Source organism: Mesocricetus auratus, unplaced genomic scaffold, assembly GCF_017639785.1.
Source record: "Mesocricetus auratus isolate SY011 unplaced genomic scaffold, BCM_Maur_2.0 Super-Scaffold_100003, whole genome shotgun sequence".
NCBI classification, from domain to species: domain Eukaryota; kingdom Metazoa; phylum Chordata; class Mammalia; order Rodentia; family Cricetidae; genus Mesocricetus; species Mesocricetus auratus.
In genome coordinates, this window is record NW_024429188.1 from 21,873,309 (window position 1) to 21,945,397 (window position 72,089).

The 72,089-nt window shown below is 39.9% G+C and overlaps 1 non-coding gene across 1 annotated transcript; it reads right to left on the bottom strand.

The window, feature by feature from the left end:
- Positions 1-25,188: 25,188 nt before the first annotated feature.
- LOC121140137 lies at positions 25,189-25,295 on the bottom strand. The gene has a single exon (XR_005876956.1). It is a non-coding gene; the product is annotated as a U6 spliceosomal RNA (small nuclear RNA).
- Between the last annotated feature and the right edge of the window lie 46,794 nt (positions 25,296-72,089).

Consider the following 72,089-nt stretch of genomic DNA (forward strand, 5'->3'; position numbering starts at 1 on the left):
GCATATAAGGTAGTCATCAATCTCATTATCAGGAAAGGGCATTTAAGGTAGCCTCTCCACTATTGGTTAGACTGACAGTTGGTGTCATCCTTGTAGATCTCTGGAAATCTCACTAGTGCCAGATCTCTCCTCAAACCTATAATGGCTCCTTCTATTATGGTATCTCTCATCCTGCTCTCCTCTATTCCTCCCACACTCAACCTTCCTGCTCCCCCATGTCCTCCTCTCCCCTCCTCTTCTCTCTTTCTCCCAGGTCCCTCTCCCCTCCCCATGCACCAATCCACTCAGGAGATCCTGTCCCATTTCCCTTCTCAGGGGTACCGTGCATGTCTCTCTTAGGGTCCTCCCTGTTTCCCAGACTCTCTGGCGGTGGGATTGTAGGCTGGCAATCCCCTGCTTCATGTCTAAATCCACACCATGTTTATCTTTTTGTGACTGGCTTATCTCACTCAGGATGGCTTCTTCTAGTGCCATTCATTTGAAATTTCAAGATTCTATTGTTTTTTTTTCTGCTGAGTAGTACTCCATTGTGTAGATGTACCACATTTTTTCTATCCACTCTTCAGTTGAGGGGCATCTAGGTTGCTTCCGGGTTCTGGCTATTACAAATAATGCTGCTATGAACATAGTGGGACAGAAGTCCTTGTTGTATGAATGAGCATCTTTTGGGTATATGCCTAAGAGTGGAATTGCTGGGTCTTGTGGTAGACTGAGTCCCATTTTCCTGAGGAATCTCCATACTGATTTCCAAAGTGACTGTATGAGTTGGCACTCCCACCAGCAGTGGAGGAGTGTTCCCCTCTCTCTACATCCTCTCCAGCATAAACTGTCATTGGTGCTTTTGAAGTAACATGTGTTTGGGGACCTAATTTTGTATTTCTTCTAAAAGCATTGTATTTACTATTCCAGCAACTTTCTAGAATGCAGCAGCTGTGGATAAGAAGAACTAACTCTATACATATACAATAAAATAAGCTATATAAATCAAAAGTTAGTGAATTCCTCCAAATCACTAGCTTTATTTTGCCATGTGTTATTATCTCTGCATTCTGTTATATATGTCTATTGTGTTCATATGGTAGGTATATTATATAATAAAGATGTTATGCACATATCTTCCTTTCCACATTTAACAATACCAAGTTAGCTGCTTGACATTGACCAAGGTAGAAATATTTACTCCATGGAAATGAGTAAATGCTAAAAATCAAGACTCTTTATTTCCAGTCTCCACTTAGTCTTTAAACATTTACCAGTTTACGGATGTCTTTAGCTTTTTTCCCAGAGGTCTACTGATGGGGCTAGTGAAGCTAACTGTCAGGTACTCAGTAAGAGCCCTCCTCCTCCCACATCTGGTCCATTGACCAATACTGACTCAGTGTACTCACATGCCTCAAGGTGGAATTTTTCCTCTCAAATTTCTCATGGCACCAAATGAACTGGGAGGCCCAGATGCCTGAGAATGTGCTCATTTGCTTTCCTCCTCTTCCTTGTCTTCCTTCCTTCTTTCCCTTGCCAGATTCCCCTGGAAGCACTTTCTTCATAAATCTCTTTCCCACAAATCCAAGTCTCAGTGTTTGCTCTTGAAGCAGCCCATGTGAAAGGATGCTCCAGCAAATCTGGGAAGAGAACAATAGGGTCAGCAGCTGCCATATTTGCATTACATGTTGACCATGAAGAATGAAAGAAATTCCCGTTGCAGAGCCATGTGCTGCCAAAGACAGTATATATATTTTCCTGTTTTCAGTTCCTCCTTTAAAAAACTATGTCAATTGAGTGGTTGTAGCACACACCTTTAATCCCAGAATTTGGGAAGCAGAGGTGAGCCTGATCTACAGAGCAAGTTCCAGAACAGTCAGAACTACACAAAGAAACCCTGTTTCAAAAACCAAACCAAACCAAAGCAATCCAAAGCAAAACAAAAACAAACCAAACAAACAAGAAAGCTATTGCTGGGCTGGCCAGATGGTTCAGTGGGTAAAGCAATTGCAGACCAAACTAGATGGTTTGAATTAATTGTCAGAAACCACATAAAGGTAGAAGGAGAGAATCAAATCCACAAAGTTGTCATCTGACCTCCACATATGCAGGTGGCACATTCGTTCCCCCACCACTCAGATATACACATGTACACAGATAATAAAATGAAAGTTGTAAAAGCCATTGCTTTCAAATTTTGCATTTGATTTAAATGTTTCAACACCTGTAAAGCGGCATAAATTACAATCTCTTTTGGTTTTGTAGTTGCAACTTTGTCGTTGCTTAATGCATTCATATTTTGATAAAATCTAAAAGATTACTGGAACATCTTTTACTCAGCCTGGCTTCTTCGTGTGTTTGCCTTTGCTGAGCTCAGCTAGTGGCCTTGAACTCTGACATACAATAATAAATCAAGCTTTCATCAAGTTTTTCTTGGACTATTGAGAAACAAAAGCCCATAAGCAATGCTGCAATAACTTCCTTTGAAATTCTAATTTGTTTTACTGTGATAAAAAGTGTAGTAAGTAGTCAAGAACCCCATTGCTATTGTATCTGAGTGGAATGTGATTCTCTGAATACTTTACTCTAGCTTAGCAAGTGCCAGTTCAGAAGCATGGTCTGAGTAATTGTGCCATAATTAAATGCTTGCTTGGGAAAACAATTTTAGATTGATAAATTACTTTATTGCATTTTGAAAGGCTGAAAGGGGCAGTCAATCAGGTGGACTATGTGTTTGTTTTCTACACAAAATGTCATAAATTATTCACGTGGGCAAAGACTGAATTTGAGAAGGAAAGAAACTTGGCGCTTAGGGTAATTATTGCTTCAACAGCCATTGTAGAGGTTGAGGCCTTTCTGAAAGATTCCTGGCAAGTTTAAGGGTAAAGGAGGAGTTGTTGCATAGTGAATCTGATATTTAAAACTGAGTCCACTGATTGCTGGTGTGTGTAGGGGGGGAGAGGGTGTTATTTCTTGATACTGCCCTAGGCCAAGCCGCTCTGTAGAAGAAAGAATTTCTGGTAACTTCTGTTAACGTATGTAAAACTCAGAGGGAAGCACGAGATATGATTCACAAAGTATGACAGATGTGAGAGAAATACTGCTAAGAACATTAGGCATCATAAGACAGATGCTTCATTGGGGCTTCTAACTGTATTCACAATTTTATGTTTGCTCAGGATTTTAAGAAATGAGCAATAATTTATCCAGGCTGAAATCTATAAAATTTAATTTTAAGCTACGCATTCATGCAATTGCTGTACAAATAAAAATATAAAATGATTTCATTTCCTTTATAAGGTTACTTTATGCTTTTCCCTGAGCACAATATTCTTCCTGAGATAATCAATATTCTAATTTTTAAAAATCCTTAGTTAAAAATGTTTAAGTAGTCTGTGTATGTACATGACATATATGTGTGGATGCGTGTGCCAGAGGACAACTTCATAGAACCAGTTCTCTTCTCCCATCTTTATGTGGGTTCTAGGGATCAAACCCAGTCTGCTAGACTTGTATGGATCAAGTGCCTTTACCCACTGAGCCATCTGTGGCCTCTACTATTCAAAATTTTATGATGTACCAACTTTTTTTTACATTTGCCTTATTGTAAATGAATGTATTCCTCTCTTTTGAGTTATCTTATTGATAATTCTTTGGGGACCATACATTTATATGACTACACCATATAATACAGTTTGTTTATCTGGTTTCTGGTTGATGAATCCCCCCAAGCTTCTGCTTACTGTTAGTATTGTTGACTTGGAATACCTCAAGTTGTTCCCTACCCATGGAGAATTACGATAGTAGAATTCAGGTTCCTTCTTGGTGAGATGAATGTAGACATTGTGTGCCTGAGTGCATGGAAGCATTTAAGAATCTTCACAAAGAAATGCTTGCAAGCTGGAAAATGGGTTAATTTGAGAGCTCGCCTAGAGACAGGGCTGTCTAGATTCACCTTGGACTCACTTATGGCCAAGAATAATGGAGCTATGTTGGAGAAAGGGGACTGATGATCCAGTGTAGCTAAAGTATCCTGGGCTCCCAGAGCTAACATGGTTGGTTCCCGGGAGACCAGACTGGAGATTTGCTCTCTGCCATCAACCCTCTGATAATAGAACTGGACAGCAGACTGGCCTAACCACACACAGAAGGAAGAGCTGGTAGAGTTGTGTAGGGATTATGGCGCCCCCTGGGGTCACTTATATGTTCCCCCAGAGGTCCAGTTTAAGCTGTACAGAGTAACTTCTCAGGCAACATTATTTCAGTAACTCTCCTGAAAGATTTCAAAATAAATGCAAAAATATTTATGATTTTATTAGGGAAAATTAAAATTAAAGAAATATTAAGAGGGATATATATGATGTTTAAGTTCTCACAAGAGGGGAGGCTGACTCATTTTGGGGTTATGGTTTCTGATAGAAAGGCTTCATGTATTTTGATAATTTATAATATCTGCTTTGTTAATGAAGGTGGTAGGATAAAATGATGATTTCATCTGCAAAGTTCTTTGGGCAAAATGCCTGTACAAGATAGCAGTGAGCCTTTTGTGTCTTGCTTGCTAGGGTGTAAAATGAGCGATTCTCAACCCACATCAGCACCACTCTTCCAGTGAGCATTTGGGAGTGTGTGGGAGCATTCTTGATTGTCACAATGACTGGGGGGGTGTGCTGATTCCATTTGCTGAGGTGGAGGAGGGAGGGAAACCGTCCAGCATGAGGGAGAATTTTCTCATCTAAAATGCCAGTAGGACCCCTGATGAGAAATGTCCCCCCCTACCCACCAGAGGATCTAGAGGTATTTATAGGCAATTAATATTCAGGAGGTTTAGTTATATACACAAAGAAAGTCAAGCAAGTGGAAATCAGCAGACTTAAGAAGCTTATTGTGACAGGAATGGAATTAAGCCCAGTTTGGTACACTAGACTTTATGGAGACTTTACCCAAAACAGAAATGGAGTGCTAGCCTTCAGTGGGGTATGGATGTGGGGAGATAAGTTTTCCAGGATTCTCATCAAGGCTTTCTTCTTTCTCTTCCAAATGTCTGCCAGTTCACTAATTCTGCTCTTTTCTCATCCTCCTAGGGATAAGGATACATCTGATAAATTCAATAAGTAATGGGAATTTTCTATTACTCCTCCCTACTGGATTATTAGGAAGGGAAGAATCTCAGATGTGTGGGGGGAGAGGGAGATTTTTCTTTTGGCTGTGAGATCATTGTAGAAGTTTTTATTATTCCCAGGTTAGTAATTAAACTATTTTCTTGGAAGTGTGGCTTTAGATGTAGAAACCAAGGTGATGACATTTGCTGTAACTATGACAAACAGAGCGAAGATGGATTGGATACATTTGTAAATTTATGGACATATGAACAAAATGAACAAGACTATTGAAGAAATGAGTTTAAAATGCACCATGCGTGGCAACTTACTTTCATTAAAACAAATCTTCCTTCTATTTCTCATAGTGTATAATTGGGAGTCTTACATAAAATAGCCATTCAGTGCACCCCAAATGATGTGAATGATTAAGCATGAGGAATTTCAGTGGAGGATATGGACAAAGGTTTCATGTCAATACATTTATCCATGGACCAGGATATTTTTAACTATCCCCTGAGATGTTCTACTATGGTATTCTGTTTGTTTCTATCAAGCATTTCCGGGGTGGATAGTCTTACTTCTCTTTTGTGGACTAATGATAGATTTCCCTCAGTAACCAAAAGACATAGACTCATTTTTGTGTATTTAGTATGCAAAAGAAGGACGGGAGTGCACCACTGGTGTGAGAATAACCACTTGCTGAATCAACTAGTGGCCTTAAGGTCTAATTCCAGAAGCTCCTGGGACTGTTAGACTCAGACCTCCAGGATCAGAATGGTAGATGGATCACTATTACTTTCTTCTTTGTGTGAGAAATAATTTTTTAAAAAGGATAAGAACTTAAATATATTCCTACACTTATTTAATAGCAGTTGCTACTGTACTCTGCATCAGGTGTGAGAGTGAGTGTGACACTCTCATGGAGCATGTTGGGCAAGGGGGAATCATAATCTTAGTGACATATTATACTCATCTTAAAAATCTTCCTTCTTAGTCATTCCCACTGGGGTAAGATCAATTATCAATACTGTTTAGATTTGCATTTACCTGGTAGTTATAAATGTGAGGCATTTTTGTCATACATTTTTTTCCTTTTTTAATTTTTAAAGCAGTCTTATTTCACACATAAATCCCAGTTCCCTCTCCCTCCGGTCCTCCCGCTCCCCCACATTCTCCCCACCCCCCCATCCACTCCTCAAGGAGGGTGTGGCGTCCCATGGGTAGTCAACAAGTCTGTCACATCATTTGTGGCAGGACCAAGGCCCTCCCCCTTGTATCTAGGCTGAGCAAGGTATGACTAATATACAGATAAATGGTAACAAATACTGGGGAGGAGGCAAAGTGACAAGAACTCTTATATACTGAGGGTGCAGATGAGTTCAGTCACTGTGCATCTCGGTGTTGAGTTTCCTTAAAAAACTGAAAATAAAGGCACAATACGACCCTCCCCCATCTTCCTGCCCAAGTGAGGCAGAATCATGAGTTTGAAATCAGCTCAGGCTATGTAGTGAGTTCTAGTCCAGTATGGGCAGTGCAATGAAACCCTGTCTCAGAAAATTAATAAAAAAGAAGTCCTCATCTCAAGCTACACCCTCAGAGCATGTAAGTAAGCAACCAAAGTAACAAAAACCCAGAATCTCTGTAGATGGAAAAGAAACTTCAAGCTCCTCAACTGATTTTAAAGTATAGCTAAGAATGAGAAACCCACCGGGCGGGGGTGGCGCACGCCTTTAATCCCAGCACTTGTGAGGCAGAGGCAGGCGGATCTTTGTGAGTTCCGGGACAGTCCGGACTGTTTCACAGGAGAAACCCTGTCTCGAAAAACAAACAAATGAATGAAAAAGAGAAAAACCCCAGGCAAGGGGAAATACACAAATCCAGAAAAGGAACTTTTTAGATTAAAAAGTGGCAAGTGCCCTGTGAGAGTAAGGCTAATATGCAGCAGGAGAACAGGTGAAAAGAACTGAACCGTAATACCTAAGAGAAGCTCTCTGTGTCGTGAAGCGAATGAGAAAGGCATTGGGAAATGATCAGTTCTTCAAGTAAGACTGAGAGACACCTAAATTACTTTTCATATTTCATGTTGATTCTTTGAAAAAATAAAAAATTATGTGTACAAGTGTTTGTCTATGTTTGTGTACTGTGTGCATATCTGACGACCTCAGATGTCAGGAGGAGAGGTCTGAGCCTCTGGAACTGGGGTTGCAGATAATTGTGAGCCTCCATGCAGGTCCTGGGAATCAAACTCAGGTCCTCTATAATAGCAGCAACTGTTCTTGACCCCTGAGCAATGTTTTCAGGCTCCAATCCTGATATTGATTCTTACTGATGATTTGAGTCGAAATAGGAATTGGTAATTGAGGTACTGTGATTCACTTTCTTTATTCCAGCCGTTAGCATACAGATGGTAACAGTAACACTAGGCAGAGGTTGTGTTTGCTGATATGCTAAAATAAAAAGGGGAAATAAAGCATATTGTTTGCTCTGTGACAAAAGCACATGGGTGTACTATTTGATATGGTCATATGGCTAATCATAGACCTGAAAATAATCTTTGAAAATCCCCATTAACCATAATCCTCACAATACCCCTCTATAAAAATCATTATCTCTGACTAGTGGAAGAGGAAACAGGCTTAGAGAAGTTAAATATCTTATGAAAGCCTCATGTTTGTTTGTTGGCACCAGAGGGATTCAAAGACTCAATTTGTTATGTTTACCTATTTCTGAGATGTCAATACTCTGACCATTTCTAGTATCAAGTTACTAATATGATGTAATTGGTTGGGAAGTTGGAGAGAGCCTTTATGGACTGCCTCCAGCATGTATTCTAAGTCCAGTGAGGCACATATAAAATTTGGGCATCTGAGGGCAGAGTTTTGTATTTATTTATAGGAACAAACTAAGAAATGGATGGAAGAGCCTCAGGTTTCATCATAATATATCATGTAGACTGGAGTTTGGAGTCATGTTCTAGGTAGGAAGGGTGAGAGACCACCTCTCAAATTTCTCACTCATTCCTAGTAGCATCAGGAAAAATCAAGATTTCTTGTACCTCCAGAAGTATTTGGCAATGTCTGAGCATATGATGGGATGATTCAAAGATCTCTTTGGTTAGAAGAAAGACACAGAGAATGTCACATGAAAACCAACCATAGATGCAAATATTGGAGTGGGATAGTGAGCACAAAAACTAGGAACAGTGAAAAATCAGATGCCTTCTCTTGATGCCAGGGTGTAACGAACTTCTATGGGCTTCAGAGAAAGAACACAGAGGTGTGAGGAGACGGAAAGGGTGGCAGATGTCAGTTATTGCCATAATTAGAGGGCCTTACAGGGAATGTAGCCAGAGTCTCCCCCACTCTTATTTCTTGATAGAAGCCCAAAAGGAAAACAAAACCTAATTTTTAGGCTCATATTGTTAGAGCTATGGAAATGATGCAGAATATTTTCCCTTTTTGCTTCTGGGAGAAGTATCTGGCAATATTTAGCAATTCTGATGAAGAACATTATGGCCCAAAGTTCATTGAGACAAGGTTTTCAAAGGCTAATGTAAATAGGACAAGGTGGCACAATTTATAAAATGCATGTGCAAGTCTGGGGAAATAGTTCAGCTGATAAAATGCTGGACTTGCAAACTTGCTGCCCTGAGTTGGATCCATATAACTACATAAACTAATTGGACATGATGGCACATGCTTATAGTACTGGAGAGGTAGAGACAGGTGGAACCCTGTCTAGCCAGCCTAGTCTACTTAGAGTGTGATTTGGCCATTAAGAGATCCTGTTTGAAACAAAAGATGGATAGTACCTAAGAAATGGCATATGAAATTGTCTCCTAACACAAACACACACACACACACACACACGCACCCCTCACATGAACATGGGCTCACATACACACAGTGCACTTGCAAACATGCTGCTTAAGATAGGAGTGTTAAAGGAGCTTTGTCCCTCTCTCTCTTGGGGATGCACATTGCTGAATCTCTCCTTTATGAGTTTCGGATGCCTGATGGTGTTGAAACTAGTGCTAGTCTTGTGCTTTCTGATGATCACACTGTCCACAACATGAACAGTTTTACAAAGAGAGACTGAGGATGTGAGGGTGATCTGGCTGTGACATCTGTCGCCTTATTGATTACCAGGGTTGATTTGGTTGATCTGGCTGGCTAGGTGGGTGTCTTCTTCCTTTCTCATTGCTCCATGTGTGTCCCTCCTGAAACTTTGATCGAGGAGGATGGCCTTCCCTGAATAGGGAGGATGGGTCTTCAGTCAAGGGTGTACAAGTAGCTGTGCTCCTCTGCTAGAACCTCCAAACAGAGAGACCAAATTGCTTGAAGAACATCAGACTAGGTTTGAGGAGATCTAAATTCTTATCCTCACTATGTACCAGATGTGTGATGATGGAAAGTGAACCTCTCTGAACCATTCACTACACTGTCATTGATGACTCTGTTCTTTGTGCTTAGAGAAATGGCACAGCACCACCCATCCTATTTTTGTTTTAAGGCTCTTTTTTGACTTTTCATTCCATTCTAACTACTTCCCCATTTCTCTTGTCCCCTTGGCAGTAATACCTTCAAAGAATGTTGCATGTGTTTGTCTTCACTTCCTCACTTGACAGTTGTTTCCTAACCTGCCCTTGCAGAGCTCATCCATGGCTTTGACACTGCCAAATCTACTGTTTAGTACGCATCACCTACTGAGCACTATACGCTGAATTATTGACTTTTTTTGCCTGCTTTGCCACTCCCTACTGGTGGTCCTTTCTCAGTCTTTATTGCTGGCGCGACTTCCTCTTGAAAACCATTAAATCTTGGCATGCCACAGTGCTTAGTCATCAGGACTCACCTCTTTTCTAGCTGATCTCCCCTTTGGATGATCTCAGTCTCATGATCTCTTTGTTGTCAAATGAATATCAGCCTTAGCCTCTGTCTTGAACTCTGGACTTGTACAGCCAACCCCTTACCACTCGTTCCCATATGTATGTCAAACACACATCTCAAATCCAATATATAGAATGCATTTCTAATTCTCTCTCAGCCATAGATGGTTGCATTCACATTTCTCACTGTTGTGTCAAATACAGTGTATAGAGAAGTTAAAAAGAAGAAAGATTTATTTTGGCTCATGAATTTGGAGGTTTTATTCTATAGTAGGTTGGCTTCAATATCCTGAGTCTGATGCAATGCAGACCATCATGGCAATGAGAGCATGTGGAGGAGGCAGATGTTCACCTCATGGTGGCCAGACTATAAATGGAGCAAGAGGAAAGGACTATGGGCAAGATATCCTTCAAAGGCATCCTTCCCCAAGGAACCTACTTCCATCCACCAGGCCTCGTGTCCTAAAGTTTCAAACATCTCCCCAAATAGCACCACATCTGGATACCGAAACTTCAACATGTGGGTCTGTGGGACACATTTCTTACACAAACCATAACAATAGTATTGTTGCAAACTATCCATGGTTATAAAATTTGCTTGCAAGGCTTTGGGTATGGAAATGGGAGTGGTGGTGACATATGTACATTGGAGCAGATACTTTAAAACGTTTTCCACAATTCTGCTATTGCCCTTTCCCTTCTGATACTATACTGAGGACAGGAGCTGTGCCTTAAACTGGGTCCAAGAATATAGAAGTAATGCAATAGAGCTGGTATTTTGTAGCCAACATATAATCAGCAAGAAATACAGGTTTGTTGTTGCAAGCTACCCAGACTTTGAGTCACTTTTCACTGTAGTATAATTCAGTGAAAGCAGACTGATGTAATTTTTGCCCTCCAATCCATTGCTTGAGAAAAAAATCCACACCAAGTCATAGTGGCTTAGTACAGCAATTTTTATTTATTTATTTATTCATCATCTTTAAAATTGGGTGGCACCACTTCCAAAATGGCACGTTGTTATGCGCCATTTGATGCTGGCCATTGACTGGAATCTTAACTATTTCAATTATTCATCTTATAGTCTATGGCAGCTTGGGTTTCCTTATATCCCAGCAGCTGGGTTTTCAACTGTAAACATTCCAGAGATAAAAGCAGAAGCTTCAAGGCTTCTTCTGGCCTACTCTTGGGAGGCACACAATGCTGCTTCTGCTTTGTGTCACTTATCAAGCAAGTCAAGCAAAATGAACATCTCATTGGTCAAATAATGGTCAGCCTAGATTCAAGAAAGGGTAAATAAACTCAGTCTCTTGAGGAAGAAGTAGCAAGTCTCATCACAAAAGAGCAAGAAGTATGCTGGTGTGGCTATCTACGGAAACAAAATCTGCTACAGGCCATCTACATTTCATCCTGAATTATCTTTGTAGTCTTTTTCATCCTTGTAACCTTTATTATTTAAGCCAGGAAAACTATCTCTTTTTCTAAATAAAGTTTTATTGGGACAGACCCAGGCACATTCATTCACTTATAGTCTGGATGCTGGTTACAACAGATATTATAAAGCTGAAGTTATGTATTATTTGACCCTTTACAGAAAAGTATGCTCTGCATAGTTTATATTAATGGGGATGTAATCTACATGGCTATTCAGGTCCAAACTAGAGTTCTGGTAATATTCATATTCAATTCTTCTAGAATTCAGTTCTCTCAGAAAAATAATTTTATCCTTATTTCTCCCCATCATCATCACCACCACTACTAGCAGCAGCAGCAGCAGCAATAGAGGCCCACTTTGCATTCAACTCTGTTCTGGATACCACCACTGTTTTTACTTTAATCCTATTTGCAATCTTTTCTCAACACAATACCCCTCAGAAAAAAGATGTGGAGGCACATGCCTGTAATTTTAGTACTTGGGAGTTAGAGACAAGAGAACCAGGAGTTCATCCTTGGTTACATAGTGAGTTCAAGACCAACCAAGGCTATATGAGAATCTTTCTTAATCGATAGGGGAGGTAGGAAGTGATGTAATTATACTTTAATTTAAAAAATGAATAAACAAACAAAAAAGAAACAAACATGCCTGTTAGATTGTGTCTTGTCCCAAATCTATGACGGTTCCCCTGTTGCATAGTGAATGGAATGCAGAACTCATATTGTGGCCTCTGAAGTTCTGCATATTTCTCCCAACCCATGTCCACTTCAGGTCTGACCTCACAGACTACCCTGTTTATCTCAGCCACATTGGCATCCCTACTTTTTAACCCTCACAGTTCTTTCTGTAAGTGAGCCTTTGTATTCTCTGTTCTCTCTACGGAATGTACTTGCCCTGGGTAGTCACAGACTGACCACCTCACAGGCTTCAGACACCTAATTGTTTGGTATCTCAGAGAAGACTTCATTGATTCCAAAACCCCACCATCCTGTTTACTCTGCCTTTAAAATATGCATTTTAACTAAAATAAAATTACGTCGCTTTCTTTCTCCCCTTTCTTCCCTCCAGACTCTTCCAAGTCCCCTCCCTCTAACTCCTTTCATGTCATCCTCTCTCTAAAATTGATAGCCTTTTCTTCCCTGATTTCCATTGTCACACTCATACATATATGTATATGTATGCATTAATATATAAATGAATACACCTGGTGAGTCCTTTTTTATTGTTTGCATGTATACGGCTTTAGAGCTGACCATTTTATATTGGAAAATCAGTGAGGAGCTCATCCCTGGGAAGGGCTACCTCTTCTTCTCTCAGAAGTCACCAATTGTCAGTAGTTCCTTGTCCAGTGGTGGGATCATGTGAAATTTGTCCCCTTCCTGGTTAGCATGTCTGTAGCCATTTCTTTTCTTTTCTTTTTTTTTTTTTTTGGTTTTACGAGACAGGGTTTCTCTGTATTGTTTTGGAGGCTGTCGGTCCAGCCTGGCCTCGAACTCACAGAGATCTGCCTGCCTCTGCCTCCTGAGTGCTGGGATTAAAGGCGTGCGCCACCACTGCCCGGCTATGTAGCCATTTCTATGAGAGACTATTCCACACTAGTCTTCCCAGAATTCTAGCTCTTTCAATCTTTCAACTCCCTTTTCTGTGATGTTTCCTGAACCATAGATGCAGGAACTGTGATATAGATGTTTCCACTGCAGCTGAACTCCACACAACTGGTTAATCCTTACATTATGTCTAGTTGTGGTTTGCTGTGATGATCTCCATTTGCTGGAAAGAGACGCTTATTTGATGAGGGGAGAGAGGTACACTTATCTGTGGGTATAAGGGTAAGATTTAGATATAGTTAGGAATTACATTGTGCTAGCAAAATGGCTATGGTGGAGTCTCTTCGAAGATCCATGACATTACTAGTCCCAGGAGATTGGCTAGGTATCCAGTACCAGGCATGGTTTTCTTTCTGTTGAGGGGGCTGTAAGTCTAACTAGACAGTTGTTGACTACCACAGACATGTGAGTGTTACTTATTGTGTGTTTAAGGATATTTTACCACTTTGGTCATTGTTATGGTTCATAGGTGTCATAGCTTGCTAAGGCTACTAATTGCAGATTCCATAGTAGTTTTTGGTACCATGGAAGCTAAAACATAAGAAGGAAGCTTTCAGGTTAGATCAAGCTTGAATAATCTGAGTCCTATGTTCTAAGTGTGTGGTATCCTTAGGAATAGGGCTGACCTTTAACCTCTGAAAGGCAACAAAGGGCAACAGCCTATCTTGTTTGTGAAGTTACATGGAAATACCCTAACCTACCATTTTAAAGGATAGCTCTCATGCACTGTGCTGGGATTTTTGTTAAGTCTATGGTTCTTGTGAGAATTGTCTCTACCAGTGGCATAATTTCCTTTACTATATAATATATGCATATTCTTCTGTGTATTGCGTTGTTTGATAAAGCTCTGTTTTTTCTTTAGAGGAATTATCTATTTGACTGTTTCCACTTTTATTGTTAAACTGAGAATCTAGATCTGTACCCCAAGCAAAATATTCAATAAATATTTGTCTACTGAGTCTTCTCAGTGAATGGGCCTCAGTTTCCTCTTGTGTAAAATGAATGAAAGGGCCATCTGGCCAGAGCATCTGTCACTGAACTGACTGCCAGGATTATCTTCACTGATCTAGCTGGCTAAGTGGGTGTCCTTTTCTTCCTTATGGCAGTCCCTCCAAAATACTATGTGATGAGGAGTATCCTTCTTTTCTTTTGTGGAGGATATTAGAATCCCAGTCCTTTGCAGAGGCACGGATAAATATTCATGTGTATAGGTTCAAATGTTAAATATAATTTATTTCGGGGAGAAGTCACTTACACAAAGAGCAGATGGCTGCTGCAGATTCTTGCTCTAAGGATTCACACAGACTTCTCCCTGTGACCCAACAGGATGCCAGAGAGAGCCACCTGCCTGGACCCCAGAACTAAACTCACTCCTGTCATGTAGTCACCTGTGACCATGCCCAAACAGGCGTGGTCACCACTACATGTGAGGGTGGTGTGGATGTCTCACTACAATTCCCCTTTTAGTTTGAAGAAAAAGATTTAGAATTGATACAAAACTATATACAAAGATAGCAAATATCAAGTATGCTCTAGGAGAAGGAGCAGTAAGAACAAACAAACTTAAGACCTATTGCTAGTGAAGCAACTAGAGCAAAAGGCAAGAACTACAATCCCACAGCCAGAGAATCTGGGAAACAGAACCTTCATCCAATGGTTGATGGAAGCAGAGGCAGATTCCCACACCTAAACACTGAGTTGAACTCAAGGAACCCAGTGACAGAGAGAGAGGACTGATGAGCAAAGGGGGTTAAGACTGGGCTGGTTCAACCCCCAGAAACAGCTGACCAGAATGGGACTGATCAAGATTCCCTGAATGTGGGTGTCAGTGAGGAGGCCTAGGTAATCTATTGGGCCTTGGGTAGTAGATCAGTATTTATCCCTTGCATACAAAGGGACTTTGGTTGCCCATCCCACAATGAGAGATGCACTTTCACCCTGGACTTTTGGGGGAGGGTCTAGGCTCTGCCCTGGATGAAATGAGAGACTATGCATACCCCCCATGGAGGGCCTCACCCTCCCTGGGGAAAGGAGGGAGTTTTGGGGGGAGTTGGTGGGAGGGCATGGGAGGAGGGAAGAGAAAGGGAGAGGGACCTGGAATGACATGTGAAGCAACCTTGTTTCTAATTTAAATTTAAATTTAAAAATAAAAATGAAAAAAATCCTAAGTTGTATCAATATACAAAATGTATATACATCAAGATAGTTTTATATTTGTGTACAAAACATTTTAAACAGAAAGAAGACCTAAACAGTCAACATATAATAATCTAGCAATTTAAATTATCTATAGCTCACAGTTGCTAAAGTTAGTTCACTAGAAAATATGTTAATCTACCTATATCTTATCCTAACCATACCTTTCCCATCCATACCCTAAACTTATTTAAAAGAGATACCCAGGTCTGAGCATCACCTTCCATACCCAACCCTAAACAACTAAAACCAACCCTATGCAGGTGAATACTATCCCTTAATGCCAACAGTAGGGAAAGGGGGTGTTGTTTTCTTAGGATTACTTCCTGCTGAAATGGGATGATGATAACTCCATGGGATCCTGTAGGAAAAAAATTAGAGCAACAAAAAGTCTCCAGAGGATTAGCATAACATTTGTAGCTAGTCTCTGAGTGGCAGGAGATGCTTGACTGAAGTTCTTATCTGAAGCTCTGGCCAGAGTGTAATAAGAAGGTGCACCATTTCAGCTAACTAGTCTGGAGTTGTCTTAAGACTTGTAGTCCCAAACTGGTTTTAGAGTGGTGTTTGTTAGTTCAGAGAGACCAAGTTGAATCAAGTGGAATTGGTGAAGTGGGACACCATCTTCTTTCCGGAGAGTTCAAAGACTGCTGTTAGGAATTTTTTTGTTCACCGTGGAGAACTTAAACATTAATATCAGCACAGAAAGCTTAACTTCCATAGGTAAATGTATAGGGAAAGGTAACAATATGTATGAAAATAAGAATGAGGAAAATTAGATTTTAGAGATTACAGAGTTAAGACAATAGTAGTAGCCCAGCTGGTAGAGCATGGGACTCTTAATCCCAGGGGCATGGGTTTGAAACCCACGTTGGGCTCCAGATGCGGAGGCACAGAGACACAGGACTAGGTTCAAATATTAAATATAACTTATTTCATGGAGAAGTCACTTACACAAGAAGCAGATGGCCGCCGCAGGTTTCTGCTCTAAAGATCCACACAGGCTGCTTGCTCCCTGTGACCTAACCAGATGCAAGAGAGAGTCACCTGCCTGGATCCCAGATCTAAACTCACTCCCCGTCACATCCTCACCTGTGACCATGCCTACTACCGTCCTTCCTTACTGGAACCTGAAAAGCCACAGTGATGCCTTTTTTGCCTATTTTCTGTACCAAATGTAGCATTAGACTTGAAGCTTTAAACCTCTCTATAAGAGAGAAATAACACTGTAAAATAGATGGGACTTACTCTAATATTGTTCAAACATTTCTCTTCTCTCTAGTGCTCCACAGACAACGCCAACTGGGGACTAATTTACCAGGCTATGTGAACACAAAACAGAAATTGAAAATGGAATAGAACTGCTTTGGGAACTGGTAGATAAGGAAGATATTTATAATTCAGGAAAGAAAAAATTAAGAAACCCCAAATGTTTCTAGCTTTTAGGCTATATCTCATCTCCCCCAATTTCCTGGACTCTAATACTGAAAGCAAAACAAAACCTCTCCAAATTAAACCAAATCTTAGCAAAATCATTTTCATAAGTTAAGATTCTTGTAAAAATAACTTTACTGGTAATAGTAGTAAAATTTGAACTTTGAAAATTAGCAATTTAAAAACCCTGAATTCTCATAGTCAGATCATCAATATACCACATACATATTTGAGTTGTGAATTACTTATATATAATGTTTTTTAGTAGTCTAATTTTCTACAAGCAAAAACTTATCTGTGTATTTTCACTTAGGCAACAGTCATAAATGCTTTGAATTTTTTGTTGTTGCTATTGTTTGTTTTATCTCTGTCTTAATAAGAATTAAATGACAACAACAAGTATTTTGAGTTTAAATGGGATAGACCTGACTAGAAGCTATTTTAGGTTTTCTTCTGATATGAGCCTGTATCCAGAAACAATGGAGAAATGCCAGTAAGTGGTGTAATAGTGACAGTGACACTTCTTTGATTGATAGAGTTATTGCGATAAGATCAACAGTTGTGGCAGCCTTCTGGATATCTCCAGGTCACTAGCTTTTCAAGGCCTTGACATTTTCTCCCCTTTGACTTGGAAATAATACAAATTCATATGAGGGATGACCCTGGAACAAACACCATTAAAAATCTTGGTCAAAATATGATTTTATTTTCATCTTGACCTTTATAGCATGGTGATTAAATACATGAGCTGTGGAATCAGACAGATACATTAAATCCAGACTGCCACTTACTAACTTTATGCATTTATGCAAGGTAACAGGTTTCTCTAATCTTCAGTTTTCTAACCCATGGAACAGAGAATACAGTTATGTAATTTATAGCATCATTTTGAGACTAAGTTAGACAATTGCTTTAAAATACTTAGCCCAGTACATTGCACAAAGTAAGCACTTGATCATATGAGCCAATCCCCCTCATGATATTATCACTCTACATTTAGCATAGAAGGAGACCTGGTGCATTAGTCTCCTACGACCATTGTAACAAACTGACGGACTTGTTGACTTGAAACAAGTCAGCAAGCAATTTATTCTCACAGATCTGGAAATCAGGGACTGTATAGAAGGAGACTTCCTTGTTTTTGCTTAGCTGATGGTGGTTGCTGGCAATCCTTAGTGTTCCTTCTACCTCCATAACACATGCCATTCTTTGTGTGAATGTGTCTTCTGTTCAAATTTCTCTTTTTCTAATGACTCTAGTTGTTGGATTGGGTCCCACTCATGCAGTAGAACCTTGTCTTTAAACTTTAATTATGTCTGTAAAGATCCTGTTTCCAAACAAGGTCACATTCTGAGGTTCTGTGTTGATGGGAATTTTTGGAACACCATGTAAAGCAGCATACCTAGTAGGGTGAGTGGATTTTCATAGCTCACTCTGGGTTGAGCATAACCTGGACAGGAAGAGAAATAACACAACAGAAATCAGTCACCTTCCCCCCACACACCCCCGGGAGAATTGTGTACATTTAGTGGATTAGTGCTATGCCCTGCTGAATTATAATACCATCTCTACTCACCAAAATCCCCTGCTCAACAATAAAGTTGAAATTTGCAAACAGCTAGGAACAGTTACAAGACAGGAAGGATTGGATAGAGGGAAGAGGGTAAATTGAAGGTTTAGACTTGTATGTTCAGAGAGGCTCGTTCTCAATTCATGTGCAGGTGTAATGGGAGCATGTCCTCGTACCAGAGTCTGGGGCTAGAATCAAGGATATTTCTGCCATGCTTTCTGTAGTGTTTTTTTTTTTTTTTTGGTTTTACGAGACAGGGTTTCTCTGTACTCTGTATTGTTTGGAGGCTGTCTGTCTAGCCCGGCCTCGAACTCACAGAAATCCGCCTGCCTCTGCCTCCCGAGTGCTGGGATTAAAGGCGTGCGCCACTACCGCCCGGCTTCTGTAGTGTTTTTTTTTGATTTAGAGAGATACATGTACTACAATAGCATTCGACTGTGTAACAAAGTCATTAGGGGAAGAGGTTGAAATGCACATCGTGATTCAGGGATCATGGGGTGGAAACCACATTTCTAATAAGCTGATGCTGATATTTCTGATTCATGGACCACACTCACTTCTAGGCTTGGCTTGCATTACACATCACCCTAAGTTACCAAGTGTCTATGTTTTAAGAATATCTTGGGAACTGGGCAAGGTGGCACACTCATGTAATCCTAGCCCTGGGTTGTGTCTATGGACGAGGATTGGGAGTTCAAGGTCAACTTGGGTTGAAAAATGAATTCCAGGCTAGGCTGCTACATAGCAAAGATATATCTATTTCTATCTATCTATATAGACAGTTTTAGTTAAATTTATATTGACTTATATGATCTAATATATACCTATTATACAAATTTAATCTATTTTCAAGCTGTCCTTTAATTAAAAAGAATTTATTCCAAGACCTCTCATTGCAGGTGACTGTATCCTTTCCATTTCTTTTATTCTTTGTCTCTTTTTTCATGACCCAGTGGTGGACAAGTTGCCCATAAAAATACTTCACCTTCTGGCTTTCTGTGGTTATTTCCTTGTGGTGTCCTTTGGTGTATTTAGCTGCATTTCTTGTAAACAGAGATTTGGCTATAAAAGCTTAAATATTTGTCACTAGAATGATGGGTACATTATAATGCATCAACTCAAATGACACATGATAGTTGCTTATTCTACCATTACTGATACAAAGACTGAGCCCTGGATTAGGGCAATGACAGCTTGATCTCTCTGCCTTGTACTTATACTTTGCTCTTTGGGATCAGAGGGTGATCTACTTGGTTATTCTTTGGCTCTGTAAGAAAGCTTTGTTCCCTACAAACTGTTCCTTTAACCTTTTTTATTCTATTAAAATTACAATTGATAATCTGTGCCTAAGTCAATTACTTTTGGGGGGTTTATAAAAAGGTGATTGTATAAATTTAGCATTCCTTATACATAATTCTGGATCACAATGTGTCTCAGACTCTGATTGTATGAATCAGTCTTTCTTTTTTTTCAAAGAGCACTGGTTCTTTTGAGAATCAGACATTAGAGGTAAAATAGATTTCAAGGCTACATGTGATTGAGACAGTATTGCTTTTAGGGCATTTTAATACAGAGCCAGAAAACATGTCCACAAATGTGCACAGATATTTACAGATGACTTCATACTGACGTATCAAATTCACACCAAGATTGCTGTTTCTAATTTTTTGGGGGGATTATAATTATCTTTTTTTCTTAGTCTGAAATTTTTTTTCTACCATATAAAATTTTATTGAATCCCAAATTCTGGCATGTAGAAGTATCATTATTCTTTTTTTTAAATTTTATTTTCCAGTTTAAATTTAGATAAGAAAAAAGGTTGCTTCACAAGTCAGTTCCAGGTCCCTCTCCCATTCCCGCCCTTCCTCCCGTGCCCTCCCCCTCCCGTTATCCCCTCATTTGTCCAGGGAGGGTGAGGCCCTCCATGGGGGTGTGCATAGTCTGTCATTTCATATAGGGCAGGGCCTAGACCCTTCCCCAAGAGTTCAGGGTGAGAGTGCACCTCACATTGTTCTATGGGAGTCCAAAGTCCGTGTGTATACTTGGGATGGGTACTGATCTGCTGCCCAAGGCTCAATAGATTACCTAGGCCTCCTCACTGACACCCAGATTCAGGGGGTCTTGATCAGTCCCATGCTGGATTCCCAGGCTGATGCCTGGGATTCAAGAGTTAACCTTTGTCTGGTCAGCTGTTTCTGGGGGTTAAACCAGCCCAGTCTTAATCCCTTTGATCATCAGTCCTCCCTCTCTGTTACTGGCTTTCTTGAGTTCAGCTCAGTACTTAACCAAGGGAGTCTGCCTCTTCTTCGATCAGCCACTAAATAAAGTTTCTGTTTCCCAGACTCTCTGGCCATAGGATTGTAGGCTGGCACTCCCCAGATCTATGTCTAAAATCCATATATGAGAGAGTACATGCCATGTTTCTCTTTTTGTGACTGGGTTACCTCACTCAGGATGGTTTCTTCTAGTGTCATCCATTTGCCTGCGAATCTCATGATTCCATTATATTTTTCTGCCGAATAGTACTCCATTGTGTAGATGTACCACATTTTCTCTATCCACTCTTCAGGTGAGGGACATCTAGGTTGCTTCCAAGTTCTGGCAATTACAAATAAAGCTGCTATGAACATAGTGGAACAGACATCTTTGTTGTATGAATGGGCATCTTTTGGATATATGCCTAAGAGTGGAGTTGCTGGGTCTTGTGGTAGGTTTATTCCCATTTTTCTGAGGAATCTCCACACTGATTTCCAAAGTGGCTGAACCAGTTGGCACTCCCACCAGCAATGGAGGAGTGTCCCCCTTTCACCACATCCTCTCCAGCATAAATTGTCATTGGTGTTTTTGATTTTAGCCATTCTGACAGGGGTGAGATGGTATCTGAGAGTTGTTTTGATTTGCATTTCCCGGATGGCTAAGGATGTTGAGCACTTTCTCAAGTGCCTCTCAGCCATTTTAGACTCCTCTATTGAAAACTCTCTATTTAGTTCTGCAGCCCACTTTTTAATAGGGTCCTTTGGTGTTTTGGAGACTTGCTTCTTGAGTTCTTTGTAAATTTTGGAGATCAACCCTCTGTCAGATGTGGAATTAGTGAATATTTTTCCCATTCTGTGGGCTGCCTTTTTGTCTTGCTGACTGTGTCCTTTGCCTTACAGAAGCTTCTCAGTTTCAGTAGGTCCCATTTATTAATTGTTGATCTCACTGCCTGTGCTACTGGTGTTATGTTCAGGAAGCTGTCTCCTGTACCAATTCGTTCAAGGGTACCACCCACTTTCTCTTCTAAGAGGTTCAGTGTGGCTGGATTTATGTTGAGGTCTTTGATCCATTTGGACTTAAGTTTTGTGCATGGCGATAGACATGGGTCGATCTGCATTCTTCTACATGCCAGTCTCCAATTATGCCAGCACCATTTGTTAAAGATGCTTTCTTTATTCCATTGTATATTTTTAGCTTCTTTGTCAAAGATCAGATGTTCGTACGTGTGTGGGTTAATACCCGGATTTTCAATTCGATTCCATTGGTCTACCTGTCTATTTTTGTGCCAATACCAAGCTGTTTTCAGGACTATAGCTCTATAATAGAGCTTGAGGTCAGGGATGGTGATGCCTCCGGACGTTGCCTTGTTGAACAGGGTTGTTTTGGCTATCCTGGGTCTTTTGTTTTTCCATACAAAATTGATTATTGTTCTTTCAAGGTCTGTGAAGAACTGTGCTGGGATTTTAATGGGGATTGCATTGAATCTGTAGATTGCTTTTGGCAGGATTCCCATTTTTACTACATTGATCCTACCTATCCAAGATCATGGGAGGTCTTTCCATTTTCTGAGGGCTTCTTTAATTTCTTTCTTTAAAGATTCAAAGTTCTTACAATACAGGTCTTTCACTTGTTTGGTTAGCGTTACCCCAAGGTATTTTATGTTGTTTGTGGCAATTGTAAAGGGTGATGTTTCTCTGATTTCTCTTTCAGCCCTTTTATCATCTGTATATAGTAGGGCTACTGATTTTCTTGAGTTGATCTTGTAGCCTGCCACTTTGCTGAAGGTGTTAATCAGCTGTAAGATTTCCCTGGTAGAGTTCTTTGGGTCATTGATGTAAACTATCATATCGTCTGCAAACAGTGAAAGTTTGACCTCTTCCTTCCCAATTTGTATCCCCTTGATCCCCCTTTGTTGTCGTATGGCAATAGCTAGAACTTCAAGTACCATGTTGAAAAGGTATGGAGAGAGTGGACAGCCTTGTTTTGTTCCTGATTTTTAGAGGAATTGCGTTGAGTTTCTGTCCATTTAGTTTGATGTTGGCTGTTGGTTTACTGTATATAGCTTTTATTATGTTTAAGTATGTCCCTGTTATCCCAGATCTCTCCAAGACCTTTATCATGAAGGGGTGTTGGATTTTGTCAAAGGCTTTTTCAGCATCTAGTGAGATGATCATGTGATTTTTGTTTTTCAGCTTGTTTATTTGGTGGATTACGTTGATGGATTTTCGTATGTTGAGCCATCCCTGCATCCCTGGGATGAAACCTACTTGATCGTGGTGAATGATTGTTTTGATGTGTTCTTGGATCCGATTTGCCAGTACTTTATTGAGTATTTTTGCATCAATGTTCATGAGGGATATTGGTCTGAAGTTTTCTTTCTTAGTTGTATCTTTGTGTGGCTTGGGGATCAAGGTTATTGAAGCCTCATAGAAAGAGTTTGGCAAAGACCCTTCTGCTTCTATTGTGTGGAACACTTTGAGAAGAATTGGTATAAGCTGTTCTTTGAATTTCTGGTAGAATTCTGCAGTGAGGCCATCTGGACCGGGGTTTTTTTGGTTGGGAGACTTTTGATGACAGCTTCTATTTCCATAGGGGTTATAGGTCTATTTAAATTGCTTATCTGTTCTTGATTTAGTTTTGGCAATTGATAGCTGTCCAGGAAGTCATCCATTTCCTTTAAATTTTCGAATTTTGTGGAGTACAGGTTTTCAAAGTATGACCTAATGATTCTCTGGATTTCCTCAGAGTCTGTTGTTATGTCCCCCTTTTCATTTCTGATTTTGTGAATTTGCGTGTTCACTCTCTGCTGTTTGGTAAGTTTGGACAAAGGTTTGTCTATCTTGTTGATTTTCTCAAAGAACCAACTCTTCGTTGCGTTGATTCTTTGTATTGTTTTCCTGGTTTCTACTTTATTGATTTCAGCCCTCAATTTGATTATTTCCTGGCGTCTACTCCTCCTGGGGGAGTGTGCTTCTTTGTGTTCTAGAGCTTTCAGCTGTGATGTTAATTCTCTGGTATAACTGTTCTCCTGTTTCTTCATGTGAGCACTTAGCGCTATGAACTTCCCCGTAGCACTGCTTTCAAAGTGTCCCATAGGTTTGGGTATGTTGTGTCTTCATTCTCATTGAATTCGAGGAAGTCTTTAATTTCTTTTTTTATTTCCTCTTTGACCCAGGGATGGTGCAGTTGAGCATTATTCAATTTCCATGAGTTTGTAGGTTTTCTGCAATTTGTGTTGTTGTTGAATTCTAATTTTAAAGCATGGTGGTCTGATAAGATGCATGGAGTTATTCCAATGTTTTTGTAGCTGCTGAGGTTTGATATGTTGCCAAGTATGTGGTCGATTTTTGAGAAGGTTCCATGTGGTGGTGAGAAGAAGGTATATTCTTTTTTATGTGGATGAAATGTTCTATAGATATCTGTTAATCCCAGTTGGGTCATTACTTCTATTAGACCTTTTGCTTCTTTGTTGAGTTTCTGTTTGGTATTCCTGTCTAGTGGTGAGAGTAGTGTGTTGAAATCTCCCACTATAACTGTGTGGGGCTTTAGATGAGATTTAAGTTCTAATAATGTTTCTTTAACGAATGTGGATGCCTTTGTATTTGGGGCATAGATGTTCAGGATAGACACTTCATCTTGGTGGGTTTCACCTGTGATGAGTATGTAATGACCTCCTTCATCTCTTTTGATTGATTTTATTTTAAAGTCTAGTTTGTTAGATATTAGGATTGCTACCCCTGCTTGTTTCTTGGGTCCATTTGATTGAAAAATTTTTTCCCAACCTTTAATTCTCAGGTAATGTCTGTCTTTAAGGGTGCGGTGTGTTTCTTGTATGCAGCAGAAGGAAGGGTTCTGTCTTCGAATCCAATCTGCTAGTCTGTGTCTTTTTATGGGTGAGTTAAGGCCATTAACATTGAGGGATATTAATGACCAATGATTGCTCATCCTTCTTCCATTTGCGATGGTTGTTGTTGGTGGAATTATGTGTGGAATTTCACCCCTTTGTTCTTTTGGCTGTTGGTAGAGAGGGATTCTCTAATGCTTATGTTTTTCTGGTTGTAGTTAGCTTCCTTGGGTTGGAGTTTTCCTTCCAAAATTTTCTGTAGGGCTGGGTTAGTGGACACATATTGCTTGAATCTAGTTTTGTCATGGAATATCTTGTTTTCTCCGTCTATAGTGATTGAGAGCTTTGCCGGGTATAGTAGTCTGGGCTGGCATCCATGGTCTCTTAGTGTAGGTAGAATATCTATCCAGGACCTTCTGGCTTTCAGCGTTTCCATGGAGAAATCAGGTGTAATTCTGATAGGTCTGCCTTTATATGTTACTTGACCTTTTTCCTTAGCTGCTCTTAATATTCTTTCTTTATTCTGTATGTTTGGGGTCTTGATTATTATGTGGCGAGGGGATTTTTTTGTGGTCCACTCTATTTGGTGTTCTGTAGGCTTCTTGTACCTTCATTGGCATGTCTTTCTTAAGGTTGGGGAAGTTTTCTTCTATGATTTTGTTGAATATGCCTTCTGCCCCTTTGAGGTGGATTTCTTCTCCTTCTTCTATACCTATTATTCTTAGGTTTGGTCTTTTCATGGTGTCCCATATTTCCTGGATGTTTTGTGTTAAGGATTTATTGGATTTAAGGTTTTCTTTGGTTGATAAATCCATTTCTCCTAGCGTATCTTCAACACTTGAGATTCTCTCTTCCATCTCTTCTATTCTGTTGGTAATGCTTGAAAAATATGGAACGCTTCACGAATTTGTGTGTCATCCTTGCGCAGGGGCCATGCTAATCTTCTCTGTATCGTTCCAATTTTAGTATATGTGCTGCCGAAGCAAGCACTAGTCTGAAATTTTTATATCTAAAAAGTACTTATTTTCTTTTACACTAAAAGAATGCCATTATTGTGTATAACAGTAATGTTACCAAATGTTTATTTTTTGTGATTCTTTGGCCTGAAATAGAAATTCACTTTTTACACTGCATCCTGTACTATGAGAAATCAGTGCAGATTAGACACCAGAAATTCTGCAAATGTTTCTTGAATGAGTAAGTTTTTTAAGGAAAAAAAGGGTTCCAAATATTCAACACACCAGAGAAAATATGTGTTGGGAATAGAGGGTATGTTATCAAGGATCTATCAAGTGGAGTGTTTAAAGTCAAGTTCATCTGGGGACTATTCAGTAGCTTGCTGAAATTCCTGAGTCTGTTTCCATTAAAACTTCATTTCCCATTTTAAATGCATTGATATAATTTAAGCAGGTGGTTTGCAAAATGCCCTAAATTTCCATCAGTAGGACTATGAATTGAAACTTATTTGCCTTCTTTTTCTGTTTTCATTAAAAGACATGAAAATAAGAGTGAGGAATCATGAGAGGCTGTGACAGGCTGGGGTAGGGTTCCTCTCATCCTCTTCTTGAGTATCTCAAATGATACCCAGCTTGCATCTTGCATGTGCTTTGGTCATCAATTTCTAACTTCATTCCTGAGTTGATTCCTCTTGTATTCGTCTTCTTGAGTGACATTTAATCATTTCATCTTTGATCTTACATTGAAATGTTAGCTGTCATGTGATTGAAGAGACAGGAAGTGACATGACCCCCCAAGAGAACAGGAACTCTAGGAGTTCAAGGATTGCTGAGTGTTGGGAATTTTTCTTCTTACCTTATAAGTCACCAGTGCTCTAGACAGTTTTAAAACCTTACTCTGCTCTAGTCTGGAAGGACTTTCACAGTCATATCATTCATGTTCATTTAGCAATAGGTTAAAGAAAGGAATACCAGTTACAACATGTAATTTAAATCTCCGTTCCTGACACTAACCAATGAATGCAATTTGTTCATCGCACATTGATACTCCTGACTCACACCAGGGAAGCTTTGGAAGGCAGTCATTTGAGAATTAAAGGAATCTATACATGCAGACAGAACAAGGGACTTAAATTGGTCTCTGTTAAATTGTCATTGACCCAATGACAACTTTGAAATTTGTCCACATGACAAGAGAATATGAGACATGTGAACTACAAATCATTTGGGGGAGGCAACATAGACACTTTTTCAAATCAGAGGGTTTTGGGTGCATTTACTGGGCAGAAGTATCCCAGTCCTCTTTATAAATTCCTATCCTCTTTGCTTCCTGCATTAATATAGCCATGAGTATATGGAGCCAAGGACTGGGCTATTAATTAAAGAGGAAAATAAATTCATTTTATACATTCCAGCATAAATGTCAAGAGTCTGACCAGGGTAAAAATAAGCCATACTTTTTTTTCTTTAAAAACTATTGTGTTGGTTCTGTTTCAGGTCTGTTGCTATTTGATTAAGGGTATCACTTGCAGGAACTCTGCCTGCATCTCACACTTTCAGAGACCTAAGAATAATGAGAGGTATAATAGTTTATGGGAAGTACATATCCCCCATGTAAGCAGACACAGAAAAGTTTCCTTTCTCCCTGAAGACAAACTCACTGAAGGTACCAGTCGTTATTTCAAGAAATCGTTCCCTAGGAATGGATTCCAACTGTGCAACTCAGAGACAGCTTCCTGATGAGAACCCAGCCCTTACTAAACACACTGTGGCCATATTTTCTAAACTAAAATTCAGCACTGGATCTGGAAAGATGATAAAATATTTGAAAGTGGGACAATTCTAGAAATTGTCCACATATGGCTGCCAAATGTGGATGTATTGAAAAAACCCACACTTAATTTGTGTTTGATGTCATCTGGGTATCAGATGATATCATATTCTTTGAATTTACCAAAGGAAATTTGTCTTTTATTTTAAATTTGAGGGTTAACCGCCATCATATAGAATTTGTAATAAGTGGAGTATGTACATCTGTGATGTCCTTAAGTTATTTAGTTTTAGGCTTTTGGGGGTATTTGTCTTTATGTTTTCAATTATATTTTCAGCATTTGGACCTGCTATCCAACATACAATTGGAGATTTTCTGTTTGCTGATTTAACACATGTAGTTTTCAGTACTTACCCTACTCCCTCAAATTCTTGAAAAAGATAATTTCCAGCTAGAACTGTGTTTTACACCATCATCCCTTTCTGATTGAACTTCACTTTGGCACAAATGCCAGCAGTTTGCAAAGCTCATCACATCAGGTGGCTCTTAGGCGCAAGATGAAGTGTTATTCCTTTTACAGGAAAAAAATATGTGTGGAAGATTAGGCCATTGGGATACGTGTTCTTTGAATAAATGTCCTTGCCATCCCCAACCAATGTATTGCATTTATAATAACACATAGATGGAAAAAATGGACTATTAGTCATCCATCTAGTGCTTTAGGCATTTAGCAATGGCAACTGTTAGTGTAACATTTTATATTAGGTGTTTTGAAATGTCAGACTCAGATCGAGGGCAAGATGTGGCACATTTGCTTCCGTTTAGACTTGACACCATTCATTGCTTTCTTTCAAGAAACAGAATGAGGAACAAAGACAGTGGCATACTGTGCCTTCATGCAGAGGCTTTAAACCTGGATGGGAAACAAGATAAAAGAGAGAGCGAGTAAAGTGTTTGAAAAACTCAAACACCAGTGATGCAGAATGTATAAGAAGGCTACCTGAACATGAGTGAAAATGTAATGTTTCAGTTGATCATCCACCGAAAGACATGTAACTTGGGGAATCCTCCACCAGAAGACCTGTGACTTGGGGTTACTTTTGTCTTCTATTCACTGGGTCTTGGATTATACAGAAATGTTACCAATCTCCATTTAGGTGAATAGGAATTTGCCACTGCCCAATTGACAACAGCACCAGCTTTGAGAGAGGGATCTTCTGAAGACACGAGCAGGGGCACAGAAGATTCTGGGCAATGCTATTGGAGCTGTTTGAATTCTGTTGTATAGCAGAAAAGGGAAATGAAAATTAATAGTTACTTTCTGGATATTACATTGAAAAAAAATCCGTGCTCTTTAAACTTTCAAGAGCAATGAAAACAACTCCAAGTTTACCTGTCATTGGCCTTTGAACAGAAATAGTCCCTTCAGAGAAACAGACTCTGACCTTGATGGGCAAGCACATTTCCTTTGTGATGTTTCCATGGAGAACAGTGATTGATCTTTGTGTGATCTCAAGAAAGCAGTGTGGGTTTTATTTGCCCCATAAAAACTACCAAATGTGGAAAATGTACTTAGCATATGTGGATAAGCATGCAACAGTCTTGCAGGGACTTGGTGTACGAGTCAGAGCCACTGCATTTAGCTCACAGCTTCCTGTGGTTGATCAGTAGCTTCATCTGTGAAGTCAGGAAACCCAAGTCCAGCCCTAGACGAGTCACATGTGTGGTAGGAAAACTTCCAGTGATTAAACATTATTTCAGGAGAAGGTGGTATGTTAATGAGGCAATGTAAAATGTCATATGTTATTAGGACAACAAGGGTTGTCAACCTTAACACTACTGATATTTAGGACAGGATCATTTTTGTCATAGGGCTATCCTGTGCATGGGAAGATGTGTAGCAGGGCTCTTGGTTTCTACCCAATAGATTCCAATAGCATATCCACTTCTCCAGTTGTGAAACAAAAGATTTTCCTAGAATTTAAAAAAAATGTCTCTTGGGGAGCATACCTGCCTCTGGTTAAGAATCCTTAATTTAAGACTGACCATGGAAGAAATATATCCTCCAAAAGGCAAAGAACACATTTTTGGGCCTTCAAACATAGAAGACTTGTTTAATTAATGATTACCATTTGTCTTTCTTGAGGTAAGTATTTTTACAAATACCATTATATAGATGCCTGCCTGCCTGCCTGCCTGCATGCCTGCCTGCCTGCCTGCCTGTCTGTCTGTATCTATTATCTATCTATCTATCTATCTATCTATCTATCTATCTATCTATCTATCTACCTACCTACCTGTCATCTTATTTGAAGAACTAATAATCAAAATAAGGCTGTTGGGTTCATTCTGCAAGGCAAAAGTATCATTTGTTTAGGCAGGTGATTTTCCCCTTGGTTTTAACATTTAAATTTATTTATTTAATTAATTATGTGGCTGTATATATGTGGGTGTGTGTAGGTCAAAAAACAACTTGTGGGAATCTGTACTCTCCTTTATTTGTGGATCCCAGGGGTTGAACTCAGATCATCGGGCTTGGAAGCAAGTGATTTTGGCCATCTTGCTGGCTGTCCTTTTTGGGGGGGGGAGGATAGGGTCTCATGTAAACCAGGTTGGCTGTGAATTCCTGATTCCCTTGACTCTAACTCCTAAGTGCTGGGATCACAGGTATATTCAACCCTGTCTGGCAGGCAGATGACCTTGATACTTACTGCACTGGAAAGTACAGAAACTTGCCTGGGCTATGTGCTCCAAGAGTCCCCACAGAAATGCTTAGGGAAACAAGTCCTCTTCTCAGAGTTTGCTTACCCACCTCCCTTTTTGAGTCAGCTTTTCCCTACCCAGATTTTAACCCTTGAACAAAAACTGAGAGCTACACCATTTGCTTTAAAGAGCTTCAGCCCACTTTCCCATCTTTTGGAAACAGTGTGGTTATGGTTCTGAGTCTGAATTGGTCCTTGAGCAAACTGTGATGTCAGAAAATTACATGGTTCCTCAGACCCCATTTTTTCTTTTTCTTTGCACTTTACGCCCCCCAATCTATGTGTTTCCTTCACTACAAATCCACCTTCAGGTGCTTTAAATATCTTTTTAATATTTCTTCCCTCTCACTTTTTAAAAAACAAATTAGATATTTTTCTCTCTGTGCAGGATCTGATTACCCCTCCACATTGTAGCTTAATACGCAGTTATTTTATGAGACTAGAATGTATTGTATTTTAATATTTAAAAAATTTACCTCTTTTGGTACCTAGCTATATGAGTTTCCACACAGGTTAGTGTAACCCATCACAATCAAGACCTGAAACAGTTGTGTCACTTCAAAGACACCCCATTAGGGTGCCTCTTCGTAAAATTCCCCACTCTTGAATGCTATCATCCAGTCTGTTCTCTATCCCTACAGTTTTGACTTTTCCCATGCATGGAATTATCCAGGATTCAGCCTTTGAGAGCCACTTCTTTCACTTAGCATGGTGGAATTTCGTTTTCTCCTTTGAACATTCATACATACTGTTGAAACTCTTCAATGTCGTTTATATTGATGTTTAATACCTTTCCTTCCTGGGTAGAATTCCACACCATCAATAACCATGGAGTATTTAAATGACATTTAGGTCATTTTCAGATTTAATCAGTTGTGAGTATAGCTTCTGTGCAGGTCTTTGTGGAAAAGTATTTCATTCTCTAGGGGTAGGACTGTTGATTGTGGTAGTAACTTGGCCTTTTTGTTTTTTCAGAACAATTTTTAATTTTAATTGGTCCCAGGAATGAATTCACCATTTAAACTGTAATGATTTTGTAAATCTAAGATTTCATACTTTGAGGAGAGGAGGCTGGGAGTCCAGGGAAGCAGCTGTTCCTCTGGCAGCATCAGGTAAACAGGCAGGCTTCCCGGCCTGTGCTCCAGTGCCTGCAGATTGCCTGGGAACTGCACAGAGCTCCCAATCCCGGCGGGAGCCAAGCACCCAGACCCCAAGTCTTCTCTCTCCCACCAACGAGACCAGGAAACCAGAGGACCCAGGGAGACCAGGACCAGCATTCGGACAAGGAATAGAAGAACCACCAGATTATTGGACTTGCTAGCACCCACCAAAAAGGGAACTCTGGTCCCCAGACCAGTAAGGGGCTCTTTCTGCACCCACTAGAAGAAGAGATGGGAAAGAGACAATACAAAAACACAGTCAGCAACCGAAAAACAAATATGACACCGCCAGATTCTAGAGACTCCACACCAGCAAGACCCCAACATTCCAATGCGGACAAAGCAGAACCTTAAAAGCACTTTCATGAAAATGATAGAGGCCCTAAAAGAGGATATTGGAAAATCCCTCAAAGAAATGGAAGAAAAAACAAACCAAAAATGCAAGAAATGGAAGAAAAAACAAACCAAAAAATGCAAGAATTGGAAGAAAAAACAAACCAAAAAAGGCAGGAAATGGAAGAAGAAATGAAGCAAAAAATGCAAGAAATGGAAGAAAAAACAAAGCAAAAAATGCAAGAATTGGAAGAAGAATCATACCAAAAAAGGCAGGAAATGGAAGAAGAAACAAAGCAAAAAAATGCAAGAAATGGTAGAAAAAACAAAGCAAAAAATGAAAAAAATGGAAGAAGAAACAAACCAAAAAAGGCAGGAAATGGAAGAAGAAACAAAGCACAAAATGCGAGAAATGGAACAAAAAGCAAACCAAAAAATGCAAGAAATGGAAGAAAGAACAAACCAAAAAATTCATAAAAGGCAACAAACGGACGAACAGATAAACAGAATATTGCAAGAAGCAAAGCAAACACTGCAAGGGTTGAAAACTGAAATAGAGTCATTAAAAAAACACAATCTGAAGAAAGGCAGAAAATAGAAAAGCTGGACAGTCAGGCACTACCAATACAAGCATTACCAACAGAATAGAAGAGATGGAAGAGAGAATCTCAAGTGTTGAAGATACGCTAGGAGAAATGGATTTATCAACCAAAGAAAACCTTAAATCCAATAAATCCTTAACACAAAACATCCAGGAAATATGGGACACCATGAAAAGACCAAACCTAAGAATAATAGGTATAGAAGAAGGAGAAGAAATCCACCTCAAAGGGGCAGAAGGCATATTCAACAAAATCATAGAAGAAAACTTCCCCAACCTTAAGAAAGACATGCCAATGAAGGTACAAGAAGCCTACAGAACACCAAATAGAGTGGACCACAAAAAAATCCCCTCGCCACATAATAATCAAGACCCCAAACATACAGAATAAAGAAAGAATATTAAGAGCAGCTAAGGAAAAAGGTCAAGTAACATATAAAGGCAGACCTATCAGAATTACACCTGATTTCTCCATGGAAACGCTGAAAGCCAGAAGGTCCTGGATAGATATTCTACCTACACTAAGAGACCATGGATGCCAGCCCAGACTACTATACCCGGCAAAGCTCTCAATCACTATAGACGGAGAAAACAAGATATTCCATGACAAAACTAGATTCAAGCAATATGTGTCCACTAACCCAGCCCTACAGAAAATTTTGGAAGGAAAACTCCAACCCAAGGAAGCTAACTACAACCAGAAAAACATAAGCATTAGAGAATCCTCTCTACCAACAGCCAAAAGAACAAAGGGGTGAAATTCCACACATAATTCCACCAACAACAACCATCGCAAATGGAAGAAGGATGAGCAATCATTGGTCATTAATATCCCTCAATGTTAATGGCCTTAACTCACCCATAAAAAGACACAGACTAGCAGATTGGATTCGAAGACAGAACCCTTCCTTCTGCTGCATACAAGAAACACACCGCACCCTTAAAGACAGACATTACCTGAGAATTAAAGGTTGGGAAAAAATTTTTCAATCAAATGGACCCAAGAAACAAGCAGGGGTAGCAATCCTAATATCTAACAAACTAGACTTTAAAATAAAATCAATCAAAAGAGATGAAGGAGGTCATTACATACTCATCACAGGTGAAACCCACCAAGATGAAGTGTCTATCCTGAACATCTATGCCCCAAATACAAAGGCATCCACATTCGTTAAAGAAACATTATTAGAACTTAAATCTCATCTAAAGCCCCACACAGTTATAGTGGGAGATTTCAACACACCACTCTCACCACTAGACAGGAATACCAAACAGAAACTCAACAAAGAAGCAAAAGGTCTAATAGAAGTAATGACCCAACTGGGATTAACAGATATCTATAGAACATTTCATCCACATAAAAAAGAATATACCTTCTTCTCACCACCACATGGAACCTTCTCAAAAATCGACCACATACTTGGCAACATATCAAACCTCAGCAGCTACAAAAACATTGGAATAACTCCATGCATCTTATCAGACCACCATGCTTTAAAATTAGAATTCAACAACAACACAAATTGCAGAAAACCTACAAACTCATGGAAATTGAATAATGCTCAACTGCACCATCCCTGGGTCAAAGAGGAAATAAAAAAAGAAATTAAAGACTTCCTCGAATTCAATGAGAATGAAGACACAACATACCCAAACCTATGGGACACTTTGAAAGCAGTGCTACGGGGGAAGTTCATAGCGCTAAGTGCTCACATGAAGAAACAGGAGAACAGTTATACCAGAGAATTAACATCACAGCTGAAAGCTCTAGAACACAAAGAAGCACACTCCCCCAGGAGGAGTAGACGCCAGGAAATAATCAAATTGAGGGCTGAAATCAATAAAGTAGAAACCAGGAAAACAATACAAAGAATCAACGCAACGAAGAGTTGGTTCTTTGAGAAAATCAACAAGATAGACAAACCTTTGTCCAAACTTACCAAACAGCAGAGAGTGAACACGCAAATTCACAAAATCAGAAATGAAAAGGGGGACATAACAACAGACTCTGAGGAAATCCAGAGAATCATTAGGTCATACTTTGAAAACCTGTACTCCACAAAATTCGAAAATTTAAAGGAAATGGATGACTTCCTGGACAGCTATCAATTGCCAAAACTAAATCAAGAACAGATAAGCAATTTAAATAGACCTATAACCCCTATGGAAATAGAAGCTGTCATCAAAAGTCTCCCAACCAAAAAAAGCCCAGGTCCAGATGGCCTCACTGCAGAATTCTACCAGAAATTCAAAGAACAGCTTATACCAATTCTTCTCAAAGGGTTCCACACAATAGAAGCAGAAGGGTCTTTGCCAAACTCTTTCTATGAGGCTTCAATAACCTTGATCCCCAAGCCACACAAAGATACAACTAAGAAAGAAAACTTCAGACCAATATCCCTCATGAACATTGATGCAAAAATACTCAATAAAGTACTGGCAAATCGGATCCAAGAACACATCAAAACAATCATTCACCACGATCAAGTAGGTTTTATCCCAGGGATGCAGGGATGGTTCAACATACGAAAATCCATCAACGTAATCCACCATCTAAACAAGCTGAAAAACAAAAATCACATGATCATCTCACTAGATGCTGAAAAAGCCTTTGACAAAATCCAACACCCCTTCATGATAAAGGTCTTGGAAAGATCTGGTATAACAGGGACATACTTAAACATAATAAAAGCTATATACAGTAAACCAACAGCCAACATCAAACTAAATGGACAGAAACTCAACGCAATTCCTCTAAAAATCAGGAACAAAACAAGGCTGTCCACTCTCTCCATACCTTTTCAACATGGTACTTGAAGTTCTAGCTATTGCCATACGACAACAAAGGGGGATCAAGGGGATACAAATTGGGAAGGAAGAGGTCAAACTTTCACTGTTTGCAGACGATATGATAGTTTACATCAATGACCCAAAGAACTCTACCAGGGAAATCTTACACCTGATTAACACCTTCAGCAAAGTGGCAGGCTACAAGATCAACTCAAGAAAATCAGTAGCCCTACTATATAAGATGATAAAAGGGCTGAAAGAGAAATCAGAGAAACATCACCCTTTACAATTGCCACAAACAACATAAAATACCTTGGGGTAACGCTAACCAAACAAGTGAAAGACCTGTATCGTAAGAACTTTGAATCTTTAAAGAAAGAAATTAAAGAAGCCCTCAGAAAATGGAAAGACCTCCCATGATCTTGGATAGGTAGGATCAATGTAGTAAAAATGGCAATCCTGCCAAAAGCAATCTACAGATTCAATGCAATCCCCATTAAAATCCCAGCACAATTCTTCACAGCCCTTGAAAGAACAATAATCAATTTTGTATGGAAAAACAAAAGACCCAGGATAGCCAAAACAACCCTGTTCAACAAGGCAACGTCCGGAGGCATCACCATCCCTGACCTCAAGCTCTATTATAGAGCTATAGTCCTGAAAACAGCTTGGTATTGGCACAAAAATAGACAGGTAGACCAATGGAATCGAATTGAAAATCCGGGTATTAACCCACACACGTACGAACATCTGATCTTTGACAAAGAAGCTAAAAATATACAATGGAATAAAGAAAGCATCTTCAACAAATGGTGCTGGCATAATTGGAGACTGGCATGTAGAAGAATGCAGATCGATCCATGTCTATCACCATGCACAAAACTTAAGTCCAAATGGATCAAAGACCTCAACATAAATCCAGCCACACTGAACCTCTTAGAAGAGAAAGTGGGTGGTACCCTTGAACGAATTGGTACAGGAGACAGCTTCCTGAACATAACACCAGTAGCACAGACAGTGAGATCAACAATTAATAAATGGGACCTACTGAAACTGAGAAGCTTCTGTAAAGCAAAGGACACAGTCAGCAAGACAAAAAGGCAGCCCACAGAATGGGAAAAAATTCACTAATCCCACATCTGACAGAGGGTTGATCTCCAAAATTTACAAAGAACTCAAGAAGCAAGTCTCCAAAACACCAAAGGACCCTATTAAAAAGTGGGCTGCAGAACTAAATAGAGAGTTTTCAATAGAGGAGCCTAAAATGGCTGAGAGGCACTTGAGAAAGTGCTCAACATCCTTAGCCATCCGGGAAATGCAAATCAAAACAACTCTCAGATACCATCTCACTCCTGTCAGAATGGCTAAAATCAAAAACACCAATGACAATTTATGCTGGAGAGGATGTGGTGAAAGGGGGACACTCCTCCATTGCTGGTGGGAGTGCCAACTGGTTCAGCCACTTTGGAAATCAGTATGGAGATTCCTCAGAATAATGGTAATAAACCTACCACAAGACCCAGCAACTCCACTCTTAGGCATATATCCAAAAGATGCCCATTCATACAACAAAGATGTCTGTTCCACAATGTTCATAGCAGCTTTATTTGTAATAGCCTGAACTTGGAAGCAACCTAGATGTCCCTCACCCGAAGAGTGGATAGAGAAAATGTGGTACATCTACACAATGGAGTACTATTCAGCAGAAAAAAATAATGGAATCATGAGATTCGCAGGCAAATGGATGACACTAGAAGAAACCATCCTGAGTGAGGTAACCCAGTCACAAAAAGAGAAACATGGCATGTACTCTCTCATATATGGATTTTAGACATAGATCTGGGGAGTGCCAGCCTTCAATCCTATGGCCAGAGAGTCTGGGAAACAGAAACTTTATTTAGTGGCTGATCGAAGAAGAGGCAGACTCCCTTGGTTAAGTACTGAGCTGAACTCAAGAAAGCCAGTAACAGAGAGGGAGGACTGATGATCAAAGGGATTAAGACTGGGCTGGTTTAACCCCCAGAAACAGCTGACCAGACAAAGGTTAACTCTTAAATCCCAGGCATTAGCCTGGGAAGCCAGCATGGGACTGATCAAGACCCCCTGAATCTGGGTGTCAGTGAGGAGGCCTAGGGAATCTATTGAGCCTTGGGCAGCAGATCAGTACCCATCCCAAGTATACACACGGACTTTGGACCCACATAGAACAATGTGAGGTGCACTCTCACCCCGAACTCTTGGGGAAGGGTCTATGCCCTGCCCTATATGAAATGACAGACTATGCACACCCCCATGGAGGGCCTCACCCTCCCTGGGGAAATGAGGGGATAACGGGGGGGGAGGGCTCGGGATGAAGGGAGGGAATGGGAGAGGGACCTGGAACTGACTTGTGAAGCAACCTTGTTTCTTATCTAAATTTAAACTGGAAAATAAAATTAAAAAAAGAAAAAAACAATGGAATCTTGAAATTCGCAGGTAAATGGATAGCACTGGAAGAAACCATCCTGAGTGACATAACCCAGTCGCAAAAAAACATGGTATGTACTCACTCATATATGGATTTTAGACATGGATCAGGATAGTGCCAGTCTGCACTTCCACTGATAGAGAGTCTGGGAAACAGGAAAGAACCTAAAAGATATGCATATATGCATAGTACCCAAGAGAAGAGGATGGAGACAAGATCCCCTGAATGGATGGGGAACATGGCGAGCGGTGGGGGGAGTTGGACCTTGGAAGAAGAGAGGGGGTGAAGAGAAAGAGAGTTGGTCATGGGGGAACAGGAAGTTGAGGGGGTGGGGGTAGAATAGGGGGAAGAGGGAATCATAGTATCGATTACAGATCAGGCACCAGAGCGACCTCGAGTGATCTAAAGGGATAACACCAATTGGCAAGCTAAGCAATAGTGGAGAGACCACCTCGAATGCCCATTCCGGATAATGAACTTGATGTCTATAACCATCCCGGAGCCTTCATCCTGTGACTGATGGAAGCAGAGGCAAACACACAATTAATCACTGAACTGAACCCAAGGAACCCAGTGACAGAGAGAGAGGAGTGATGAGCAAATTGGCAAAGAATGGGCTGGCAAAACCAGCAGAGACAGCTGATCTGAACAGGGGAGAGCTCTTGGATCCCAGACTGACAGTGGAGAGGCCAGCATGGGACTGATCTGGACCCCCCAAATGTGAGTGTCAGCGAGAAGGCCTGGGCAACCTATGGGGCCCTGAGCTGTGGATCAGTGTGTATCCCTGGTATACAAACAGTCTTCGTGTGCCTATAGCACAATGAGGGATGCTCTCTCAGCCTGGACTCTTAGGGGAGTGCCTGAACCCTACCCAGAGTAAAATGACAGACTCTAGATATCCCCTATGTGGAAGGATTTGGCAATAGGGTGGGAGGGTGGGGGGGAAGGGGAGTGAGGAAGGAGGGGAGGGAGGGGGAACTGGGATTGACATGTAAAACAAGCTATTTAAAATTAAAATAAAAAATGATAAAAATGCAAAAAAAAAGATTTCATACTTTGCTTTTGAGATTTGTAGTAAGGTAGAGAGAGGGGAGTGTTAAGGATTGGGGGTCCTGAAATGACTGCAACTCAAATGGGTGGCCTGCTCTTGACTGTATTATGCTTGTGGATTGGTATGCCAATTTACCCCAGTACATTAATCCTGACCCATGGTATTAGTACAGGAAGAGATATTTAAATTTGACAAATAGCCTTCTGTTTCTGATGAGTGGATTTCCTTCTATCTCCAAATCCCATGACTATGACTGTGACTCTTATGCTTGAATCATTTTCTAGCTACATCAATTTCATGGTTGTCAGCAATGCCTAATCCATCTTCCATAGTCTGGAACTGCTCAGGCAGCAGACTCCCTTGAGGTGGGATTTCTCCTTATATTCACTAATGTTCATTCCTGTATCTTTAGTTATATAAATGTGGTCAGAACTATTTCATTTTAATTTTAACTATAGAAAAAAGTTTTTGGTGAAGGAGACTATGAACAATACAGTAAACGTTCCCTTTAAAAATTTGAGTATTTTCATTGTCTAAGGTTATGTATTATAAGGTTCTAAAATTCAGATTCTGTGCACATAACAATTTTTGTGCATCTCAAATATCACTGTCATGCATGTCTAATACTAAGTGTTCAGTAAATGTTTGCTGAAATGAATGCAAAAAGAAAATAATTTGATGGAAAACAAAGATCTATGTAATTTTCTTCTTTGATTGCTATTTATAGTATATCCAGTGCTCTCTCTGTTTTCTGAGATTTGGATTTACATGACAAAATGTTGATTCCTATTATTTTTGTTAGGATTTCATGTTGGAAGCTTCAGAACTCAGTTGTCTCGAAAAGAAGTGACCTCTCTAAATTTTGAAAAACTAATTCATGGATTATTCTAATTGTAATATTTATTTAACTGCAACAGGTTTACCAGAAAATGCATTCCTTCTTTAAGCTCCAGATAAAAGGACATTTCAATCACATTTTCTTAAACTACTCTGTACAAATTGTTCTATTTCTCATAGTTCAAAGATTTATTATAATGTATTTGAATCTGGTCTAGGCCTCTCAAGGGTCTGTGAATAACTTCAGGGTTACATTTATGTCTCATTCTCCTTTGCAATTTTAGCATTTATCCTAATGTCTGATTCATTTGTGTTAAATAAAATTTGTCACATTAAGTAAAATTCGTGAGGTATAAAAAAGTTAGCTACCGTTGTCCATGTATTTATATATACATGTACGTATATAGACATATGTGACTCATACTCTCGTGTTTTAGGAATTGATAGGTGAAATTTAATAAAAGCAAAACCCTTTCCTGAAGTTGTATAGATGGGATGAATAGATTTTTTTATATGGGTAGACACCACCAGAACTTGATAATAAGATTTTATTGCTGAAATCACACACACACACACACGCACGCACGCACACACGCACGCACGCACGCATGCACGCACACACACACTTTTGCCAAAGGATATGGAGAAATCAAGCTGGTGTTGACCTGGAAGCTTCCTCCCTACTGGATAGCTTTCATAATGAAGCAAGTTATGCTGGTTGCTGAAGGAGAAAGGTCATCAACAGTGTTAGCCATCTGTGAAGCTCATGAACTACTATAACAGCAAGACTGGAAAAACATGCCTGTTGGTAAAACAGTGGTATGAATGTTATGAGGGGTAGCCAGTTACTTTCTTATTGGACTTAAAGCCTGCTCCACAAGAGGGAACTTGTACCCAGTACCTGTGGCTGATGAGGTCACAGGTCGCAGAGAGAGCCTACTATGATTATTTTACTACAGGGGCATAATATCAAACTACCGTCTAAGTATTTATCTTTATACCTGTAGATCAGTGTAGCTATCAGCCCTCATCAGGGAAGCTTCTTCTTCTTCTTCTTCTTCTTCTTCTTCTTCTTCTTCTTCTTCTTCTTCTTCTTCTTCTTCTTCTTCTTCTTCTTCTTCTTCTTCTTCTTCTTCTTCTTCTTCTTCCTCCTCCTCCTCCTCCTCCTCCTCCTCCTCCTCTCCTCCTCCTCCTCCTCCTCCTCCTCCTCCTCCATGGTTAATACAGAGACTCACAAATGATCAAAGTTAAGAGAACAAGTTTATGAGGAGTGCTCAGTCCTAAATGTGACACCTATATCATACACCCACCCAAGCTTATAGAACATTACAGGAAAATGGGGAGAACTATTATAAAACAGTGTCTTCTGTACATGACAAGATTGATGCACTGAGGAACTCACTGCAGCTGTTGTTACATCCACAAGATCTGCACAAAATTGGGCCTGTCAACACTCCATCATGGAAAGAGGAAAGGGCCCATGAGGCCTCACCTCTCCCTGGGGGAGTATTGACATTAATGGTGGCTGGGGGAAAGGGAGGTCACTTTCTTCAGGGATGGAATTACTGATTAGTTGCCTATGCTCATGAAAATAGCCTCCCATCCATACCCATGCAGGAAACCCTATTTCAATGCAGTGAGTTACACACACACACACACACACACACACACACACACACACACACACACACACACACACGACATGAGCGTAGGAAGCAGGCTTGTTGAGAAGAAGGGCTTCAGTGGGAAAAGGTCTGGAATGAGAGAGGGGAGAAGGGGGTGAGAAGGAGTAAAATTCTTTATGAAACTGTTAAAGAATTAAACAATCAAAAGTAAAATTAAAAACTAAGGGAGGTAAATTATCAGCAAAGGAAAATGAATTTTAGAATAGTTTGTTATTATAGAGGTGAAATGGGCCATCTTTGATCAATTTGAGGGGACAAAAGTTCCGAATTCACTCTGCCAAGTTGATTTCAAGAGCTCTGAGCATATCTTAAACCAAAATATCCTCATGAAATGACTTTTCAAGAAGGGGATGGGATAGGGGGTGAGTGGGAAGCAGGGGAAGAGGGGAGGGAGAGGGAACTGGGAATGACATGTAAAATAAGTTTGTTTCTAATATAAATAAAAAAATTCCCAGAGGGATGATAAATTGAAGGCCCACATGGAATTTCAGCTAAAATAAAGCAGCTTAGACAATACCTGTATATTATTGCTTCTTATTCTAGATGGAGGCTAAACATTAGTATTATCTTTTTCCAGGTCGCTTGGTATGACACAGATATATGTCTTGTTTGACCTTACCGCAATATTGACATTGTTTGACTGGGTAGCTATGCCAGGCAACTGGTCAAATAGTCTTAGAGACAGTGAACTAGTATGGTCAGATTCTATCTGAAGAAGGCCATGTGCAGAACAGCATTTTTTTTCTTCCCAAAGGATGGTTCTTGGTAACATGTTCTCAAAACGTATAGATATACCATTCATCTTCCTTTTGCTGGGCTATAGCCATACACTGTAAGAGCTAGCTGTTTATGGCTCATAATTGTACACTCTTCTGAAATGTCCTCAGCTAGTTGGGAGTGCTTTCCATGGAAATGCCTAGGAGATTGTGTTTCCCTGTTGAGGGTTGCCCATAGCCAAGGACCAACTGCTATGAGGGAAAAGTATAAAACCCTGTCTATTGCCACAGTGTAGTGTAACTATGCTATTTGCATTTCTGAGTTGCTTGTGGGATCATGATAGGCTAGACTGCACCTGAAACATCATCTTTGCATCTTTGTTTTATTCCATTTCTCTCCCTTTCTTATTCTTGTGTACTCTTGAGAACAGTTCTATAGTGAATCATTTGCACGGCAATCCCCATTTTACATTCTGTTCCTAGATAAACTGACCTCAGACATGTGACTAAGCTTAAATGAGTTGGCATAACAAGGTGTTAGAAATAAACTGAAAATTTTGAGAACTGTGAGAGGAGTACACCGACAGAAAGCAAGTGTCCTTGGTATGAAACTTACTGAGGACAAGGCAGTAGAACCTTGTATGACACAGCTGGGTACTGCCCTGATCTGTTGAAAAGATTAACAAGGTTAAAGAAAGCACCATAACTATGTCAGTGATATAAACTTTGACCTACTGATCCTAAAGCTATTGTTGGGCCCTGATGGAGAGGCTTACTATCCTACCTGCTTTGGAAGTTGAAGAATGAAGATCTCAAAGTCAAGGCGTGATTAAACTACAGAGTGATTTCAAGGCCAATCAGGGCAACCTAATGAGACTCTATCTTAAAAAGTAAGAAGGGGCTTGGGGATGTAGCTCAACAGTAGAACACTCTCCTAGCATGTTCAAGGTCCTAGGTTCAATCTCCATCAATACAAAAAACTAGTAAGCAAGCAAGCAAACAAACCCTGAAAGTCTTGTGAGCTGTAGGTGCAGTCCAGTCATCAGAGCCATCCAATTTGACCAGCACCATTTGTTGAAGATTTTGCCCTTTTCTCTGTGTGTTTCTGGCTTTTTAGAAAAAACCAGGTGTCCATTTGTGTGTGGACTTATGTCTGGGTGTTCAAAATTTGATTCCATTGATCAACGTGTCTGGGTTTTTTCCCATTCTGTGGGCTGCCGTTTTGTCTTGCTGACTGTGTCTTTTGCCTCACGGAAGCGTCTCAGTTTCAGGAGGTCCCATTTATTAATTGTTGACCTTACTGTCTGTGCTACTGGTGTTATGTTCAGGAAGCTGTCTCCTGTACCAATTCGTTCAAGGGTACCACCCACTTTCTCTTCTAAGAGGTTCAGTGTGGCTGGATTTATGTTGAGGTCTTTGATCCATTTGGATTTAAGTTTGGTGCATGGTGATAGACATGGATCTATCCGCATTCTTCTACATGGCAGCATCCAGTTTATGCCAGCACCATTTGTTAAAGATGCATTCTTTTTTCCATTGTATATTTTTAGCTTCTTTGTCTAAGGTCAGATGTTCTTACATGCATGGGTTAATATCAGGGTGTTCAATTCAATTCCATTGGTCTACCTGTCTATTTTTGTGCCAATACCAAACTGTTTTCAGGACTATAGCTCTATAATAGAGCTTGAGGTCAGGGATGGTGATGCCTCCAGATGTTGCTTTGTTGAGTAAAGTTGTTTTGGCTATCTTGGGTATTTTGTTTTTCCATACAAAATTGATTATTTTTCTTTCAAGGTCTGTGAAGAATTGTGCTGGCATTTTACTGGGGATTGCATTGAATCTGTAAATTGCTTTTGGCAGGGTTGCCATTTTTACTACATTGATGCTACCTATCGAAGAGTATGGGAGATCTTTCCATTTTCTGAGGGCTTCTTTAATTTCTTTTTTTATTTTAAATAGCTTGTTTTACATGTCAATCCCAGTTCCCTCTCCCTCCCATCCTCCCGCACCCCCCACCATCCCCTCATCCCCCCACCCTATTGCCAATTCCTTCCACATAGGGGATATCCAGAGTCCGTCACTTCACTCAGACCCAGCAATTCCACTCTTAAGCATATATCCAAAAGAGGCAAATTCATACAACAAGGTCATCTGCTCCACTATGTTCATAGCAGCATTATTTATAATAGCCAGAACCTGGAAGCAACCTAGGTGCCCCTCAACTGAACAGTGGATAGAGAAAATGTGGTACATTTACACAATGGAGTATTACTCAGCAGAAAAAAACAATGGAATCTTGAAATTCGCAGGTAAATGGATAGCACTGGAAGAAACCATCCTGAATGAGGTAACCCAGTCACAAAAAGACAAACATGGTATGCACTCACTCATATATGGATTTTAGACATGGATCAGGAGAGTGCCAGTCTGCACTTCCAATGACAGAGAGTCTGGGAAACAGGAAAGAACATAAAAGATATGCATGGTACCCAAGAGAAGAGAAATGAGGCAAGATCCTCTGAACAGATGGGGAACACGGCGAGGAGTGGGGGGAGGGGGATCTGGGAAATAGAGAGGGGGAGAAGAAGAAGAGAGAGTAGGTCATGGGGGAACAGGAAGGTTGACTGGAGGGGTAGGATAGGGGGTAGAGAGAATCATAGGTTAGAAGACAGATCAGGCACCATTGTGACCTTTAGTGATCTAAAGGGATGACACCAATTGGCAAGCTAAGCAATAGTGGAGAGACCATCCCGAATGCCCATTCCTGATAATGAACTTGATGTCTATGACCATCCCGGAGCCTTCATCCAGTGACTGATGGAAGCAGAGGCAAACACCCACAGTTAAACACTGAACTGAACCCAAGGAACCCAGCGACAGAGAGAGAGGAGCGATGAGCAAATTGGCAGAGAATGGGCTGGCAAAAACAGCAGAGATAGCTGATCCGAACAGGGGAGAGCTCTTGGACCCCAGACAGACAGCTGGGAGGCCAGCATGGGACTGATCCAGACCCCCTGAATGTGAGAGTCAGTGAGGAGGCCTGGGCAACCTATGGGGTCCTGAGCAGTGGATCAGTGTTTATCCCTCGAATACTGATGGACATCGTGTGTCCATGACATGGGGAGGGATGCTCTCTCAGCCTGGACTCTTGGGGAGTGCCTGGGCCCTACCCTGAGTGAAGTAACATGTCTGGTTTTTTGTGTCAATATCACATGGTTTTTATTACTATGGCTCTGCAGTACGACTTAAAACCAGTGATGGTGATACAGCAATTCTTTTATTGTTCAGACTAGTTTTAGTTGTTTTTTGTATGTGTTTCCATAAGAGATTGAAATTGTTCTTTCAAACTGTGTGAGGAATTGTGTTGGAATTTTGATGGGGATTGCACTGAATCCTACTGATCTGTGAGCATGGGGGGATCTTTCCATTTTCTGATATCTTCTTCAATTTCTTTCTTCAAAGACTTGAGGTTTTTATCATACAAGTTTTTCACTTGCTTGGTTAGAGTTACACCAAGATATTTTATATTATTTATGGCTATTGTGAAAGCCATTATTGCCCTGATTTCTTCATCAGTCTGTTTATCATTTATACATAGGAGGGCTACTGATATTTTTTAAGTTAATCTTGTATTCAGCTACTTTTATCAGCCACATTGTTGCTGTTGTTTATCAGCATAGGAGTTCCCTGGTAGAATTTTTGGGGTCACATGTATACTATCATATCATGTGTAAATAAAGATAACTTGACTTCTTCCTTTCCATAAGTATCCATCTGATCTCCTTCAGCTGTCTTATTGCTCTAGCTAAGAATTTATTATATTAAATAGGTATGGAGAGAGTGGACAACCTTGCCTTGTTTAGTGAAATTGCTTTGAGTTCCTCTCCATTTAATTTGATGTTGGCTATAGGCTTGCTATATAATGCCCTTATTGTGTTAACGTCGGTCCCTTGTATCCTTAATCTCTCCAGGAGTTTTATCATGAAGGGGTGTTGGATTTTTTGTCAAAGGCCTTTTGTACATCTAATGAGATGATCTTGGGTTTTTATTTTTCCTTTCAATTTGTATATATGGTGCATTGCATGTTTTGGTTTACATATGTTGAACCATCTCTACCTCTATGGAATAAAGCCTATTTGATAATGGTGGATGTTCTTTTTGATGTGTTCTTGGATTCAGTTTTCAAGTAGTTTAGTGAGAAATTTTGCATCTGTATTCATAAGGGAAATTGATTTAATTATCTTTCTTTGTTGGGTCTTTATGTGGTTTGGATATCAGGGTAACTGTGACCTTGTAAAGCAAATTAGGCATTGTTCCTTTTGTTCCTATTTTATGGAACAATTTGATGAGTACTGTCATTCATAGCTTCTTTTTAAAATATTTACTGTAATTACATCTCCCTCCACTCTGAGTTGTGTAGGTGTTGTCTTCAGCAATGGGGCCTTGTTGTCAGGTTTTGGAGAGCAACCTATAGTCTTGACATTAGCCTGGATTGTTTGGGGATTCCCATGGAACACCTTTGGCTATCAGTTTAATTAGATGTAACCGCAACCCTTTACTCTGTACCTAACCTCTGTGGTTCTATGGATTGTGGCTTGGTTATCTTTGACTTCATAGTTAATATCCACATATAAGAGAATACATACCATGTTTCTCCTTTTGAATCTGGGATACCTCACTCAGGATGATTTTGTTCTAGTCCCATTTATTTACCCATGATGTTTATGGTTTTATTTCCCATTTGCCCTTCCTCTAAACCCTTCCATGTACACCAACCTGATATCTTTCCAATTCTTGGCCTTTTTCTTTAATTTTCAGGACTGACCATTTGGTATTATAAAACCAATTGATGTGCTTTTCCCTGGGGAAGACTATTTCTCCAGATGTCGGCATTCTGTAGTTGCTTGCAGTTCTTTGTCTAGGGTTGAGGCTTTATGAGCTTTCTCCTGTCCATGTTAGCATGTCTGTTGGTGTCATTCTTGTTCTGCACATGTTTGGACAGTTATATTGTTGAGACTTTATAGGTGTAGCTTCTGACATTTCTTGGAGGCACAGTCTCATAGCAAACTTCTTGATCCTTCTTTGGTTCTTATAATCTTTTTGTTTGTTTGTATTTGTTTTTTTTTTTGAGACAGGGGTTTTCTGTCTAACAGCCCTGGGTGCCTCTGGAACTAGCTCTGTAGATCAGGTCGGCCTGAAACTCACAGAGATCTACCTGCCTCTGCCTTGTCTCTTATAATCTTTCTGCCCCCCTCCTGTGATGTTCCCTGAGTCTTGGTAGAGCACAGATTCCTAAACAATATGTAGCAATAACATAGGGGGTCACATAACTGAGTAAGAGTGTTGTGAAAAATTTGCTCACAGTAAAGAGTTTCAACATATAATGAAGCCAAGGTGGTTTTTGGCAGTGCTCACCTGTGTAGCATCACATGACTTCACTGTAGCCTAGCTTCTAACATACAATATTAATCACTATGCATGTTGCCATACCATAGAATACTAATGAATGGTGTTTGAAACATCTCAGGTCAAATTTGAGGTTATTATTATAATAAGAATTACAGTGTTTTCACTGTACATGTTGGGTTTTCTGTTCTTAAAGAAACATAATGTTTAAATATGGAAAACCAAAGTTTTTATTTTCCTACCATTATTTTTAGCATGTTAGTGTTAAATTAGTATCTCTTTATATTTTATTGTGCTAGGATGTTAGATTTTAAATGTTGCTGACTTATCTTTCACAGAAAATCATTTAATGACTTTTGGTTTGGTATTAGGACAGAATTTCCAACAATTTCTGACATGGCCCTAAATATATTTCTGCCATTTTGTACTTGGTATTTTTGTGAAATTGTATTCTCAGTACTGATGCTTATAAAATAAAATATTGATCAAATTTGAAAAATATTGATAATACTCTGTTTTGAAATACCAAATATTCATCCAAGATTTATTTTTATATAAAAGTAAGTGAGTACATTTGTTGTATTAGTACACAAATTTGCTTTAGTTTTTAATTATTGATATATACACATATAGAGAGAGAGACACATGTATATCAGGATTATTTCAAATATTTCTTAATGATTTATTACCAGTAAATGTTTGATTTGTATAACCTATTTTGCATACCCATATACCTGGTATAAGAATTTGTCGGATGAAAAGGAGTCATGAGTGGTGAAAACATAAGAAGGCCTGGGCTACACTATGATTACGTACCAGCTCTCTCACTGACCACAAGATGACGCATAAATATCCTACCTGTTTGACACAGCCCTGGGAAAGGAGTAGTGCTGAATTTACCAGGATTAATTTTCTACTATTGAATGAATATAGGCCTAAGAAAGAAATAAAGTTTAGCGTAGAAAATAAATGTATTGGTAGCCTGGGTTTGTGTCCTGAGATTCGTATATACTGCATTTGTTTGAGATGATACCTGGAAGGGTGATTTGGGAGTAGAAAGGGATAGCTAAAGGAGATGGCATGGATTGAAGAACCTGATGAGAAAGTTGAAAACTGTAACAATGTGGACCACAATACAGTAATAACTTTGGAAGCCTTTCCTGGTGACTCTCAAATAGAGCTCCTCTATACCATATGGTGGTGCTTTCAGAAAAAGGACACAGCCTCATGCTGGGTCACATGATTTTAGAGAATAGAGTGTGGGCCAGATGGTAGGTGCAACTGGGGAGGATATAGCTTTACATCACCATGGATATGTGGCAGTGTAATCACAAAGCCACCACCTTTGCTCCTCCCCTATTGTATATAGAATTAATGTTTTTCAGTTCTAATGTTTTTCATTCCATTCTGTATCCATAATTTCTGCTATATATGACTTTGCAGTGTTCCCCCCTCCTGCGTGTGAGTACTCACACTGCAAAAGCAGAACATTAGGTGTCTCTCTCACTAAAATGGAGGCTCACCATTTCAGCTATCCCAGCTAACTAACCAGCTCTTATGATTTGTCTGTGTCTGCCTTCAAATGTTGGAGGTAACAGAATGTGCAGTCATGCCTGGTTTTTTTTTTTAATGTTGGTGCTGGTGATTCAAACTCAGGTCCTCTTGATTGCAGAACAAGCACTGTTACTCACTGACACAGCCCCCTCAGCTCCAGCTTTGCAATTCTTCCCAGTAAAGAAGTGTACTATGTTACTCTCATGCTTGATTTTGAGTCTGATCATGTGATAATCTTTGGTCATTAGGTTATTAAAAAGTGTCAAACAACCAAAATTAGAAGCACATTTATGATTAGGCTTGTCCTCTTACATTTCTGCCAATACCCTGAAAGTCACACGCCCATGGTAGTGTATTAATTCCAGAAAGAGAATGAGAGACTTGTGGAGCAAAGGTACATTTTTTGAGTTCAGACTAGATCTCCTGTTTTAGTCAACATATCTTCAATAGGAAGCCCTCTGGCAGAGAGCAGCAGCAAGGCCACTCAACCAAAGCCCAGCCTAGATTAGTTTAACCTCTGTTGTCTTAGACATAAGCACCAAATAGATGCTTACTGTTACCCAGTGGGATTTTGGGAATTGTTGTCATCACAGTTGTTAACATCATTTTTCTCTTGCTTCCACCATGATTTCCCTATTCCAGTGGGAACTTGCTTTCTTTTAAAGAAATTATTCCTTTCTATCCTTCCATCAACATTGCTTAAAAATACACATCTAAAAGATTGGGGAGATTGATCAATTACTAAAGTGCTTGCCATGCAAGTATGAAGACCTAAGTCCAGATTTCTAGCACTCAATGTAAAATAGCCAGATTTAGTAGCACAGTCCTGTATCCCCTGAACTGAGAAGGTGGAGATAAGAGGCTGTCTGGGGAATGCTAACCATTCAGTCTGGCCAAATTAGTAAGCTCTAGGTTCAGTGAGATCTTGTCTCAAAAGTTAAGGTGGGGGAGTGATTAAAGAAGATATCCAATGTAAACCTCTGGCCCTTATACACATGTGAACACAAGCACATACAGATACACACACACACACACACACACACACTCATCCAAGAAAAGATTTAAGGATGCTTGACTCAGTGGCTCTATTGATAAATCATCAAAGCTAGACATAGAAGATAATTCTGGTTTGATGATTTGGTAAAAGAGGTGTGGGTGGTTTCGTGGGTGGAGGGGAAAAGGTTAGCTTTTTTCTCCTCAGTGATGATTCCTCAGCATAACAGAGTGTCAATTTATAAGTTACTTTCTCATATTTATAAGTCTATTCATGTGGGATTTTGATAAATAGTATTATTTTGCTGGTCATAGTTTTATATCTGTAAATGGTAACAATGTCATTTTTTACCTTGATAGAATATGGGAAATGAATATATCTGAAGTCTCTACATAATGAAGAAAAGCAAAGGAAGTCAATAATTTTTGACATGTGATACATTATGGTGTTTTTTTCCATTTTCTTTTCCTTGGTTGCCTATCATTACAAATGGAACAGTTGGTGGCATTTTATCACTATTCATATGACATTGACTGATTTTATTAGCTGAACAAACATTTTAGTCATTGGTGAAACTCTTCCAGTAGCAATCCGCTTCAACAGAGTGTCAGGTCAACTGTTATAGCTGTCATCACTATAGAAAATTTTAAATAAAGACTATTTTCCTTTTGTAATTCTGAATGCCTTGGGGACCAAGTAGCAAGTCCACCCACAGCTATTGTCAAGTGTATTTCTTTTTTCATCAGTAATAAGGAGTGATCTTTCCTCTGCCTAAATTTAGTTATCCTACAAAAATATCTAGAGGTTTGTGTTGCAATATTGAATTCCTGGTATTTTCTTATCTATTTTTCTTTCTGAAGTCTATAATTTCTAATATAATCAGAATCTTAATATTAACTAGGTGTGTCTAAATAGTCTAAATCTAAATTTGTTTACTTCAATGAACTTCTTTTCCTATAAGATTTGACATCTCAACATATAAAAATTCCAGTTTTCTGCCGGGCGGTGGTGGCACACGCCTTTAATCCCAGCACTCGGGAGGCAGAGGCAGGCGGATCTCTCTGAGTTCGAGGCTGGGCTGGACGGACAGCCTCGAAAACAATACAGAGAAACTCTGTCTCGTAAAAACCAAAAAAAAAAAAAGTTCCAGTTTTCCTATCTTTCCTGCTAAGCATCAGTATAATTGACGGGAAATGATACTTTTATCCACCACAAAGGGTCGTGTACTCTTTTGTTTAGGAGACACCTTGGATTAAACCTTTCTGAGCCTACAGTTTGACTTTTTTCAGGTGGAATCATATTTAAAGTGAATGGACAAAACATTTTTATTTTTGTGCACTTCGTATTATAATGCCTCCTATTGCAGGTTGGGTTTCTTGGGAAGCAGACCCTGAGATGGAGTTTGGTAGACCAGAGAGTCATTAAGTAGTATTCTCAGGATTATCCTGTTGCCACTTCACTTCTCTTTCTGCCCAGCTCTGCCTCCTTCCCCTTCATCATACTTATGTTTCTTTAGTTCACATATGTTTATGGCTGACACAACTGATTAAGTAGCTATGAGAATAAAACTGAATTGATGTTTATAAAGTTGTTTTATTTTTTATTAAAATGTAGTTATATCCCTTCCCCCCTCCCTCTACTCCCTCCAACCCATCCCATAATTCTTACTCTCAAATTTATGGTCTCTTGGTGTTTAACTAATACATAAATACAATTTATGTTTATAAATGTATATTTATGTGTGTAAATACAACTTACTGAGTCTGTGTTGTTTGTATGCATGTGTTTGAAAGCATACAACTCAATAGATGGGAGCTGAGTTTTCTGTAGGTGTCATAGGAATTTTCTAGCTGTGGGCATTCTGTCATGGGTTAAGGTTACTCTTTTTATTTTTCCTACTAGAGGGCTTAAAAAGATCAGTCAGTTAACTGGAAGGGTTTTATGTGACCAGCTTTCCTCTTATTTTCAGGCAAACTCTAAGTACAACTAAGACACTCATCAAACATTCTCAGCAATTTAAAAATGTCAATAATTTTGCCTACAGTGGTCTGGAATTCTTGAGTAGAGTGGGTTTTAGCACCTTGGGGTCATGGGATGGGAACAAAGGGGAAGGAGCAAGGGTTTTCATGGTAGAAAGCAAAAGGAGCAGGTTGGTGAACGGAAGTAGCCACACTTTTGGATGCAGTGGAGGATCAAGGTAGAGGGCTGAAAGGCTGCTGTGGGGTATTAAGAGGGAATCAGGTTTACAGGTACATGAGTAGGAAGGTCGTCAGTGTGGAAGAAAGTTTGGTTTCAATTTCATTTACTTATAAATTGAAAATTTTTAGGAATGCTTTGCCTCACTTTGATAACTAAAGTTAATTAAGTGGTATCCGTGCTTATTTAAGCTGGCTGACCTTTGACTTGTGGGTGCATCAAATTAAGGCTACAAGACAGGAGATAGTATCATTTGAACTGGTTTTAGCCTGTCAGTGTCAGCTTAGACAATTGACCAGGAAGCACCAATATCGTCATACAACAGGCTGTACTGGTATTATGAGTGCATATAGTCTTATGTATTAAATGCATTCTTTCAAACTCACATTTAAACTAAAGGTCATCTTAGCACTGAGCCACACTCTCAGCAATCAGGTCGTCACAAGAAACAAAAGCCTGAGAAAACATAAAATCCCACTAAAGGAATCTTATAAAATCACGGGAGAAAAGTCTTCATGTTTCACAGTTAAGCAAATGCTTCCCCAGCTTAGAATAAGAATTAATACAGGGGTCAAATGCTCTTCCGAAAGTGTATTTCTGCCGTTCAGGCAATGACACTTGTCAGCAGTTCAAGGGAGGGTGAGGGGAAAACGGTGCCATTAGATGGATGAGCACTCACTGTTCTTTTTGTGTGTGTTCATTTTTCATATTCAGAAAGAGCTGCTTTCAACAGCTCTTTCCCTCCGAGCTTTCCTTCTCACTTAGTGCCCCATTTGAGTCATCTTCCCCCCAGGTGTCAAAGCTGTATTAGCATAGCATTTCCTATGTACTTAGCAAAGGTGTATCTCTGATGAGCTCATTTATTCTCCTCTTTAGCAGAGAGAAGCAGTAAAAGCACCAGAGGGAAAATGCCAGGGGAGCAGAGTGCAAAATTAGGGGTGAGGAGAGGGGAAATGGGGCACAGTGTAGGTAGATATGGAAGAGAAGTTATGTTATGGTGTCTGTCCCAGCTACACGTGTCAGGTATGCATTTCTTTGCTTCATTTAGTCCTCCCAAAACTCTAGTGAGCTAAGCACTACCTCCATCTTTACAAATGAAGAAAATGAGCCCCAGGTTTTTTTTTTTGAGAAGCTTGTCTAGAGGCACAGGAAATATTATTGTGACTTGTGCCAGAACCAAATTCTACCTCAAGCAGATCTAGCTTCTAGGAAGTCCCTCCCATTATGGCAGAATGTTCTGAGGAAGACACTGAAAGGATAACCCAGGAGAGTCTGGGGCTGAACCCTGGAAATGTCATGTTTTCAAAATACCATGGATGTTAAACTAGACACGTCTGCAGAGCTGAATTTGTGCAAGAGACAGCATGTTACTTCTGCAAATAAGGTTGGGGGTAAAGCTTACAGAGGCAAATTCCACCTTCCGTATTTCTTATCTTAAGCCATTTAAGGAATTAGTTGTGGCAGGATAAAGGAACACCCAGGCAAAGGAGAGAAGTTAGCATTCAAATCACAGGAGATTCTGTGCAGAATGACTTGTCACATTTTGAGCATATACTAACTGATATTGTATGAGTTAATGGGAAATGGGTGATAACTTCCAAGTCACTATTAATGGTTCTCTTATTTAGGGACTTAATTAAAATATAGTCATATCTATAGAGCATGCTATAGTGTATGTGATTTATACCAACCAGCATTACTCAAAATGTGCTTCCTGCACCAGTCACAGACCATACAGTGTCAGTCAATTAGTCGTAAACAGAGACTTTGAGAATAGGCATGTAGACATGTTTTTAAAAGTTTGTGTGTGTGTGTGTGTGTGTGTGTGTGTGTGTGTGTGTGTGGGTGTTTGTATATGTGCACTTATATCACTGCACATGTGTGGAGGTCAGAAGATGACTTCCAGAAGTCAGCTCTCTCCTTCCACCATTTAGTTCCAGGGGACCCAACTTAGGTTTTCAGGTTTGATGGTAAGTGCTTTTATTTGGTGAGTCATTTCACCAGGCCTATAAACTTTAATGGCATACTGATAGTATTGCCTCATCATGTGACCAGTGTGCTTGCATTTATGATACTTTAAAACACCTTTTATCTGTGAGTATGGTTGGGCTTCATGATATGAAATTCCCAAATAATAAGTATAAATTTTATGTTGGAAAATGGTTTTCTGATAACTTATTTTTAATGAATCTTAAAAAATTACTGGTCTATACCAATCATGGTTTGAAAAGAACTGATCTATGTGATTTGGTAGTTAAGAGATTATTAATTAGATTTTGAGCGCATATGAAACTACATGAAGTTACATGCCTTATATCTCCGAGCTCTTTATCTTTTTATTCAAGAAAGAAAAGTGAGCACTGTTAGGAGCAAGTATTTTTTATTGATTTATTACTCTTTGATGTGATAATACGAAGTAGAGCCTTGCTGGCAAACTACAAGTGAGTCAGGTGTGTAAACTGGTTCTCTGTGGGAGGCTTTGCATATTCCAGAATAGAGAAGCAACAGCTCTCAATGCGCCCTAACAAAAATAACCATGATATAGCCTTTATTTAAAATACACTTAACAGTTGAATGTTCTAACTCTTAAAAAGCTCCTTGTTAAATGCCTTGGATGGTTATTATATTGCCTTTATGTTTGTAAAATGAGTCTTGTTATTATCTTGAGTGAGCCTAAAATGAACACATTTTCTCCTCTAAATTTATTATAGTCTAATGAATGATTTCAATACTCATAAGTAAAACCTTTTGATGTCCAACTGTACCTCAGAATTAGGTGATTTTAAGTGATTATTTGAACCCATAACTAAGTGGCTTAATTATGTTAAAAATCTATTTTTGACCCAGTGAGGTGGGTCAGTGGGTAAAGGTACTTGCTGCCAAGTCTGATGACCTGAGTTTGATCCACAGGACCCACACAGTGGAAGGAGAAAACTGACTCCCACAGGTTGTCCTCTGACCTCCACATACACTGTGGCATGTATAACCCCCAAACACACACATTAAAATCTGTATCCATATGTGTGTGTGTTTACCTTAAATATTCACAATACCATTTTTTAATTTCAGAAACTGTTCTAAATTGTGCATACAATAATTAAAACCCAGAACCAACCATTTTCCTTTCCATAAAATTCTGGAACTCTTCTCTAATACGCTGTCTGGAAGGGATAGTTGCAATCCTGGATAAGGCAGAAAAAGAGACCATTAGGTCATAGAAAGCTCTGCCATGGTTTTCCAGTTATATAGATGCCCAGGAAGAGATTTAATATATCAACCTTTCTTTCATTTCTTCTTTCTTTTTCTTCCTTTCTTCCTTCCATCTTCCCTCCCTCCCTTCACTCCCATCCTTATTTTCTTCTCTAAATTGTTCCTCTTCTTTATTTTATTTTTCATTTAAGTTAGAAACAAGTTTGTTTCACATGTCAATCCCAGATCCCTTTCCCTCCCTCCCTCCCCCATCCTCCCCTAGGCACCCCAGTCCCCCACCCAATTTCCACTCCGAACCCCAGGGAGGGTGAGGCCCTCCATGGTGGATCTCCAGAGTCTGTCATTTCATCCAGGGCAGGGCCTATGCCCTCCTACAAGAGTTCTGAGACTGAGAGAGCATCCCTCATTGTGGCATGGGCAGTCAAAGTCCATTTGTATGCCAGCGATAAATACTACCCAAGGCCCCACAGATTACCTAGGCCTCCTCACTGACACCCATATTCAGGGTCTGGATCAGTCCCATGCTGGCCTCTCAGCCATCAGTCTGGGGTCCAAGAGCTCCCCCTTGTTCAGGCCCTTCTTTTTTTAATAAAGTCAGCTGTGCAAGGGCTTGGCTAGGGTTACCTCAGCTTCCCACTTCCTTGTTGTCCTTAAAAATAAGCAGTCATGTTATTCACACTGCAAGGGTTGTATTTGCCTGAGGCATCACTGAAGTGCACTTGCCAGAAGCTTCAGTGGCCATGCTTACCAACTTCTAGTTTGGGATGACCCTTTCCTATATGAGTCTGTAATTAATCCCACCAATTTATATTGTTTTTACTAACAATAATTTGATGTTTAATTGACACTAAATCAGTTTTTATCGGTAATAACATCATTAGTTTAATATATTTGTATTTTAGTCTACTGCAACTTTTGTTCTATAAGCAATAAGCATAATTTAATGTTAGATGAGATATGTCCTAGAAATTTGTTCTATACAGCACTCTAGTCTCTGCTAAACTTTTAATGATGCAGTTATGATACAGTTACATGATATGAACAAATTAAAAATATTGTGGTATTGATTGATCACCATTCCTGTCTTGGCCCTCCACCCTCCAGTAGAGAGGTCAGTGCCAGAGCCTCTTCTAGCCCACCTCTCCCTTTTCGAGTCCCCTGACCTGCAACTGCCAGACCTTTCCTGCCACCGAATCCAACAGAGAAACCTGGAGGCAGAAAAAGCAGCCAGCATCATTGGTCACCATTCCTTCTTGCCCCTCCACCCTCCAGGGGAGAGAGAGAGAGAGAGAGAGAGAGAGAGAGAGAGAGAGAGAGAGAGAGAGAGAGAGAGAGAGAGAGAGAGAGCTAGAGGGAGGACAAAAATCCAACTTTGAGATATCATCTTACACCTGTCAGGATGGCTAAAATAAAACACACCAATGACAGTTTATTTTGGAGATGATGTGGAGAAAGGGAACATTTCACCATTGCTGGTAGGAGTGCAAGCTTGTACAGTCACTTTGGAAATCAGTATGGCAGTTTCTCTGGAAAATGGGAACCAGTCTACCTCAAGATCCAGCAATTCCACTCTTAGGCATATACTTAAAGGATACGCATTCATACAAGGACATCTGTTCAACTATATTCATAGCAGCATTATTTGTAATAGCCAGAACTGGAAGCAACCTAGATTCCCCTCAACCCAAGAATGGATACAGAAAATGTGGTATGTTTACACAATGGAGTACTACTCAGCAGAAAAAAACCCCAGCAGAATCTTGAAATTTGCAGGCAAATGGATGGAACTAGAAGAAACTATCCTAAGTGAGGTAACCCAGTCACAAAGCGGCAAACATGGTATGTACTCACTCATATATGGATTCTAGACATAATGACACATAATGTAGGATTATCAGCCTACAATCCACACCTCCACAGAAGCTACGAAACAAGAAGGACCATAAGAGAGACATACACAATCCCCCAATGAAGCAGAAAGGGACAAGAGCCTCTGAACAAATGGGGACTATGGGGGGAGGGAGGGAGGGAGGGAGGGAGGAGAAAGAGGAGGGGAGAAAAGGAGGGGGTAGGAGAACATAAGGGATCAGGAAAATTGAGTGGGGAGAGGAATAGAGGAGAGCAAGAAAAGAGACACATCAATAGAGGAAGCCATTATAGGTTTAAAGAGAAATATGTCACTAGGGGATTATACAGACATCTAAAAGGATGACCCCAACTAGGACCATAAGCAGTAGTGGAGAGGCTACCTTAAATGCTCTTCCCCTATAATGAGAATGATGACTACCTTAAATATCATCCTAGAGCCTTCATGCAGTAGCTGATGGAAGCAGAAGCAGAGATCCACAGCCAAGCTCTGAGCCAAACTCCTGGAATCCAGTTTCAGAGAGGGAGGAGTGACAAACAAAGGGGTCAAGACCAAGCTGGGAAAACCCACAGAAACACCTGACCTGAGCAAGTGGGAATTCATGGACCCCAGGCTGACAGCTGGGGAACCAACATAGAACCAAACCAGGCCCTCTGAACATGAGTGTCAGTTAGGAGCACTATGCGGCCTCTGGGATGTAACCAGGATGTATCCCTAGTGCACAGACAGACTTCAGGAGCCCATTTCCCATGGAGGGATACTCTCTTAGCCCAGATACACAGGGGAGGGCCTAGTTCCTGCCCCAAATGACTTGACAGATTTTAATGATCCCTCACAGAAGGCCTCACCCTCCTTGTGGAGTGAATGGGGGATGGGATGGGGTGTCCTTGGGTGTATGGGAGGGAGAGGGAACTAGGATTGATGTGTAAAATAAGATTGTTTCTAATTTAAATAAAATGTACATATAAAATCTAAAAGATCCTCAATCTCTTGAAAAAATATTGTGGTGTTGGCATTATTTTAAAAATAGCTTACTTGCTAATAATGGGTATATTTTTAAAAATTCTCTAGAAGGAAACCTGTGAAATTTGATTATCCATAGAACTCTATTGACTCATCAAAGTAAAGAACACATTTGCGCAGAGAATATGTGTTAATCACATGTCTTACTTTTAGCAGTCTGAGTACCCTGGTAAAACACTTTCTGGCCTTCAACTTGCCATGTTTTATTTACAAGAGCAGTGTGGCACACTTAGCTGATATTGCTTTGGGGACTCTGGGACCTGAACACATGAAGACATAAGACAAAGGACCCTTTCTTTTAACCAGTGATCTCTGGTATTCTCAGCGCTCCAAGTCATTGAAATTTCTCTGGAACCTGTAAAATAAATCAATTTCTTAATTTAGATCAGCAAAGAAGAAGAATGTGTTTCAGCATGTAGTAACTCAAGCCACATTATAACATTCATCATTAGGGGGAGGTCAGAGTCATTGTTTGTTTTTTTTTCACCTTTTCACATTTTGAATGGCACAGAATTTTAAAACCTAAATTCCTGGGTTTTTATGAAAGAAAATCTTTTTATATAGCACACATAACCTATTTGAAGGATTTGCAAGTCATATAAGACTACAAGTCATTTAAGACACAGGTACAAATAATGTAATTTTTTCTAATATTTCAAGTTTTAAAAATCTCAACATATGACATAAAATAGAGCATTAATTTTTCAGAACAAAATATATCAAGGTTCTCACCAAAGAATTTGTCAGTAGAAATAATTGATCACGGGATGATTTTTATCTTTCCCTTTTCAAAAAGCTGTATTCGGTGATCACTGTTCAAAACTCCCACTATGAGCATTGTTACTTTAAATGGTCTGCTTTCTATGTTTAGCTACAACATGCTTGACAAAGAGCAGTGCACATGCCTGATAAACTCTTCATAAATTTATTATAAGGCAATATCTACTTGTCAGTTCTCGAGTCATTACTTTTGACATCAAGTGAAGATACAAATGGAAAATGAACATACAGCCCCTGAAATAATTCTTAATGACTAATATAGATCATAGGAGAGGTTGTTAATGAGAATAAATGAAATAATATTTTCTGGCAATATTATGATTGCTTTTCTGAAACCAAGAAGAGGTGGTTCAAATTTAAAATTGATTAGAGTTTGCTAAACCACAGGGCAATGAAAAATGACAAAATAAATCTAGATTAAAACCTCTTCTCACCATGATCTTTTTCTGAATATCACTGTGTATTTCTTATACAAAATTTAATCAAATTTCTCATTTGCTCTTGCTGATAAAATATATTCAAATTAAACACATTGGCTCTTTTTGTGCTAGGCACTACTGCTGATTTGAACCAATGCTCAACACACAATTTAAAGTACACAGTTATCATCATATTTTTAGTGATATAGGGAGAGGGATGAGTTCCTATTCAGATTCAACTTCCATTAAGATCAGATTTGGTGGCTTTCAATAAATCATTTTACAGATAGATTATGGAGTTACTATGGTCACGTCATCTGTCATCTATTTGCAATGGCCTTTGCCTTCCAAGATCTTAAAATATAATTGAGAAGACAAGTTATACAGACATGAAAAGTTAAATCATCATCTTAGACAGTGATATAAGAGTTATCTCAAGACAATACATGATTAACAAATAATGCCTCTTGTCTCTGTTCTAGTGACATTTATGGCTGCACACAGATGAAAACAAGCCCAAAATTTCAACAGTTCAAAGGTGAAACACACACACACACACACACACACACACACACACACACACAATGGCAGGGGCTTCTTACTAGAATGCACATAGAATATTTCATGAAGCAGGCAAAGCTAGGAGGAGGCCTGGGGATGGCCCTCTAGGGTGACTGGACTTTGCAGGGAACATGGGTGAGTGGACCTGGTAACTATGCTACTATCTATCTCATATTCTGTATTGTATTTCTGCCTGGCTTTATACACATCTTAGTAAGACCCTGATAGTGAAACTAGTGACTACTTAGCAAAATTCACATTCTCTTCTTTGGGAGCTGGGATTTATTTCCCAGATTTCTTTGAAGTTATGTATAACCATGTGGCAGATTTTTGTTTAATGAAATGAGTGGAAATGTATTAAACAAGTGAAATGTAACAAATGATCGTGAAATTCACCAGATTTGAACATCAAAACATCTATCCTTAGCTGGGCAGTAGGATGGTGGTGCATACCTTTAATCCCAGTACTCAGGAGACAGAGACAGGCAGAGAGCTCTGTGAGTCCGAAGCCACCCTGTCTACACAGCTAGTTCTAGGACACTCAGGGCTGCATAGTGAGACCTTGCCTTGAAAAAACAAACAAACAAACAAACAAACAAACAAAACAAAAGCATCTGTTTTCTCAGTTTCTGAGGGTCATCCAGGCATTAAGAATTTACTAATTAGGCAAGAGACCCTATATCAGGATCTTGTTTGAAAATGAGGGCACAGTGTGGGTTAGGAGCCATGGTCTTCTGCAGTTTTCCGTGGAACTAGAACATACAGATCCAAGGTGACTTATATATGCAGATTCTCAGGAAATGCATGAGCCTCCCTGTGGAGCTACATGAAGAGATCCTGAGATGACAACAGAGGAAGTGATTTACAATCCTCATCAGCCTTGGACGCGACATGCCGTTACAAGGCTCAAAACTGTGGAAAGCCTTTCTGCCATCTTTCTCATTCCATAGGCCTTCCCCATTCAGTGTAGGAGCAGGTCATGTGTGCTCATAGGCACCAGCAGGCAAGGCTCATTGGAGCCACTATGAGGGCTGGCTTCCACAGAAAAGGTTATCTGTTGCTTTCAAGCTTGACCTTCAAAAATCTCCCATGACGTCTTTCAACCTCTGTCCCCTTTCAGTTTGCTTAAATGAAATGACACTAGGGCAACTTTGGCCCTCTGTAATTTCACTGAGGGGTCTACTCTGTGGGTTCATTCACCTAATGAGGAATAGAAATTGACCAAGAAATAGATTTTACTGCTCAACCAAATGGACCTTAAACTGTGCAACAGCTCAAATGCAGTAAAAAGAGAGGCACAGTGTAATGGCAAAGATACAAGAATCACTTGTATCATGTCCATTTGTCTTTTAAACTATTTATTTGTTTATGTAAAATATGCATGTGTGTCTGTAGACCACTTGTGTGCCTGGTATCCTTGGAGGCCAGAAAAGGGCATCAGATCCTCTAGAACTAGAGTTACAGACAGTTGTAAGCCACCATGTGGATCTTATAACCCAGGTCCTCTGGAAGAGCAGCCACTGAGCCATCTCTCCAGCTCCGGATTTATTTATTTTTATTGTATGTGTATGAGTGTTTTGCCTTTTTGGTGTCTGTGGAGGCCAGAGAAGGCTGCCAGATCCCTTGCAATTTCAGTTACAGATGGTTGTGAGCTGCCATGTGGGTTCTGGGGACCAAACCAGGGTCCTCTGCAAGAGCAACAATTGCTCTTAACTGTTGAGCCATCTATCTAGCTCCTCTTGTGTCCCTCCTTTTCTTTCTTTTTTAAAATAATGTTTATTTTTAAATTTAAATTAGAAGCAAGCTTGCTTCACATGTCAACCCCAGCCCCCTCTCCCTCCCCTCCTCCCCTCCTTCCAGGCCCTCCCCTCCTTTTCTTATGCTGTTTTTTTTTTTTTTTGCATTTTCAGCAAGTATCAATTGAATCCCTACCATAAGTCAGAACTGGTTCTTGATGCTAGGAACATAGTCATAACAAAAGAGATTATTTGCATCTTGAAGCTCATATTCTGGGGGAATAGTTAGTGGGTGCCAGTTGATAAACACGTGAAAAGGTAGGCTGTGTTAATATTCTTATTCAGGAGTTGCAGGCTCTCCTGCTTCGAATTGTGCTTTCCTTAAATGTGCTTTAAGTCAGTGCCAGCACTTATCAAACACAAATAATTGAAGTAACTGGAAATCTCATAAGAAATGCAGAATCGGATTCAGCAGTTCTGCAGTGCTGTCCGAGAGACTATATTTTTGAGAGTCTATATTTTTAATAAGCTCTTAAGTGATACTGATGAACTAGTTCATGAGCCCCTAAGGAAAAATGGTCACTGGATTTTAAAGATGTTCTATGTAAAAAAGACCTCAGACTCAAATAAATGAGAACATGCAGCTCAAGGAGAGGGTCACCCAAAGTGGCCTGTTTCCCTCTTGCTTTCAAACTCCTGATGCCTGTCCTCTCCAGAACTCAGAAGCCTGCCATTACCTTCCACCTAGGGTCTGTGAAATAACTCTTGGATGCTGTAATAAATGGACATTTTCACTAGTCAGCTCAAGAGGTTCTGCCATTTGTGGCCTCAGCAATGCTTGAGTGAAGATCAAAAGATCAAGGTTTGGAGAATAAAAGAGAAGCCTAGGCCTGCTGCAAAGCTGGGGCTAAGGTTAAGAGCAATCCAGTGAAGGTAACATTGAATGGAATCCTCAGTTTCTCCATCAATAAAACTGGGTCTTCTATGACAATCCAATGGAATAGTGTTCTCAGGTTATATGGCAATGATGCTCTGTGAATGAGGCTAGTAGATTTTCTTTCTTCTGCAAGCTATTACCTGTATGCTGGTGAGAATAAAGTGGGACAACTATTACAAAGCAATTGGCACCTGCATGGGCACTATCAAACATTGGCTACAGAGACTTCAGCTGGGCTGGATTTAAAACAGAAAGATTAAATGATTTCTCTCTAGATAGAGGAGACCTGACAATTTTGAAAACAGAATGGAAATATCCCAGGAGAGTTAATGGAGGTTATTGATAGAGGATGAAGAAGAGAGTAGGCATAATGGAAGGAGCAAGATTATCCTCACCCCATCTTAAAGCTAGCATCTTCAGTTTGCTGTAACAAAGAGAATTCCTGAAGGAGTATTTTATTGCAAGGAAATAGTACACCGTTCTTTGTCTTTTTTTCTCTTTTTTCATGTTCAAGACAGGGTTTCTCTGTTTAGCTCCGGCTGTCCTGGCACTCACTCTGTAGACCAGACTGGCTTGGAACTCAGAGATCTGCCTGCCTCTGCCTGCCTCTGCCTCCCAAGTTTAAAGGATTAAAGAAGTGCACCATCACTTCCTCACTCAATTCAGGTGTTGTTAAAAACATGTGCCAGTCAAACTAAGCAATAGTGGGAAGACTACCTTAAATGCCCCTCCCTGATAATGGGTTTGACAACTACCTTGTATGCTATCCTAGAACCTTCATCCAGTGACTGATGGAAACAGAGGCAGACACCCACAGCTAAACACTGAACTGAATTCCTGGAACCCAGTGACAGAGAGGGAAGAGTGATGAGCAAAGGGGTCAAGACTGGGCTTGTGAAACCCACAGAGACAGCTGGCCTGAACAAGGGGGAGATCTTGGACCTGACTGATGATCAGCATGGGACTGATCCAGAACCCCTGAATGTGGGTGTCAGTGAGGAGGCCTAGGCAATCTATGGGGCCTTGGGTAGCAGATCAGTATTTATCCCTGGCATACAAATGGACTGTGGGTGCCCATCCCACAATGAGGGATGCTCTCTCAGGGTGGACTCTAGGGGGGAGGGCCTAGGCCCTGCCCTGAACGAAATGACAGACTCTGGAGATCTCTCATGCAGGGCCTCACCCTCCCAGGGGAACAGAGTGGAGATTGGGTGGGGGGTTGGGGGAGCGGGGGAGGAGGGGAGGGAGAGGGATCTGGGATTGACATGTGAAGCAAGCTTGTTTCTAATTTAAAGAAAAAATAAAAAAAAACTTCCAAATATTTATGTAAACATGGAGAATGTACCTTGTGTTAGTGTGTTAGTTGACAGTTGGCTTTTGTCAACTTAGCATAAGCCTAGACATATCTAGGAAAGAGAATACTAATAAAGAAAATGCCTTCATAAGATTGTCCTGCAGGTAAGTCTGTGGGGCATTTTCTTGATTAATGATTGATGTGGAAGGGTCTGGCTCATTTGCAGCAGTGCCATCCCTGTGTAAGTGGCCCTGGATAATAAAAGAACCAGAGAGAGCAAGCACGAGGAGCAAGTCAGTAAGCAGCATTCCTCCATGACCTCTGTTTGCACATCCCTGCCCTGATTTCCTTCATTGACGGATTGTGACCTGAAAGTTACAAGATGAAATAAATCCTTTCCTATCCCCCCAAAAATATGTGCCAGTGAATAATATAATTGGAACATCCTCCAAGGTTGAAGCATCCACATAAGGATCACAATTTTCCAATATTAACCATTTCCCATCTAGTTATCTAAGAGAAATAGCTAAATTAATATAAAATACTTGTTTAGTGGACAACATCATGTTATACTTTGTTTATTCTTTATTATTCAAACTCTTGAGCAAATAATTCGATTTCACTTTTCAGGTATTAACTATATTACATGTCCATGTCTTTCGCCAATACTTAAACAAGACAGGAAAATAAAAAGATCTAAGATGTTCTCAGGGACACTTGGGATGATGGAAATTTCTGAGTTGATTGTAGCTAGTATTATATAATTGTATGTATTTGTTTAAAAATCATAAAATTCTACCCATTCAACGAGTTTTACTATATGCAAATATATGTAAATATACTTGATTTAAACAAAAACCAAAAGAAAACAAAGACAAAGAACACACCCTAGAACACTAGGTCAGATGTTTTAGATCTGTAAATGGATAATTTAAAAACTGGTGATCAAAGGGATTAAGACTGGGCTGGTTTAACCCCCAGAAACAGCTGACTAGACAAAGGTTAACTCTTGAAACCCAGGCATCAGCCTGGGAATCCAGCATGGGACTGATCAAGACCCCCTGAATTTGGGTGTCAGTGAGGAGGCCTAGGGAATCTATTGAGCCTTGGGCAGCAGATCAGTACCCATCCCAAGTATACACACGGACTTTGGACTCCCATAGAACAATGTGAGGTGCACTCTCACCCTGAACTCTTGGGGAAGGGTCTAGGCCCTGCCCTATATGAAATGACAGACTATGGACACCCCCATGGAGGGCCTCACCCTCCCTGGGGGAATGAGGGGATAACGGGGGGGGGTTGGGGGGAGGGCACGGGAGGAGGAGAGGGAATGGGAGAGGGACCTGGAACTGACTTGTGAAGCAACCTCGTTTCTTATCTAAATTTAAACTGGAAAATAAAAAAAGAATAAAACAAGAAGATATTGATGTGCCCTTCTAAAAGAAAAAGAAAAAAAAACTGAATTTAAGTTGGGCGGTGGTGGTGCACACCTTTAGTCCCAGCACTCGGGAGGCAGAGGCAGGCGGATTTCTATGAGTTCAAGACCGGTCTGGTCTACAAGAGATAGTTTCAGGATAGCCTCCAAAGCCACAGAGAAACCCTGTCTTTACACCCCCCCAAAAAGCAACAAAAAACTGAGTTTATTACTGAAATAGGAAAGAAAGTTTCATTAGCAGAGAGGAAATGCTCCCAGGCCAGCTTATTTCCCTCTACACACTCAGACCTTACCAATTAGGTAAAACGCACAGGCAGTTTCCCAGCCTGTTAGTCCTCACAGTGAGCCTAGGCACAGAAAGAAAACTCCCTTAGTCACTGGAGCAACATGAAGTCTATGCAAATACAACTGCAAGAGACTTGAAATTTTCACAAAGGATACTTGTAGATGTTTTTAGACTCTTCTGCTTGTGCTGAACAGAAACTCAACTCTGGTTAAGACCCTTGTCTAGCTCACATAATTTCTGCCATGTCCCTGCACTATATGGTTCTTTTGCAGAAAGATTTCCCTGGTTGGTCCTATTGCAGACAACCAACTACACTTCTAAATCACTTGTGTGTCTCATTAGCCAGCAAGTTTTATGAGGACACAGGCTTTATCTTTTCACTTCCATGGCTCCAGAACTATATCAATGCTGGGATTAGGAGATTCTCAAGAAATACTTGCAGAATAAGGGGAAGATGAACATCATAGTCAAGGGAGAACTGAGTAGAGCATCAGATGCACTCAGGGCTCACTTTGTTCATTCGGCTTCCATTTTCTTAGGCATTTTCTAACTTTGCTCAGTGATTGTGCTGTTTAGTCTTGATTGTCAACTTGACTAGATTAAGAAACAGCTAGGAAAGCTGCTTATAGTGCTGTACCCCTTTAATATCAGCCCTTGGGAGGCAGAGGCAGGCAGAACTCTGTGAGTTCAAGATCAGCCTGGTCTGCATAGTGATTTCCAGGACAACAAGAGACCCCGATTCAGAAAATAAGGTAAAAGTAAGAAAATATAGAAAAAAGAAAGAGTGAGCTAAGATTAGTGGAGTGCACTTCTGGGTGTGCTTCTGATGGCACTTCCTAAATGCTGGGTACAGATGTGCCCCACCACACCCAGATTGTCACAAGAGAGCATCAATTCCCATGCCCACTGCACACACACATGCTACCAAAATCTTTATCTGCTGTTAGAGATTTTTCCTCTTTCCTCTGTTAGCTTGAGATGCTATCACTGTGCCTTTTTTCTTGCTTTGCTTATTGACAAAGACTTGTTTAGCTGCACGCTGTGATTCAACATGTGAGAGAAATATTCCTTATACTCTCCCTCTTGTTTTCCTTCCCTTTCTTCTGTATCTGTGTTAGGCCCCTGCTTGAAATATCTCAGGGTAATGCATGATGCCTCCTCAGTTTAACAGTCAAATAGGAGTTAATCATACCATCTTTTCATTCACATCTCCAAAATATGGATTTGTGAAGGAAAGAATACACAGAAACTTCTGGAACATTCAGTCATCTCTTTACCTTTAATGTTTATTCTGAAATGCTGTTTGTCTCAGTTCAGTTCTGTGTAAGTTTCAGTCATGCTTATGAGATGAATTTATACCTCCTTGTATATATATATATATGCATACATATATTCTTCAAAATGAAAAGAGTAAGTATCAAGCATCTTTGATTAACCCACAATTAAGATTGACATTAAAACCAAAATCTGTAAGTCTCAAATAGTAGAATTTGAGGAAACATGTGGGAGGCATTTCAAGATGTTGACACAAGCACTTTTGACAGTGTAAAATGCTGAATTAACCATTGCCCTTTGCTTAGACAGATAAGGAGAGGAAGTTTAGCCAATATTTACATTACAGTTTTCACAACATTCAAACTAAAGCTTTATGTCTTCTAACATATCATCATTATAAAGTTGAATTTCTAAGACTGTGAACTTTAAAAGGGCAAAGAGCATTTCTATAGTACTGCAGGGTTTGTTTTGATAACTCTAAAGGCTGATGGCTTGTAACCCTGAGACCATGAATGTTTATTACAGGAAACTGCGTGTTAGGATGTCTGGGGTGGAAAATTGTGCTTGTTTGCTTCAACTTGTAAATGCTGTGTGTCACAGGACGTTGGTTTGACTCACCAATCCTTTGATAATTGATCTGCCATTTTTGACCTCACTGATCCAGCTCTAATTATCCCAACGAGTATAAGACAATGTGCAGATCAGTTTGGAATTAAAAACATAGCTAAAGGCATTCTTTGGGGGAAAGCAGTTTTACTAACAAAATAAATAAATGACTAACAAACGAACATTAAAATGCAAGTACAGATCACAGCACTCTTCATAAAAGCTCCAACCGGAAACTATCTAAATACTGTCTGATGATAGCTGGTTAGATAAATATAGGGCAGTCTATTTACACCATGGAATACTACACAGAGATGAGAATGGGCTGCAAGCAGACACAACAGCATAGATGGGTCTCATAAACAAAATGATGAGTGAAAGAAGCCAGATGCAAGAGAGAACACACCGAGTGCTTTCCTTCACTTACAATCCCAAACCAGGCAAAATGAATTCCTGGTGCTGAGATAATGCATGTTTGGAGGCAGCAGGGCTTCAAGTGAGCCTGACAGGAATTCTGGAAGTTAAAACGCTGTTCTAATTCTTGAGTGACACATTTATTTGAGGAGTTTTCTATATGTTACCTTGAACAAGTGCTTTAAAATACCCAATGTCTTAAAAGTTGCACAGATATTAGCCAGATAGAGACAATAGGAAAGGGGGTATTCAATGGGAGGGATTCTTCAAGGACAGATCACAGGAGAAGATATTTGTGATTGGATATGCTATGAGAGCTGGATACAAATATAAAAAATAGTGTGAGAACATCAGGAAAGCACTGCTCTAGATCCCCATCACATATCTCAGCACTTCACATAAGTACTGTGCTGGTTTTCTCATGCTATAGTTCTGTGGTGAACCTTTATTCTACTCTTGTCTTACTCTCATAATTATTTGCTCAAATATCAATATCTCTATGGAAGCTCTTAAATAGTTCTTCAATAGATTAATCCCAGTTTCTGAACATTACAACTGCAATAGTCTCAGTCATCTCCAGTCTTTGTGAAATTCATGTGATGTAGTCAGTTTGGGTGGTGAGTCTAGGGGACTTGGAACCACCTGAGTTCTTCGTTTGAATGGCATTCAGCAAGCTTTTCATCAAAGAATCTAAATGAAGATAATTCCTGCCCTAACTATGAGGAGAGGGCAGGATAGAGAAAAATCGTTTAGTCAAAGGCAATATTAGAATTTACAGGCAGATGCACTTAGTACCACATTTAGGAAAAGTTACTTCTTATCTGTTTATTAAAATAAAACAAAGCCTAATCCATTGAGTGTCAGTTAGGCATAATAAAGGAACATAGAAATTTTGATTTTGAAACTCTGAGCAAATGATGTTTTGATTTTATTGTGTTTGATGTTTCTATATACACACATATACATACATACATACAACACACACACATACACAAAGTCTGCATGGAGAAGTGGGGTATTAATCAGTATCTTTTGGATAATGAATATCTACCCCATTAAGTTATTTGAAGTAAACGCTGAATGCAGTTAGCATTTGTTACAGAATGAGAAGTAATCCATGGATCATCCATAGTATGGACCCTTCAAATTGTAATTTAAGAGTCAGTTGAACCATCCTTTCCTTTTTGGGAGACAACACAGAGGCCCAGAGGAATTATGTCACATGGGTCCAAGTTCATAGTACTTAGGGTAGAAAAGAAAATAGGTAGCCGAACTCTGGTGTGATGGCTGCAAAACTCCGGATTACCAGGTATGTAAGAGTGTTACAGAGCTTCCAACCCACAGCAAGATATATTTTCTCCTGCCCAAGGGAGCACAGTGACTCTTCATGACCTGACCTGTGTCTAGGCTTGTGGATTCAAACATCTATGCAAGGCAGTGATTCTGATATTTTGTTCCGGTTGTCTAGCATGTACCGGTGTTGGAAATCAGGGCTGCCTCAGTAAGGGCTATAAGATGCAAGCTTTGTTTCTCTTCTTCCAGTCCAGTATCAAGGTGTGTGTGTGTGTGTGTGTGTGTGTGTGTGTGTGTGTGTGTGTGTGTGTGTGTGTGTGTGTGTGTGTGTGTAGTTGAAAAGTGGAAGCAATCCTAGGGTCTTTTGTAGCTCAGGACTCCCAACTCATGTAGCTGACAATGACCTTGGACTTCTGATCTTCCTGTCTCCCTATTTGACCGGCTTCTACCTTCTAAATTCTGGGATTACAGGTGTGTACCACCTGGCCCATTTTATGTGATGCTGGAGATTGAACCCAAGGGTTCATGTATGCTAGGCAACACAGCCTTTTCTCTTCAATAGATAAAAGGTGTGCAGAGGGCAGTAAGGGTGTTTTCTGTACACTTTGGGAAGCTGAGAGAATTGACAAAGTTTGAAATGATATTTTGGGAGGCAAAAGGTGGCAGCTCAATTCAGGAAAATCTGGAGGCACAAAACCTATATGGGAATTGCACTATGGGAGGGGAATCTATAATGTGGAGGACTTTCCAAGACAGGACTTGTGGGGATCAATTTTCTTAAATGACATGTAGACTTAATGTTTATGATCTTGCTGCCTGTAAACTAAATCTCTTTCTCTGTAACTGAGCAAAGGAGGCATTTTATATGAAACAGATACCTACTTCTTGAGGCCAAAAAAATAAAAAAGTGAAGCATACACTAGCTCCCACTTTCACAATAATAGCCCTTTGTTACAAGATTATTGTAACCAAGGGTTACCCCAGCCAACAAGCTCACTCCTTGAGTTTTGATTTTCATTTCCCTTATCAAAACAGATGCACAAATTCTAAAAGTCATTTGCCCTGGCCCTATTATTTGACCTAAATCAATCTTTTGGCTTCCGGGTATTTTAGCCATTCTCTTCGTCTGTATGTCAGACTTACTGGCTCAACTTGAAGGGATTCAGACTGGATGAATAATTGCCTTGAAAAAAAAAGAAATGGTGAGTCATCGTTCTAAAAATCCATATTGCTTGGCATTTACAGCACTCCTACTCTGTATCATAGGAGATGAAAAAAGAATTTGCTGCTTATGCCCTCTGAAGAATGTATTTTGCTGCCGTCTCTGGCATGGCAGATGCATTATCAATGGAGCAGGTCATTTTATACAGGATTCTAATCCTCTCAAGGACACCAGGGTCAGCAAGTACCTATACTAGAGTCTTGAAGTGTCAGATTCACAAGTGTCCTCAATCTTTGTCTGCCAGTACACTATTACAGACCCAGCTCTGGAGGTAGTGCCACGATTCAGGCTCCCATCTTTTGCCTTCTGGCCCTCATCATTCCTCTATTTTCAAGACCAGTTCAAATATCATAGGAGTCATCAGGTTTAAACAGCAGCAGCAGCAGCAGCAGCAGCAAAAGCAGCAGCAAGCATGCAAGCAAAAAGGCTTTTAATGTGGTCCACTCGTCATGTATTTCCACAGTCAGTGGAACAGAGACGCCTTTCCACACCTCAGTTGTATGGGAAAAGGCCATTAGGAGAGAAGTAAAGAGATGGTCCTCCTGTGATATCTGTGGCAGAAGTGAACTAGCCATGCAGCCAACTGTTTTCTCCTGATATCTGTTTAGACTAAATATTTTAGTCTATGCTACTATTAGAGGATGCCATGTGACTGAATCCTGCCCAGTGGAATGTGTGTGATGTAAGTGCCAATTTTAGGCCTGGCCTCTTCAAAATCTTCTATGACAGCATTCTCTCCAGCTCTGTCCCCATGTTGCATCCCTCTCTGCCATTAGTTGACTGAATTTGTGTTTAGTCATCTCAGAAGCCACATGTTCAAGATTTCAGCATTTTCCTCAGCCGTGGGGTCTTGACTGACTGTAGGTCTAGAAGCTCCCATTCTAAATGTTTTGTATGACTGATGAATAGATCACATTGTAAACCATTTAGATTATGGTATTTAGTATAACACGTATGCTTGTTCTAACCAGTACAGAACACATACAAACACTATCCTCTAAATATTTGTATCATTCCTTATGTTTATATGTTGAAATCTAATCATCAATGACATAGTAGTGGGAGGCAGCTCTCTTATATGAGACAGTCTCATTCATGAGGGCATGGGGGCTCTTTGGGCAGTAACTATATTATGGGGTACAGCCATCATGAATGGGACTAGTGACCTTATAAAATAGCTGCCTTGTCTCTCTTATGTTCAGGACTTAAGAAGTTGCCATCTATGGAGCAGAAAGGGGGTCCTCATCAGCCACCAAATCTGCCAGTGTCTTAAGTTTGGACTTCTAGCTGTCACAGCCATGAGAAATAATTTAATATTTACTAAGTTTACCCAGTCTATGGTGTTTTGCTTTGGTGGCACAAATGACAATCAGGGACACTTCTGTGTGGCTGTTATAATTATTCAAATCTACTTGAAAATCTGTGGAGATGATTCTGTGGAGTTATGTTTTGGTGGCACAGTTCTACAGATGGTTGACTCCCCAGAAGGGGATTTCAGACACGAGGCTCTAAGGCTCAAAGCCTTAGTTGGGGCATGGGCAGCTGCCAAATGTCAGAAAGAAAGAAGATAGGAAAAGACCTAATTTCAATTGGTTACAGAGATGCAGCAGGAGTGGGGGGTGGAAACCTCTTAAATTAAAAAAAAAGATGGTTTCTAATGAAAAACACCTATGTTTAGAAAGTTTGGAAAATGTATGTTTTAAGAGAAGGTTAAAAACTCAACGTAATTTGAAACATCTGATCTTGACTGATCCCCTCCAAAATGAAGCTGGTATTCAGCATTGAAGTTTTGTGTGGCATCCCCAGAGACTTTGTGATATACAGTATGCTTCTGTGTTTCATAACATCAATTAGATGCTGGGTTCTGCTGCCCTGAAATGTTCTAAGACTCACTTGTATATCCTCCTTTAGAGTGACAACATTTCAAACGCAGCCCATAGAAATGACAGCAGAAGCTCCAGCAGGCACCTGAAGCTTGTTTGGAACATCTCCAGCACAGTCAGATTGATGTTCGAATCCTTATCAGTTTGCCAGTGTCTTGGTCATGTTTATGTTTGGTTTCTCGTTCTCACTTTATGCTTACTTATCTTGAGGCAATCATTTGATAACTAACTTCTTGAATGTTCCAAAACCATAGTTCAATGGTC